General features: G+C 40.2%; 1 protein-coding gene and 1 long non-coding RNA gene across 2 annotated transcripts; both read right to left on the reverse strand.

The window, feature by feature from the left end:
- Positions 1-25,399: 25,399 nt before the first annotated feature.
- Positions 25,400-26,372, reverse strand: LOC121820614 (uncharacterized). Its single transcript, XR_006061216.2, has 2 exons — positions 26,294-26,372; positions 25,400-26,018 (listed from the first exon to the last, which is right to left on the reverse strand). It is a non-coding gene; the product is annotated as an uncharacterized LOC121820614 (long non-coding RNA).
- Positions 26,373-26,457: 85 nt separating this feature from the next.
- Positions 26,458-44,308, reverse strand: LOC121818623 (SLAM family member 5-like). The gene is made up of 4 exons (XM_042243298.1): positions 44,252-44,308; positions 43,377-43,896; positions 28,302-28,598; positions 26,458-26,696 (listed from the first exon to the last, which is right to left on the reverse strand). Exons 1-4 carry the CDS (start codon positions 44,306-44,308, stop codon positions 26,458-26,460), a joined length of 1,113 nt encoding a protein of 370 aa, XP_042099232.1.
- Between the last annotated feature and the right edge of the window lie 16,640 nt (positions 44,309-60,948).

Genomic DNA, 60,948 nt, shown 5'->3' on the forward strand with positions numbered 1-60,948 from the left:
GAGGAGGGTGAAAAAATTGGCTTAAAGCTCAACATTCAGAAAACAAATATCATGGCATCTGGTCCCATCACTTCATGGGAAATAGATGGGGAAACAGTGGAAACAGTGTCAGACTTTATTATTTTGGGCTCCAAAATCAGTGCAGATGGTGATTGCAGCCATGGAATTAAAAGACGCTTACTCCTTGGAAGGAAATTTATGACCAACCTAGATAGCATGTTGAAAAGCAGAGACATTACATTGCCTACAAAGGTCCGTCTAGTCAAGGCTATGGTTTTTCCAGTGGTCATGTATGGATTTGAGAGTTGGACTGTGAAGAAAGCTGAGCGCCAAAGAATTGATGCTTTTGAACCGTGGTGTTTGAGAAGACTTTTGAGAGTCCCTTGGACTTCTAGGAGATCCAACAAGTCCATCCTAAGGGAGATCAGTCCTGGGTGTTCAGTGGAAGGACTGATGTTGAAGCTGAAACTCCAATACTTTGGCCACCTGATGCGAAGAGTTGATTCATTTGAAAAGACTCTGTTGCTGGGAAAGATTGAAGGCAGGAGGAGAAGGGGATGACAGAGGATGAGATGGTTGGATGGCATCACTGACTCAATGCGATTGAGTTTGGATAAATTCCGGGAGTTGGTGATGGACAGGGAGGCCTAGTGTGCTGCAATCCACGGCGTCTCAGAGTCAGACATGACTGAGCGACTGAACTGAACTGAAGAATAAATTTCTTTTTTTAAAAAATTTTTACTTTATTTTACTTTACAATATTGTATTGGTTTTGCCATACATTGACATGAATGCACCACGGGTGTACATGAGTTCCCAATCCTGAACCCCCCTCCCACCTCCATCCCCATATCATCTCTCTGGATCATCCCCGTGCACCAGCCCCAAGCATCCTGTGTCCTGTATCGAACATAGACTGGCAATTCATTTCTTACATGATAGTATACATGTTTCAATGCCATTTTCCCAAATCATCCCACCCTCTCCCTTATCCAGACAAGAAGCCCAAGATATTGTTTCTGCCTGCCGCACATGTACTCTTACCACGTTCCTACGACTCCAGGGATTAATCCCAGAGGCCTTTATCCCCATGATAGTTGGCAAACTGATGTTATTCATGTCCCTTCTTTTGGACATTTGGGAGCTGTTCACGTTTCTGTGGATACTTATTTGGACAGGATTTACGCTTCTGCTCATTCTGTACAAACATCTACTCATGTCATCTCACGTGTTTTGCAAGCCTTTTCTTATACGGGCCTACCAAAACATGTTAAAATTGATAATGGCTCTGCATATGTGAGTCATGGTTTTGTAAAATTTTTATCTGATTGGAATATTTCTCATGCTACAGGTATTCCATATAATTCTCAAGATCAGGCTATTATTGAACACACTCATTGTACTCTAAAAAATACGTTACTTAAACAGAAAGGGGGAGAAAAGTATGGCATATTGATGACCCCAAAAGAGAAATTAGCCCAAGCTTTATTTACTTTAAATTTTTTGGATTTAAGGTTACATCATACAAAGACAGCAGCAACAGTATATTATCAGAGCACCACTCTTTCTTGGTGAAAATTATACTCCTGGTCAAATGATGGCAGATAATATTCCTGTATGGTGGGAAAATGCTATGTACAATTGGTGTAAGGGCCTTAGACTTAGGAAAGGATGAGGTTATGCTCTTGTAATTTCAGATGATGGACAACACCATTGGATACCAGGAAGGCATGTCAAAGAAAGGAAATAAGAGGACATGGTGCAGCATCGATCTTCCTGGAGAGCTGCCAGTGATGGGGATACCAAGAGTGATGATCAGCAATCACCTCGAACTGGCTCCAAGGACCAACAAAGCCAAACTGCCCACTTGGGGTCAATTGAAGAAATTGACCACTGAAAAGGAAAAATTGGTCAAATAACAGGGACAGCCTTTGACCTTGGCTACCTTGTTCTTAGCTATGTTATCTGTGGTAACTACCACGGTAGGTGCCAATCATACTTATTGGGCACATGTGCCCAATCCTCCCCTATTAAGACCAATTATGTGGGAGGATTCTTCTGTTCCAGTTTTCATAAATGACTCTTCTTGGTTACCCGGACCTTTTGACCTGAGCCTTCCTTTAAAACCAGAAGAAGAGGACCAACAACTTTCAAATGTTAGTGTTAATTATACTGTGGGAATAGATCTTACCTCTATATATGGGAGCAGAAACTCATTGTCTTAAAAGAGGATTATAAAGTTGGCTATCTATAGTTAAAGAACCTCAAGGGAACAAAATTCATTTTTTCTTATTAGAAGCATTTTCCTCTAATATCACAGGAGAAAATATTACTATGTTTCCACCCCATCTACCTATATACCTAAATATTACTATGTTTCTACCCAATCTACTCTATACCTAAATATTGTATTATTTTTATAAAATCTTGACTAGAACATTGGGTACAATGGACATCATATAAAGCTAATACTGGACATATTATGGCCAATACTTCTGATGGAGAAATTATTGATCGGAGTCCCCAAAGGAGATCCTCTGAATAAAAATAATAATTTGGATTTGCCTATATTGTTAAACAATACTTTAGACTCCATGAATAACATTGTTAATAGCTCTGTATACTGTCATGGAGAGAGTTTCTCCCCTCCCTTACCTCAGTTACCTTATATGACTTTACAGTCAGAATTGTGGAAAATATCAGCTGCTTTCCAACCCATAACAGCATGAAAGGGGCAATATAATTCGACAGCATCCGGTCATTCCTTCAGTTCAGTTCAGTTCAGTTCAGTCGCTCAGTCGTGTCCAACTCTTTGCGATCTCATGAATCGCAGCACGCCAGGCCTCCCTGTCCATCACCAACTCCCGGAGTTCACTCAGACTCATGCCTATCGAGTCAGTGATGCCATCCCGCCATCTCATCCTCTGTCATCCCCTTCTCCTCCTGCCCCCAATCCCTACCAGCATTAGAATCTTTTCCAATGAGTCAACTCTTCACATGAGGTGGCCAAAGTACCTTACATTTTGATAAAAATTCAACCCACTGGATTAAAACATGTGTTCATTTACCTTTTGTATTTTTGATAGGACCTACTTTTTATAATGCCTCTTCTGGGCTACTTACTTGTCAAAATTGTTCCTTTTACACTTGTATCAATTCTTCTCTCCAATTTCAGAATGACTATTCTCTATATATTCTAAAAACTAGATCTGGAGTATGGCTTCCAGTAAAAATAAATAGACCATGGCAGGATAGCTCCACAGTCTATATTGTAGAAGAAATCCTTAAGAAAGTGTTAAAATGCACTAAACAGTTTATTGGACTGTTAATTGCTACCATTTTAGGAATTACTGCTGTAGCTAATACAGCAGCTGTAGCAGGAGTGGCATTACATTAGAGTGTCCAGACTGTGCAGTTTGTGCAAGAATGGCATAAGGATTCTGATGTTCTTTGGTCTACCCAGAGACAAATAGATGGAAAATTAGCTGCACAAGTAGCTGATTTATAGCAGGTTGTTACACCACTAGGTGATCAAGTAAATAGTCTGCAAAAACAGATTCATCTTAAGTTTGATTGGAATATTACTTCTTTTTGTGTCACTCCTCACAAATATAATGAATCTTCATTTCATTGGGACAAAGTTAAACAACACCTCTTAAATCAAGGTAATCTATCTCCAGATATAAATAACTTGCAACAAGAGATTATGGAAACTTTCTCTCAGAAACTATACCTTTTGCAAGGATCTAATCTGCTGGATGCACAGTGGATGGGATTTCACAATTAAACCCCACCCCTCACTTGAAAACTATTGGAGGATCAATGGCTGGTTTTATGTTAACTGTTATATGTCTTTTTTTCCTGTTTCTACATAGTCTGGTGGTGAATCACCAAGAAAGCTGACGGACAACAACAGCAATTAGTGACTATAGCTTTAGCTTCTATGATCGCCAGTAATCACCAAAAATAAGCTTCAAAAAATAAAAAAAAGGGGATATGTAGGAAATATGCTATACACAGGCCTGTACTATAATTAACAGGGCTTCTTTGAAAAATAAGAATGACTTTCTCATCACCCCCAGGTGAAGGGCTGAGAGCAGTAAAAGGCGAGGGTGGGATGATTTGAGAGAGTAGCGTTGAAACATGTATATTATCATATGTGAAACAGATCGCCAGCCCAGGTTCAACGCATGAGACAGGGTGCTCAGGACTGGTACACTGGGATGACCCAGAGGGATGGGATAGAGAGGGAGGCAGTAGAGGGGTTCCAGGATGGGGAACACATGTACACACATGGTGATTCATGCCAATGTATGGCAAAAACCACTACAATATTGTAAAGTAATTAGCTTCCAATTAAAATAAATTTTAAAAAAAGTACATCGTGGAAAAACATCTTGAAAACAAGATGTTGAAGTACTGATGTGACTGATGGAAAACCATTAGTGACTGTTCCCATAACCAGAGCCTTGAGGGAGTTGCTGAGAAAGGGTGTCACTAGCTAAAGGGCTAGGAGAAGGCAATGGCACCCCACTCCAGCACTTTTGCCTGGAAAATCCCATGGACAGCAGAGCCTGGTAGGCTGCAGTCCATTGGGTCGCTGAGGGTCGGACACGACTGAGTGACTTCACTTTCACTTTTCACTTTCATGCATTGGAGGAGGAAATGGCAACCCACTCCAGTGTTCTTGCCTGGAGAATCCCAGGAATGGGGGAGCCTGGTGAGCTGCTGTCTATGGGGTCATGCAGAGTCGGACACAACTGAAGTGACTTAGGAGCTAAGGGGCTAAACAAAGTCATGAAAGGCCCGATGGTTTGACATTGAGGACTGTGCATTGTATATCTTTATCCCTGATCTGAGATTGTAAAGAACAGATATCTCTAGAGCACGAACAAGGAAGTAGAAGTTAACAATAAAAGGCAAGGATTAGAAGCTGGGCTTTTGCCTGCAAATGTCATCAGCCCCCTGATCCCCACCTTATTTCTGAGTCTTGTTTTTCCCTTATTCTTCTGTGGCACTGCTCCCTCAGGTCAGTTCCTTGTTGGGCTGGTCCTGACAAGTAACACACAGATTACACACTTTCCTATGTTCTCTGGCCCCTTCCACCTCCTCTACAATAGGGAACATTGTGGAGACTTCTAGAAAAGTCAGTTCTCCCTCACAAATCAGTAACGTTTATCAGGAGAGGAATCTGAAGCTCAGAGTTAAAGCCACTTGTTTAGGGTATATATGAGTTGCCCAAGACATTCTAGCCAATAATGGGAGAACCAGAAATTGAGACCCAATGTTTGACTGCAGAGTTCAGTCCTTCTTTTCAACATAAGGAAATTTTGGGGACAAGGGCAGGGGCAGGGTGACCATGTTGAAGCTTGTTTCACATGAGGCAGCATCTGCAGTATACCAGCCTCCCTCCATAGAGAGTGTGTAAACAGCTTGAAACCACAGAGGTCACCAGCCACAGGCCACAGGGATCCCAGTGTGCCTTCTCTCCTGTGTCTGCTGTTGCTGCTGCTGCTGCTAAGTTGCTTCAGTTGTGACCAACTCTGTGCGACCCCATAGATGGCAGCCCACCAGGCTCCTCCATCCCTGGGAATCTCCAGGCAAGAATACTGGAGTGGGTTGCCATTGCCTTCTCCAATGCATGAAAGTAAAAATTGTTCGACTCTTAGCAACCCCATGGACTGTAGCCTACCAGGCTCCTCTGTCCATGAGATTTTGCCGGCAAGAGTACTGGAGTGGGTTGCCAGTTCCTTCTCCATCCTGTGTCTGCAGATGGCGCTATAGGTCAGCTGTCCCTGAATGACCGGGCAATGGAGGGCTGTCCTGGCTTCACACTCACCCCACATATTCTCAGTCTGGGAGTAGAAGAAGGAAGGAGGTTGAGGGGACAATACTGGGTGGAGAAACGGGCCTCAGGTTGTGGACACTGTACTCCCAAGAAACAGGGAACTGAAAGATAAAACACCACTCTTAAGACTGAGAAACAACAAGAACTTAATATGGCAGCTGCAGTAGCTGAGCAGAGCAGGACAAATATTTGCCTTTCGAAGTTTAATGGTGATTTTCATATTCTGAGGGCTGGAATGGCCTGTTCTGTTACTCACCAAAAAAAGAGGCTGATTTGGAACATGAAGGTCTAGGTGGGGAATCAGCTGCTGCAGAAAGAACTGTGAAAAGTCTCTCCTTGCTTGATGAGCTAAAGGGATTTTTTTTTTTTGATGAGATAGAGATTTACTTTTACTTAATATTTACTTAATATTACTTAAGAGGTTTAACTTTTCATGGATAGAGGAGCCTGGCAGGCTACAGTCCATGGGGTTGTGAAGAGTTGGATGTGACTGAATGACTTTCATTTCAAGAAGGAGCCCTGTGACACTATTTTTCATAGTTCTGGAGGTTAGAAACTCAAGATCATGATGTTGACAGGTTTGATTTCTTCTGAGAACTCTCCTCTTGGCTTGCAGATTATAAACTTCTTGCTAAGTTTTCACATGGTCTTGTGGGCATATACACCTGATGTCTCTTTGGGTGTCCAAATTTCCTCTTCTTATAAGTACACAGTCATATTGGATTAGCACAAGCTTTAAGTCCTCATTTCTCTCTAATTTACTTTAGTACTCTTAAAAGATCAACAACTTAGGTATAAATCTAACAAAGTAGGTACAAGATCTACATGAGGAAAATTATAAAAATCTGATGAATTAAAGAAGTACTAAATAAATAGATTAGAGATCTCCTCAAGAAAATTAGAGATACCAAGGGAACATTTCATGCAAATATGGGCTTGATAAAGGACAGAAATGGTCTGGACCTAACAGAAGCAGAAGATATTAAGAAGAGGTGGCAGGAATACACAGAAAAACTGTACAAACAAGATCTTCATGACCCGGATAATCACGATGGTGTGATCACTCATCTAGAGCCAGACATCCTGGAATGTGAAGTCAAGTAGGCCTTAGAAAGCATCACTACAGACAAAGCTAGTGGAGGTGATGGAATTCCAGTTGAGATGTTTCAAATCCTGAAAGATGATGCTGTGAAAGTGCTGCACTCAATATGCCAGCAAATTTGGAAAACTCAGCAGTGGCCACAGGACTGGAAAAGGTCAGTTTTCATTCCAATCCCAAAGAGACGAAATGCCAAAGAATGCTCAAACTACTGCACAACTGCACTCATCTCACATGCTAGTAAAGTAATGCTCAAAATTCTCCAAGCCAGGCTTCAGCAATATGTGAACCGTGAACTCCCTGATGTTCAAGCTGGTTTTAGAAAAGGCAGAGGAGCCAGAGATCAAATTGCCAACATCCGCTGGATCATGGAAAATGCAAGGGAGCTCCAGAAAAACATCTATTTCTGCTTTATGGACTATGCCAAAGCCTTTGACTGTGTGGATCACAATAAACTGTGGAAACTTCTGAAAGAGATGGGAATACAGATCACCTGACCTGCCTCTTGAGAAATCTGTATACAGGTCAGGAAGCAACAGTTAGAACTGGACATGGAACAACAGACTGGTTCCAAATAGAAAAGGAGTATGTCAAGGCTGTATATTATCACCCTGCTTGTTTAATTTCTATGCAGAGTACATCCTGAGAAACGCTGGACTGGAAGAAACATAAGCTGGAATCAAGATTGCCAGGAGAAATATCAATCACCTCAGATATGGAGATGACACCACCGTTATGGCAGAAAGTGAAGAGGAGCTAAAAAGCCTCTTGATGAAAGTGAAAGAGGAGAGTGAAAAAGTTGGCTTAAAGCTCAACATTCAGAAAACGAAGATCATGGCATCCAGTCCCATCACTTCATGGGAAATAGATGGGGAAACAGTGGAAACAGTGTCAGGCTTTATTATTTTGGGCTCCAAAATCACTGCAGATGGTGACTGCAGCCATGAAATTAAAAGACGCTTATTCCTGGGAAGAAAAGTTATGACCAACCTAGATAGTATATTGAGAAGCAGAGACGTTACTTTGCCGACTAAGGTCCGTCTAGTCAAGGCTATGGTTTTTCCTGTGGTCATGTATGGATGTGAGAGTTGGAATGTGGAGAAGGCTGAGCGCCGAAGAATTGATGCTTTTGAACAGTGGTGTTGGAGAAGACTCTTGAGAGTCCCTTGGACTGCAAGGAGATCCAACCAGTCCATTCTGAAGGAGATCAACCCTAAGATTTCTTTGGATGGAATGATGCTGAAGCTGAAACTCCAGTACTTTGGTCACCTCATGCGAAGAGTTGACTCATTGGCAGAGACTCTGATGCTGGGAGGGATTGGGGGCAGGAGGAGAAAGGGACGACCGAGGATGAGATGGCTGGATGGCATCACTGACTCGATGGACATGAGTCTGAGTGAACTCCGGGAGTTGGTGATGGACAGGGAGGCCTGGCGTGCTGTGATTCATAAGGCCACAAAGAGTCGGACACGACTGAGTGACTGAACTGAACTGAACTGAAATAAATAGATGTTCCATGTTCATGGATAGGGTTCAACACCTCAGGATATCAGTTCTTCACAACTTGATCTATAGATTTATTGCAATTCCAATAAAAATCCCCCCAAAATACTTTGTGAATACTGATAAACAAATTCTAAAGTTTATTTGGAGAGATAAAAACCCAGAATAGCCAACACAATATTGAAAGTGAGCAAAGGTGAAGGACTAACACTACTCAACTCCATGACTTACACAGAGCTACAGTAATCGAGACACACAGCAATGGCAAAACAATAGACAAATGGATCAATGAAAATAGACTAGAGAGCCCAGAAATTGTCAGCTTATCTTTGACAAAGCAGCAAAGGTAACACAGTAGAGCAATGACAATCTTCTCCACAAATACTACTAGAACAATTGTACACAGACACACAAAAAAATGAATCTGAACACAAAAGAATACATTTGAATCAGTTCTAATGAGGTGGATGAAACTGGAGCCGATTAAACAGAGTGAAGTAATCCAGAAAGACAAACACCAATATGGTATACAAACGCATATATATGGCATTTAGAAAGATGGTGATTTTAACCCTGTATGCAAGACAGCAAAAGAGACACAGATGTATAGAACAGTCTTTTGGACTCTGTGGGAGAGGGAGATGGTGGGATGATTTGGAAGAATGGCATTGAAACATGTATAATATCATATAAGAAATGAATCGCCAGTCTAGGTTAGATACAGGATACAGGATGCTTGGGGCTTGTGCACCGGGATGACCCAGAGAGATGGTATGGGGAGGGAGGTGGGAGGGGGGGTTCAGGATTGGAAACACATGTACCCCCATGGCGGATTCATGTTGATGTATGGCAAAACCAACACAATATTTTAAAGTAAAAAATAAATAAATAAATAAAAAATCTGAAAAAAAATTTACACCTTTCACAAAGCTTAATTCAAAATGGACCATAAACCTATACATAAGATACAGCACTATAAAACTTCTGGGTGACCTAGAGGGGTGGGATGTGGGAGTGGGAGAAAGGTTCAAGAGGGAGGGAATATATGTATACATATAGCTGATTCATTGGAAAAGACCCTGGTGCTGGGAAAGATCGAGGGCAGGAGGAGAAAGATGTGACAGAGGATAAGATGGTTAGACAGCATTGCTAACTTAATAGACACAAATTTGAGCAAACTTCAGGAGATCGTGAAGGACAGGGAAGCCTGGCATGCTGCAGTCCATGGGGCTGCAAAGAGTCGGCATGACTGAGCAGCTGAACAACATAGCTGATTCACATTGTTGTACAGGTACTAACACAACATTGTAAGGTAATTATGCTTCTTAAAAAAAAATATGATACTTCCAGAAGATATAATAGGAGAAAACCTAGATGACCTTGGGTATGGTGATGACTTTTAAATACACCAAAGACATAATCAATGAAAGAAATCGCTCTGTGAAAGACAATGACAAAAGAATAAGAAGTTAAATTATATGCTGGGAGAAAATACAAAAGACACATTGGACAAAGGACTTTTATCCAAAATACAAGAGAAACTCTAAAAACTCAAGAATAAGAAAACAAATGACACACACACATAAAAAATAGGCCAAAGACTCCAACAGACACCTCACCAAAGAATATACACAGATGACAAATAAACACATGAAAAAAATGCTTCACATGATGTGTCATCAGGGAAATGTGAATCAAAACAACAATAAGACATCTCTATGCACCAATCAGAATGGCCAAATCCAGGACGCTAACAACAAGATGAGATACAATAGGAAGTATCATCCACTGCTGGTGAGAGTGCAAAACAGCACAGCAGCCTTGGAAGGCCATATGGCAGTTTCCTAAAAAACCAAGTATACTCTTTCCAAACTACCCAGCAATTGTACTCCTTAGTATTTACTCAGAAGAGTTGAAGACTTCTGTGCAGGTCCACACAAAAACCTGCACACAGCTTTATTCAAAAGACTATACATTCATTTAAGTGTCTAACTTTAATGAAAATTGTATAAATATTTATACAATTGAGCTTTAATCAGTTATATTTTAGAAAACTATAGAACTATTTAAAAAATATAGTTGGCTTGATTTTTAAGCCTGCACATTAGTAACATTAAGATATTGGTATATTTGAAATATTTATAACAAGGAAACTCTGAGATCATTAGCCTTAAGTTCTCTTATAAATCTTATAAACTTTGTGACTAAAAAATACAGAAATCAGATCTCAGTAACAAAGAATCATTAATTATTCACTAATACAACACACGTTTGCTCTTTTAGCATTAGGACAAACAAATTTTTAAAAGTGAATTTTTTCCTGGTAAGAATAATCCATGGTAATCAATAATCCATTTTGATTATATAAAATTTAAAAAACATTGAGAAATTATACAGAAGAGTAAAAATCACTTGTTATCACACCTCACAAAGCTAGCCATCAAAATACTCTATTTTTTCCATCTCTATTGAGATATTATTGATTTATAGGACATGTAAGCTAGTGTTTAACATGATTATGAAACATATAATATTATGAAATAATTAGTACAATAAGGTTAGTCAAACTTTCACCCCTACATAATTACTAATTTTTTTTTTTTGGTAATAAGAATTAAAAGATATCCAACTTGCAAGTATATATAAAGCCATTTCCTTCTCCATATTCTTTACTGTCTGAGCCACCATGGAAGTCCCAAGAATACTGGAACGGTAGCCATTCCCTTTTCCAGGGGATCTTCCCAACCCAGGGACTGAACACAGGTCTTTCCACACTGTAGGCTGTTTCTTTACCATCTTTGCCACCAGGGAGTCCCCTATATAATACAGTATTGTTAATTATTGTCACCAAGCTGTACATTAGATCCAAAGAGCTTATTCATCTTGTAAGTGGAAATTTGTATGTTTTGACCAACAGCTCCCAATCTCCTGCATCCTGACTCCTAGTAAGTATCATTCTACCATATTTCTATGAGTTTGGGTTTTTAAAATTTCACACATAAGTAAGAAACATATAGTATCTGTTTTTCTCTGTTGCTAGTTTAGGTTCATCTATCTTCTCACAAACAGCAGGATTTTCTTCTTATTTATGGCTGAACAACATTTCTTTATGTATATACTACGTTTTTCTTCATCCTTTATTCTGTTGATTGATATTTAGGTTTCCTTCTTGTGGCTACTGCAAATAATGCTGCAGTGAACATGAAAGCTGGGTATCTCCTCCAGATAGTGATATCATTTCCTTTGGATATATACCCAGAAATGCGTTTGATAGATCATGTGGTAGTTTCACGGCTTCCCAGGTGGTGCTAGTGGTAAAGAACCCACCTGCCAGTATATGAGATGTAAGAGACACAGGTTTGATCCCTGGGCTGGGAAGATCCCCTGGAGAAGGGCATGTCATCCCACTCCAGTATTCTTGCCTGGAGAATCCTATGGACACAGGAGACTAGAGGAGTCCATAGGGTTGCAAAAATTTGGACACGACTGAAGCAAGTTGGCATGTGGTAGTTTTATTTATTTTCTTGAGGAACATTAGCTTTTTTTCCCATTGAGTTGTATGAGTTATTTATAAAGGTTGTATATTAACCCTTTATCAGATATGTTTTGAATTTTTTTGTTTATGTCCCCTTTTTATTTTTATTTTTTTTACTTTATAATATTGTACTGGTTTTGAATTTTTTAAAAATCAATTCCTTTCAGTAGGTTGTGTTTTCATTTTGTTGGTGGTCTCCTTTGTTGTGCACAAGGTTTTAGGGGTTATGTGGTCCCACTTATTTATTTTTTCTTTTATTGATTTTGATTTTGCTTTTAGAATCAGATTAAAGAAATCATCACCAAGACCTAGTTCAAGAGGATTGCTGCCTATGTTTTCTTCTAGAAGTTTTATGATTTCAGATTTTATATTTAAGTCTTTAACTCATTTTGAGCTAATTTTTGTGTATAGTGTGAAGTCATGGTTATTTCATTTTTTAACATATGGCTGTGCAGTTTTCCCAACACCATTTATTGAAAAGAATGTCCTTTCCCCATTGTATATTCTTGGGTCCCTTGTTAATAATTAATGGTAACAATTAATAATTAATTGTAACAATTAATAATAATAATTGTATATGCATGAGTTTAGTTTTTGGCTCCCAGTTCTGATTATTGATATGTGTCTGTCTTTATGTCAACACCATACTGTTTTAATTCTTATGGTTTTGTAATACATTATGAAATCATGCAATGTGAGGCCTCCCAGTTTGTTCTTTTTTCTCAATATTGCTTTTGCTCTGAGTGTGTGTGTTTTTCCATAAATTTTAGGATTACCTGTTCTATTTCTTTGAAAAATATCACAGGCATTTTGGTAGGGATTGCACTGAATCTAGAGATTGCTTTGGGTAGTGTACACATTTTAGCAATATTGACTCATCCAATATTGAAGTACTGAATATTATTTATTTGTGTCTTCTTCAATTTATTTCATCAATATCTTATAGTTTGCAATATACAGGTCTTTCACCTCTATTGTTAAATTTATCTCAGGTGTTTTATTCTTTTTGATGAAGCTATATGTAGGATTATTTTCTTAATTTCTCTTTGATAAGTGTTATTAATGCATAGACATACAGCATTTTTGTGTATTGATTTTTAATCCTGCAACTTTACTGAATTTATTAATTCTAACAGTTTCTTGATGGAGTCTTTAGAGTTTTCTATATATAATATTCTGTCTTCTGCAATAGTGACATTTTTACTTCTTCTTTTCTAATTTTGATGATGTTTATTTCTTTTTACTTCCCAGTTGCTTTAGCCAGAACTCCCAATACTATGTTGAATAAAAGTGATGAGAGTGGGTATCCTTGTTTTTTTCTTGATTTTAGACTGAAAGCTTTAAGCTTTTCACTGTTAAGTATAATGTCAGCTGTGGGCTTGTCCTATGTATATATGGCCTTTATTATGTTGAGGTACAAACCATCTATATTTAATTTGTTAAGGGTTTTAAAATTCATAAATGAATATACCTTTTATCAAAAGCTTCCTCTGTATCTATTGAGATGATTCTATAAATATTATTCTTCAATTTGGTAAAGTGATATACACATTGATTGATTTGTGAATATTAAACCATCCTTGAAATCTTGGGATAAATCCTACTTTTAATGTATTGTTGAATTCAGTTTGCTAATGTTTTGTTGAGGATTTTTACATCTGTGTTCATCAGTGATATTGACTCACATTATTTCTTATTCTGTAATATCTTTGTCTGTTTTTGATGTCAGGGTGATGCTTACTTTGTAGAATGAGTTCAGAAGCTTTTCTTGCTCTTTGATTTTTTGGAATAGTTTGAGAAGGATAGTTGTTAACTCATCTTTAAATGTTTGGTAGCAGTAACTTGTGAAATTTTTTGGTCTTAGACTTTTGCTTTTTAGTTTCATTACTGATACAATTTTATTACTGGTAGTTAGTCTGTTCATACTTTCTATTTCTTCCTGATTCAGTCTTGGGAGATTGTAGGTTTCTGGAATTTGTTCATTTCTTCTAGACTGTCCATTCTATTGGTGTAAAGTTGTTTGCATTACACTTTTACGATCCTTGCTATTTCTGTGGTGTCAGCTCTAACTTAAAAAAAGATTCTTATTTTATTTATTTGTCTACTTTTTTCTTATTTATTTATTTATTAATTTTTATTTTACTTTACAGTACAGTATTGGTTTTGCCATACATCAACACCAATCCGCCATGGGTGTACGTGAGTTTCCAGTCCTTGAACCCCCCTCCCACCTCCCTCCCCATACTATCTCTCTGGGTCATCCCAGTGCACCAGCCCCAAGCATCCTGCATCGAACCTAGACTGGTGATTCATTTTTTTATTGATGAATCTGGCTAATAATTTACCAACTTTGCTTGTCTTTTCAAAGAACAAAGCTCTTATTTCATTGATCTTTTATATTGTATTTTTAGTCTCTATTTTCTGCTCTGATCTTTATTATTCTTTCATTCTACTAACTTTGGGTTTGGTATATATATTTTTAAGTTCCTTTAGGTATAAAGTTTGGTTGTTTATTTGAGCTTTTCCTTATTTCCTGTAGTAGGCTTGTATTGCTATAAACTTTCTGCTTAGAACTGGTTTTGCTGCATCCCATAAAATAAGAATCATATATTTTCATTTGTCTCCAAGTAGTTTTTGATTTCTTTTTAAATTTCTCCAATGACTGTCATTGATTAGTAGCATACTGTTTAGTTTCCACATAAGTTCAATTCAGTTCAGTTGTCAGTTGTCTCTGACTCTTTGCAACCCCATGGACTGCAACATGCCACGTCTCCCTGTCCATCACTAGAGTTTACTCAAACTCATGTCCATTGAGTCAGTGATGCCATCCAACCATCTCATCCTCTGTCATCCACTTCTCTTCCCGCCTTCAATCTTTCCCATCATCAAGGTCTTTTCAAATGAGTCAGTTCTTCACATTAGGTGGCCAAAGTATTGGAGTTTCAGCTTCAGCATCAGTCCTTCCAATGAATATTTAGGACTGATTTCTTTTAGGATTGACTGGTTGAATCTCCCTGCAGTCCAAGGGACTCTCAAGAGTCTTCTCCAACACCACAGTTCAAAGGGTTCAATTCTTCAGTGCTCAGCTTTCTTTATAGTCCAACTTTCACATCCATATATGACTACTGGAAAAACCATAGCTTTGACTAGACAGAATTTTGTTGGCAAAGTAATGTCTCTGCTTTTTAATATGCTGTCTAGGTTGGTCATAACTTTCCTTCCAAGGAGTAAGTATCTTTTAATTTTATGGCTGCAGTCAACATCTGCAGTGATTTTGGAGCCCAGAAAATAAAGTCTGTTACTGTTTCCATTGTATCTCCATCTTTTGCCATGAAGTAATGGGACCAGATGCCATGATCTTAGTTTTCTGAATGTTGAGCTTTAAGCCAACTTTTTCACTCTCCTCTTTCACTTTCATCAAGAGGCTCTTTAGTTCTTCTTCACCTTCTGCCATAAGGGTGGTGTTATCTACATATCTGAGGTGATTGATATTTCTCCTGGCAATCTCGATTCCAGCTTGTGCTTCATCCAGCCCAGTGTTTCTCATGATGTACTCTCCGTATAAGTTAAATAAGCAAGGTGACAATATACAGCCTTGACGTACTCCGGTTCCTATTTGGAACCAGTCTGTTGTTCCATGTCCAGTTCTAACTGTTGCTTTCTTACCAGCACACAAATTTCCCAAGAGGCAGGTCAAGTGGTCTGGTATTCCCATCTCTTTCAGAATTTTCCACAGTTTGTTGTGATCCACACAGTCAAAGGCTTTGGCATAGTCAATAAAGCAGAAATAGATGTTTTTCTGGAACTCTCTTGCTTTTTCAATGATCCAGCAGATGTTGGCAATTTGATCTCTGGTTCCTCTGCCTTTTCTAAATCCAGCTTGAGCATCTGGAAGTTCCTGGTTCATGTACTGTTGAAGACTGGCTTGGAGAATTTTGAGCATTATTTTACTAGAGATGAGTGCGATTGTGCAGTAGTTTGAGCATTCTTTGGAATTGGAATGAAAACTTGCCCTTTTCCAGTCCTGTGGCCACTGCTGTTTCCAAATTTGCTGGCATATTGAGTGCAGCACTTTCACAGCATCATCTTTTAGAATTTGAAATAGTTCAACTGGAATTTCATCACCTCCAAGAGCTTTGTTCATAGTGATGCTTTCTAAGGCCCACTTGACTTCACATTCCTGGATGTCTGGCTCTAGGTGAGTGATCACACCATTGTGATTATCTAGGTCATGAAGATCTTTTTTGTATAGTTCTTCTGTGTATTCTTGCCATCTCTTCTTAATATCTTTTGCTTCTGTTAGGTCCATACCATTTCTGTTCTTTATTGTTCCCATCTTTGCATGAAATGTTCCCTTGGTATCTCTAATTTTCTTGAAGAGATCTGTAGTCTTTCCCATTCTATTGGTTTTCCTCTATATCTTTGCACTGATCACTGAGGAAGGCTGTCTTATCTCTTCTTGCTATTCTATGGAACTCTGCCTTCAAATTGGTATATCTTTCCTTTTCTTCTTTGCTTATTGCTTCTCTTCTTTTCATAGCTATTTGTAAGGTCTCCTCAGACAACCATTTTGCTTTTTTGCATTTCTTTTTCTGGGGGATGGTCTTGATCCTTGTCTCCTGTACAATGTCATGAACCTTTGTCCATAGTTCTTCAGGCACTCTATCTATCAGATCTAATCCCTTGAATCTATTTGTCTCTTCCACTGTATAATCGTAAGAGATTTGAGTTAGGTCATACCTGAATGGTCTAGTGGTTTCCCCTACTTTCTTAAATTTAAGTCTGAAATTAGCAATAAGGAGTTCATGATCTGAGCCACAGTCAGCTCCTTGTCTTGTTTTTTGCTGACTGTATAGAGCTTCTCCATCTTTGGCTGCAAGGAATATAATCAATCTGATTTTAGTGTTTACTATTTGGTGATGTCCATGCTTAGAGTCTTCTCATATGTTGTTCAAAGAGAGTGTTTGCTATGACCAGTGTGTTCTCTTGGCAAAATTCTATTAGCCTTTGCACTGTTTCATTCTGTACTCCAAGGCCAAATTTGCCTGTTATTCCAGGTGTTTCTTGAGTTTCTACTTTTGCATTCCAGTCCCTTATAATGAAAAGGACATCTTTTTTGGGTGTTAGTTCTAGAAGGTCTTGTAGGTCTTCAAAGAACCATTTAATTTCAGCTTTTTCAGCATTACTGGTCAGGCCATGGACTTGGATTACCGTCATATTGAATGATTTGCCTTGGAAATGAACAGAGATCATTCTGTCGATTTTGAGATTGCATCCAAGTACTGCATTTCGGATTCTTTTGTTGACTATGATGGCTACTCCATTTCTTCGAAAGGATTCCTGCCCACAGGAGTAGATATAATGGTCATTTAAGTTCAATTCACCCATTCCAGTCCATTTTAGTTTGCTGATTCCTAAAATGTTGGTGTTCACTCTTGTCATCTGCTGTTTGATCACTTCCAGTTTGCCTTGATTCATGGACTTAACATTTCAGGTTCCTATGCAATATTGCTCTTTACAGCATCAAACCTTGCTTCTATCAGCAGTCCCATCCACAACTGGGTGTTGTTTTTGCTTTGGCTCCGTCTCTTCATTCTTTCTGGAGTTATTTCTCCGTTGATCTCCAGTAGCATCTTGGGCACCCACTGATCTGGGGAGTTCATCTTTCAGTGCTCTATCTTTTTGCTTTTTCCACTGTTCATGGATTTCTCAAGGCAAGAATACTGAAGGGGTTTGCCATTCCCTTCTCCAGTGGACCACATTTTGTTAGAACTTTCCACTATGACACATCCATCTTGGGTGGCCCTACACGGCATGGCTCACAATTTCATAGAGTTAGACAAGGCTGTGGTCTGTGTGATCAGATTTGTTAGTTTTCTGTGATTGTAGTTTTCAGTCTGTCTGCCCTCTTTGGAGAAGGATAAGAGGCTTCAGGATAAGAGTCTCCACATGTTTGTGTGTTTTTTTTTTTTTTTTTTTTTTGGTAGTTGTTCTCATAGCATTGTAGTCAGAATACTATGAGCATCACACTATGAGCATAGTAGTCTCAAAGCATTGTGGTCAGAAAATATGCTTAATATGATTTCAGTTTTCTTAAATTTACTGAGACTTGTTTTGTAGCTGGAATCTGATCTGTCTTGGAGAATGCTCCATGCACAGTTGAAAAGAATATGTATTCTTTTACTTTGGGATGGAATGTTCTATGTAGATATCTAAGTCCATCTGATCTAATGTGTCATTCAAGGTCAATGTATCCTTATTGATTTTCTGTCTGGATGATTTTTCCACTGATGTAAGTGTGGTGTTAGAGTCCCCTACTATTACTGTATTACTGTCAGTTTCTACTTTCATGTGTGCTAATATTTGCTTTAGGTTCTCTTGTTTTGGAGCAAATACAGCTATTAATACAATTGTTATATTTTTTCCTGAAATTAATGCTTTTATCATTATATAATGTCCTTCTTTGTCTCTTGTTACAATCTTTGCTTTAAAGTGTATGTTGTCTTATGTAAGTATTGCTACCCTAGCTTATTTTTGTTTCCGTTTGCATGGAATACCGTTTTCCTTCTCTTCATTTTGATTCAGTGTGTATTTAGAGCTGAAGTGAGCCTCTTGCAGACATCATACAGATGGATCCTTTTTTGGGGGATATCTGTCTGGTCACTCTATGTCTTTTGATTGGCACATTTAGTCCATTTAAATTTACAGTAATTATTGATAATTATGTACTCATTGCCATTTTGCTAATTGTTTTATTTATTTTTTGTACTTTAGCTCTCTTCTCTTATGGTTTGATGACTATCTTTAGTATTATGATTGGATTCCTTTCCCTTTCTGTGTGTGAATCTGTTATAGATTTTGTCTTATGATTACTATGAAGCTTAAATGTATATAAGGCATATATATTGGCATATGTATATCTATATATATATACAATGTATATAATTTTAGGTTACTGATCTCTTAAGTTCAAATGCATTTTAGCAATCCTGCATTTGTACTCTCCTCCCCTTATTATTACTGTTTTAGATATCATATTTTACATCTGGTTTGTGTATCCCTTAACTGCTTATTGTGAATGTAGATAATTTTTACTACTTTTCTCTTTTAACCTTCTTCCTAGCTTTGTGTATGGATGATTGCTTATGTTTACAAGTCTGCTTTTACTATTAACTTTTTTTGGTAGTTTTTATATTTCTAGTTGTGGTATTTTCTTTTTTTTGCTTAGAGAAGTTCCTTTAACATTTGTTATAAAGCTGGTTTGTTGGTGCTGAACTCTTTTAGAATTTGCTTGTCTGTAAAACTTTGATTTCTCCATCAAATCTGAGTGAGAGCCTTGCCAGGTAGAATGATCTTGGTTGTAGGCTTTTCCCTTTCATCACGTTATTATGCCACACCCTCTGACTGACAATTTCTGCTGAAAAAATCAGCTGATAGTCTTATGTGATTTTTCTCTGCACATAACTTGTTGCTTTTAATATTTTCTCTTTCTCTTTAATTTTTCCAATTTTAATTACATTGTGTCTTGGTGTAATTCTATTTGGGTTGATCATCCTTGGGACCTTGTTCTTTCTTGAGCTGGATGCCTGTGTCCTCTTTCAGGTTAGGGAACTTTTCAGCTATTATGTCTTCAAATATGTTCTATATCCATTTCTCTTTCTTTTATTCTTTTGGGACCCACTGTCTAGTGAATGCTAGGATGCTTGATGTTGTCTTAAAAGTCTCTTAAATGGCCATAATTAAATTTTTTTCTTTTGTCTGTTAAGCTTGAGTGATTTCCACTCTTCTCTTTTCCAGTTTGCTGATCTTCTTTTTTTTCTGTAGCATCTAATCTATTATTAACTCATTATAGTGCAATTTTTAGTTCAGTTATTATTATTCTCAGTTCTGTTTGGTCCTTTAAAAAAAAAGTTTGAAATTATTTGTTCTAGTTCTGTGAAAAATACCGCTGGTAGCTTGACAGGGATTGCATTGAATCTATAGATTGCTTTGGGTAGTATACTCATTTTCACTGTATTGATTCTCCAACCCATGAATATGGTATATTTCTCCATCTATTAGTGTCCTCTTTGTATGGAAATACAAAAAACCTCGACTAGCCAAAGCAATCTTGAGGAAGAAGAATGGAACTGGAGGAATCAACTTGCTTGACTTCAGGCTCTACTACAAAGCCACAGTCATCAAGACAGTATGGTACTGGCACAGAGACAGAAATATAGATCAATGGAACAAAATAGAAAGCCCAGAGATAAATCCACACACCTATGGACACCTTATCTTTGACAAAGGAGGCAAGAATATACAATGGAGTAAAGACAATCTCTTTAACAAGTCCTGCTGGGAAAACTGGTCAACCACTTGTAAAAGAATGAAACTAAATCACTTTCTAACACCATACACAAAAATAAACTCAAAATGGGTCAAAGATCTAAGCGTAGGACCAGAAACTATAAAACTCCTAAAGGAGAACATAGGCAAAACACTCTCCGACATAAATCACAGCAGGATCTTCTATGACCCACCTCCCAGAATATTGGAAATAAAAGCAAAAATAAACAAATGGGATCTAATTAAAATTAAAAGCTTCTGCACAACAAAGGAAACTATAAGCAAGGTGAAAAGACAGCCTTCTGAATGGGAGAAAATAATAGCAAATGAAACCACTGATAAATAACTAGTCTTAAAAATATACAAGCAACTCCTGCAGCTCAATTCCAGGAAAATAAATGATCCAATCAAAAAATGAGCCACAGAACTAAATAGACATTTCTCCAAAGAAGACATACGGATGGCTAACAAACACATGAAAAGATGGTCAACATCACTCATTATCAGAGAAATGCAAATCAAGACCACAATGAGGTACCATTTCACCCCAGTCAGAATGGCTGCAATCCAAAAGTCTGCAAGCAATAAATGCTGGAGAGGGTGTGGAGAAAAAGGAACCCTCTAACACTGTTGGTGGGAATGCAAACTAGTACAGCCACTATGGAGAACAGTGTGGAGATTCCTTAGAAAATTGCAAACAGACTGCCTTATGACCCAGCAATCCCACTACTGGGCATACACACCAAGGAAACCAGAATTGAAAGAGACACGTGCACCCCAATGTTCATCGCAGCACTGTTTATAATAGCCAGGACATGGAAGCAACCTAGATGTCCATCAGCAGATGAATGGATAAGAAAGCTGTGGTACACATACACAATGGAGTATTACTCAGCCATTAAAAAGAGTACATTTGAATCAGTTCTAATGAGATGGATGAAACTGGAGCCAATTATACAGAGTGAAGCAAGCCAGAAAGAAAAACACCAATACAGTATACTAACACATATATATGGAATTTAGAAAGATGGTAATGATAACCCTCTCTGCGAGACAGCAAAAGAGGCACAGATGTATAGAACGGACTTTTGGACTCTGAGGGAGAGGGAGAGGGTGGGATGATTTGGGAGAATGGCATTGAAACATGTATACTGTCATGTAAGAAATGAATCGCCAGTCTAGGTTTGATACAGGATACAGGATGCTTGGGGCTGGTGCATGGGGATGATCCAGAGAGATGATATGGGGAGGGAGGTGGGAGGGGGGGTTCAGGATTTGGAACTCATGTACACCCGTGGCCGATTCATGTCAATGTATGGCAAAACCAATACAGTATTGTAAAGTAAAATAAAGTAAAAATAAAAATAAAAAAAATTGTTTGTTCAACATCTCACTGTGTTCATGCATTTTTTCTTCTGAACTAAAAACTGAACTATAAGGAATCAACAATAGATTAGAACTTTCAATATTCATAGACACTCTGCAGTTTAAATATATAAAGATGTATTTCACTATTTTTAATCCTAAATAGTATCCCTTCATATAATTTATTTAATCAATATAATGTAGTGGTCAAGATCAGGAACTTGATCTGACTCAAACATTTAAATCATAGCTCTGCCAACTTATTAGCTATATAACCTGGAGCAAGTTAACTTATCAGTGTTGCAATTTCCTGGGAATAATAATTATATTTGTATCCTAGCATTTGCAGGTTACTCTTTGAGAATTGATTTGCATATTTGTCTTAGAGGACAGCCTAGATTAAGTACATCCTTATTATGAGTGCTGTAGATAAAACAGATCAGGGAGGAGTGAGGAGGTGCCAGAAGAAGGGTGCAGTATTAAATAGGGGGGGGTGAGGAAGATAAAATTTGTGCAATGACCTGAAGAAGGTAAGAAGGTAAGAATGAGACATATAAATGCCTGGAATAAGAGTATTCTAGGCAGAAACCAAGACTCTGAGGCAGGAGCATGACTGTTATGTTAAAGGTATAGCAAAAAGCCCCAGTGTCCTAGAGTGGAGTAAGAAAAAAAAGGAGTGTGGGAGATGGGGTCAGGTGGTGTAGGGCCTTGCAAGAAAAGTGGGAGTGAAGGAAGAATATTCAGCTAAGGAGTAATGAAGCTAAACATGTTTGAAGGGATCATTTTTGATGCTATTTTGTGAACAGTTTTAAAAAATTATTTTTTAATATAAATTTATTTATTTTAATCGGAAGCTAATATATTGTATTGGTTTTGCCATACATCAACATGATTCGCCACAAGTATGCACGTGTTCCCCATCCTGAACCCCCTTCCCTCTTCCCTCCCCGTACCATCCCTCTGGGTTGTCTCAGTGCACCAGCCCCAAGCATCCAGTATCATGCATGAGAACAGTTTTTAAGAGACCAAGAGCAGAAACAGAAAAACTGTGAGACTATTGCAGAAGTCCAGATGAGAGATGATGGTCGTATTGGATCAAATAGGTAGCGACAGGTAGTTATAAATTATGTATGTGTTTATATATATAAAATGAAAAGATAATTAGTATTTACTGAGAGAGTTTGGAGTATAAATAAAAAATTAAGGATGACACCAATGTTTGGTATCCACAAAAGAAAGGACAGAGGTAATATTTATTTAATGGATGTATATGGAAAGAACATTTAGGGAGTTCAAGTTTAGACATGCAAATGAAGATGTCATGTAAGTAGTAGATCTTTTAGGTAGACAATGGGGTTAAAAGAATAAGAGAGTGGAATACAAGAAACTTAATGAGGATTATCTCAATGGCACATGGTGATTGGTTGGGTGTCTGGGATGGGGGAGAAGAAGGAGTCAAAATGAATGAAATTATGATTCCCTGTGACCCAAATCATTTACACTCATGAGACTTTATGGAAGTACCTAATATCTGTGGGTTATATGTCTTCATCTATATAATGGGGATCTTTGCTCACAGAATTGTTAAAGGCAAACCTAGACTTATGGAAGGAAATGGCAACCCACTCCACTGTTCTTGCCTGGAGAATCCTAGGGATGGGGGAGCCTGGTGGGCTGCCGTCTATGGGGTCACACAGAGTCGGACATGACTGAAGTGACTTAGCAGCATCAGCAGCAGACTTATGGAAAGCCTATTGAGTGTTGAATGATTTTATGAATAACATTGCAAAGGGGAAGCTGGTTTGAAGATGAGGTGATGACTTCCACACACACCTTGCATGGAAAGAGACTCAAGAGGCAGAAACATCTCTTAAAATGTCTCATTTGCATCAGAAGTCAAGATCTTTCATTCTATGGTTTCCCACCCACCAAGGCCACATTGTCCACTTCAGGAGTAATTCCTTTTTAATCCACCAGCTGCTCCATATCAATTAGGATATTGAGGCACCTTAGTCAGAGTCCAAGATCCTTGGGAGAGGAAAAATTGGATAGTCCCATCTGAATACTCTAGAATTCCGAGGTCTCCAGTGACTAATGGTGAAGGGGTAAGCTGTAAACTTTGTTAGATTAAGGTTTTGCTCTACCACTGAACTAGTCTGAGATATCAGTTTCCTGTTATTCAAATGAGAATAATTATACCGATCTTCGAGTGTCCTTATAAAGATTAGAAGAATAATATTTCTAAAGTGCATGGGAGAAACCCTGGTTTACTATAGGTTCGGAAAAACCCAGGTCCCTTCATTTTATTTTTTTCTACTTTTGGTGGAGTGGGAATGGCTACTGGATGGTCCCATCTTACAGTGCTCTTGGGCTTATGGGCATTGATGCCCAGCAAGACCAGTTACATGGGAAGTCTGTGAGGAGATGGTGCCTATCTCTCCCTCAGGTTTCTGCTCCACCTGAGGGACAAGAGATCAGAAAAGGTGACTTATTGCAGATCCCTTACCTCCCCCTCTCACCTGCTTACCATCCAATAGGCTCATGGTATTGCTTCATGATGCTCAAGCCCTCAGCAGGAACCATGTTTAGACAGTCTGAAGGCAGATATGAAGCAGCTCAACCGAGCTGAGCAAGGAGGAGAACCAACTGACTCAAGAATCTAGGTCAGTTTAGAAACCACAGCAGCTCACTACTAGATTGAGCCCACTTCTTACACAAGAGCTGGGACCCAAGGCAGGAATTAGGGGCTTCTAGGAGGTGAGGACCCCCAGAGAAAGGAGAAGTTCTCACACACAACTCTGCAGTTGAAATAGGTCTTCGGGCCATGTGAGGCTGGAGGTGGTGTGAGGATATCCCCACCTCTGACCTCTGGGACAGGTGGGGTTGCTGGAGGTCATCACATCCATCTTTGCTTCCTTGTGGACTCACGGCCAGAAAAACCTTCAGCAGCCTCTGCTCTTGGTCTCAGTCTGCTGAGCCCCCCAGGAGTTGGAAAGAAGGGTTACTCAGATCTTTCACAGACAGAGGTGCTTGTCTCCTTGGTGCTGGCTTTTTGTGGCTCCAACACCCTCCTGAGGGAGCCCGAGGTGAGTCCAGCAGGAAAGACTCATGACCAATCCAGGGCAGACTGTGTCAGGGCCTCCAAGGTGTTTGAAAAGGTCAGATATAGGAGAGACAGTTTCTAAACCTTTGGGAACCAGATAGGCTTCATGGGACATGTGGTTTGGAAGATGGCTTTGGGCAGAATGATAGGATTCCAGTAGGCAGGAGTGGGAGCAAGGAGCAGGGAGAGGGAGCCATCTTTCTGGACAAAGGGATGTGAGTGAGCTAAGAGGAGGCTGACATTTAGATTGAAGCCAGCAAGACTCTTCAATAAAAAAGACCATAGAGGGCTGGTTCAGATCTTCCTACAAACTTCACTCTTCCTATCTCCTGGAAGCCTCATTAAGGATGGTCAGAGGATACTGCACATTCATCATCATGACCAAGTACCCCTATCCCAGAAAGGGACAGGCTGAAGCTATTTTCCTAAGAATGCAATTCTTGACTTCTAGGTTCTAGGATTATTTTCTGAGAAATTAAGTCCTGGAAGGGGGTTAAGAGTTACAAATTCCTCTTTCCACTTTACAGGAAGGTGGGTTTGGGGCCCAGGGGCCAAGTTGAGGCCAAAGTCTAGGTTAACACAAGTTACCAAGAAGAAGGTTACAAGATACACTAGACATTCTTCCCAGTACAAGTGTACTACTTGACACACACACTTTGCTCTATGTAAGGTGCAAAGGAATCCTCAGGCCAGTCCTTTACAGATTCATACCTACCCATGCTGCTTCCATTGACCCCCAACTCAGCATTCAACACCAAGGTCATAACTCCCTCCTCTGTGGCATGGACCATCTCCTCACAGTCCCCATGCCTAGGCTCATGTTCTCAAGGAAAGACACATGAACCACACAGCAGAGGCTGTGAAGATTAACACAGTCAGAAAAGTCTTCTTTTGAAAGCTTCAGAAGGCAAGAGGTCAGGAGTTGAGCCAATGGCAGAGGAGGAATGCTCATCCTGCAACTGTGAGGATCCTGAATAGGAAGGCAGTTTGGAGAGGTGTTAGAGGAAGTAATAGGACCACATAGGCCCAGGTAACAGACAAAAGGCAGTTGGAACTGGACCAGAGGTAGAACAGGCAGGTGTCTTCAGGGATCAAGCTCCTGGTGGAGGTGTCCCAAGAGTGCCAATTCTTCTGTTTCCTCCAATTAAATTATCTTCAGGGCATGACCTGGCTTATAGACCTCACTGTAGATAGTAGTGAGAGGTCCCTTTTCTTTGAGATGCTGTTCCCTGGTAACCTGGAAATGGAAGACAAAGGGTTCCTGAAACAGCTGAGGGATAGAGGAGCCCTAGGAGGACCAGAAAATAATCAATGCTATTGATATGTAATACTTATGAATTCCCCTAAGTGCCCAGAGGTATATTCATCCAAAACATAAATTTTCTTAGTTAACACTGTTGATTTTCTGGAAAGTGTTAAAGAGGAAGTAGGAAAAGAAACACCAGTGACTAGATTTGACAAACCCAGGCCAGGCAGTGAGAGACCTGGAAAAGCACAGTGCCCAGTTCTTACCTTGTTCATGCACTCTAGAGATTCCTGCTGGCTGCATACTGAATGCTTTCATCACCATCCTCCTGTGATCTTGCACCTGAGAGAGAGGCAGAGTGGCTTGAATCTAAGCCTTGGAAATCTGTACCCTCTTCCACTGCTATGGACACAGACCATGGCCACACCCACTAACCCCTCTGCAGGGACCTTTCCAGGCAATATACTGTAGGAGAAAGGATGTCAAGAATCCAGTGAAGAAAGAGAGGAATGTGGGCATGGAAGGAGAAGGACAACCTGCCTCTTCCAGGCTCCATCTTCTTCCCATGTATCTTCCAAAGGCACAGTCCACCTCCGAGGATCAAGAACACAGCTGCAACTGCCCTAAGGATGCCTGGCAGGAGGTCAGCATTGGCCTGGTTGGCTGAATCTGTTTTCCTCAAACACAAAGGCAAATAAGTTAAAGTCAAGAGAGAACTTGAGATACCCACTGCCATGGAAGATAGACAGCAAGTGCAAAAGTCTAAAGAGTCTTGGTTCAGAAGCTGAAAAGGGAGGAGCCTGGTAGTATCATTCATTCAACCAGGTCCTGAACTTCTGCTTGGTGCCAGGGGTACTGAGATGAGTAAGATGGAGTCACCCAGCAGAGAGGACTGAGAAAATATCAAAGTCTGCTAACCAGAGGGATTACAGTAAAATAGAGCTTTACCTCTTGCACAGAGGTCCTCAGGGAGGGTCTCCAAGAGGAGGCGATGCATAAACTGACCTTGAGGGATGAGAAGCAGTTTCCCAGATATTCAGGGTGGGCATAGCATTCCAGGAAGGAGGGATGCCACATTTGGGAAACGGCAGTATCTAAAACCAGCCCCTGGGAGTTGCCAGCACCTTATTGCAGCAGGCAGGACTGGGCAGCGAATGAGATGTAGGTGAGGGTGATTAGTGAGGGTTTGTGGGTAATGCTGAGTATTGAAAGTTACCTGACACTCTAGCCTTGGGGTAGAGAGGTCCAATTAACAGATGTTTTAAGTGATTCTGACATTTCAGACCCCTGCACCAGCTCATGGAGGATGGTTTACAGAGGGTGAGACGGCACACAGGATAAAGTTATTCATTCGTTCAATGCAACTTTGATTACATAAACTTTGGTCAGAAGCTTGTGCTTGCACAGGGATCCAAAGGAGAACAAAACATGGCTCCTGCCTTCATAGTGTTCTTGTTCATGGAGGCGACAAATCCATAAACAGATAATCACCACTCAGTGTAGCGTGGCCACAGACACCCTGAGGGAGTCGATGCCTGAAGGCGGGATGGCTACATTACTGCAGGGCTCTGTGCAAAATGAAAAGGCAGACTCCTTGTTGAAAAATTATGGAACTTTCAAAACATTGGTAGATTTTTAGACAAATAAGCATATTTTTAGACCAATCATGGGGCTTATCTTAGGGCAGGGCCATGTGTGAATGCATTTTCACATGCCCACTTATCTGCAGTGGCTGAGGAGACTCCTTCATGAAGAGTAAGACAGGAAGGCGAGGACACAGGGTGAAGAAGGGCTGATGGTCAAGGAAACAACATGTCCAGAGGTGCAAAAGCAGGGCACATTCTGGAACAACAAACAAGGAATTCAGTGGTAAGTGTATAAATAAGATCAGAAATGTGGACAGAGGAGTGTCCGAGCCCCTCCATGACATCCTAGAGGAAGTCATGGAGGTCAGACTTGAAGAAAAGGCACAAATGACCTAGTATGATTACTTTCCTGAAGACCATGCTGAATGAACAATGGGTGTTGGATAGTGGTGGAGAGAGGTACTGAAAAACTACTACCTGGACTAGCAGGGGCAAGCAGTTTATGTCATGGATGTGAGACACATTCAAAAAGCAAAAATAAGTTGAATGTTTTTCCTCGACTCGTGTATGAAGTGGCCAGATAGAAAGCAGTGCTAACAAAATGGTGGGAAGAAAAGCCCTGAACCCCCAGACCCCAGGGCTATTTGAGCTCTGAAAGTGCTCCTCCCCTCTGGCAGATTGCACTCACCATGGACGCAGACTCCCCCAAGGTCGAAGGAGGCAGTTTTATATTCCACCGGGTTGCTGACCACACAGACGAGGCTTGCATTGGGCTGGCGTCTAGGCAAGCTCACGGCCAGGATGCATGAGTTGCAGGCTGGTTCTAATGTCCTTCTCTGCTCCCATTCTTTGGGGAGGCCCTTGTTCTCCCAGGTCACATTCAGATCTCCTCTGGCCCCAGAGGCTCTGCACTCCAGGGTGACGTTGCACCAGTCTGGCGTGATGGATGTTGACCCCATCAGAATCTGGGGAGAGGGCACGGGCTCTGGGGTAGGAGGCAACAAAAGAATTAAACTTCACATATGTGGAAAACTTTACATGCCACAGTTTAATATCTAGTACCTCATTGAAGCCAAGGTGTATAAGGGAGCCTTATAAAGAAAGTGAGTGAGTGACAGTCACTCAGTCATGTCTGACTCTCTGTGATCCCATGGACCATAGCCTGCCAGTCACTTCTGTCCCTGGAATTTTCCAGGCAAGAACATTGGAGTGGATTGCCATTTCCTTCTCCTATAAAGAAAGTGGGTACATTTTATACTTAAAACAAATTTTCTAAAGCTAAACATTCACCGAGAGACTAGAAATGGGACAATTGGGTTAGGCTTATGCAACATCACTAGATTTCACAAGCCTTATAAATCATCCACAAGGAAATAAAATTTAGATTTCATTTTCTTAGGCCTATGATTTTTTTTTTTTTAAACTTGGAATTTTTCACAGAAGAGAAAGAAGCTTGGGACAGAAGGGCTTGTCTTGGTTCATGGCTCTTATCTGTGTCTCCAATTGAGTTGAAGTTTGGGACAGCACAGCTCTTATGGGGAAGGACATCTGGTTAGTTTTGGGAGGCCAGAGAAAGGCCCTACCTTCCTAAAAGAAGAGACATTTGTGGGAGATGCAGTGGAAACAACTAGGAATGACAATTCCAAGCGTGGTTAGAACATGCCAATGAAATTGTGGTATAGACAGGAAGAAAAGTGTCAGATTTACAAGCTGCCTTGAAATCCCATGGGGACTTATGAGTTGTCTTCTTCATAGAAGGATATTTCCCTATGCGGAGAGGATCTTTAGGGAAAGACAGTGTTTGCTAAATGGGTTCCTTAATAAGCAATGCAGTGTAAACTTTCTCCTATGCTCATGTAGTGTTTAAGAGCTAAATTGTGGTGTTTTTTTCTGAGTGCGACCATTAACAGATTGGCTCTGAGTGAGAAGACAGTGTACAGGAGATACTAACTACACCTGGATTTCCAAATCATGGTAGAGTAATGGCCCCTCAAAGATGTCCATGTCTTAATCCCTGGAACCTGTGGCTATGTTACATTACATGCAAAGGGGAATTAAGGTAGAAGATAGAATGAAAGCTGCTAATCAGTTGACTTTACAATAGTGAGATTAATCTGGATTATCTGGGCAAAATGCAATCATAAGTTTCCTTAAAAGAGAAAGAAGTCATTGATATTAGCAAGACACCAGGGATATATGATTTTAACAACTATCCATGGTAAGAAATACCCCTACAAGATCTTTAGAGTTCAGTTGGGGGATTCCAGCACTTTGATGGACCAAAAATCCTAGGTCAGCCACAGGGAAAGGGTAAGAACAGTTTTTATTTTACCTCATCACCTTGATTCCATGCCAGGATGACTTAGTGCTGAGAGAGATACCTTTAGACTGCGACCTTTCCCACAGGAAAAAGAGGGAATGAAGTGACAGTCTAGTTTCCCCATAATTTGTGAGGCATTGCCTGGGAAGCTGGCTTCTGTCTCACTGCACCCAGAACACTAAGGACATTATTTGAGGGTACCTGCATGCATGCTAAGTCACTTCAGTCATGTCCAACTCTGTAAATCTATGGACTGTAGCCCACCAGGCTCCTCTGTTGATGGGATCTTCCAGGCCAGAATACTAGAATGGATTGCCATGCCCTTCTCCAGGGGATCTTCCCAATCCAAGGGTCAAACCTGCATCTCTTATGTTTCCTGCATTGGCAGGTGGATTCTTTTCCAAGCAAATATAAGTGGAAGGAGATCGCAGCAACTGGGCCACATGGCCCTGAAAACCATTTCTCACAAATATCCACAGATGGTGGTCTATACAACCCTCTACCCAGAACCTCACATACTCCTGCAGCCAACATCCCACATGCCTCTATAGCTGAAGCCTCAAACTTTGTTGAGCTTTACAGTGACTGTCTTTTCCCCCCTTACAGCCAGCCCTAAAAGACTGGAAGAAGAGACTGCTTATTCAAACACACAGACACCAATGCAAGGCTACAAGAATGAAAAATCAGCAAAACATAGCAATACCAAATGAATAAAAGTAACTCCAGTAAACAATCAGAAATAAATAGAGATCTATGAATCGCCTAACAGAGAATTCAATATCATCATATTAAATAAGCTCAGCAACCTACCAAAGAACACAGACAGATCACTAAGCAAAATTTGGAAAACAATTTTTGACCAAAATGAGAAGTTCAACACAGAGATAGAAAACATTCAGAAGAACCAAACAGAAATTCGGGTTCTAAAAATACAACAACCGCATTAAAAATTGAATAAAGTGTCTCATCAGTGGGTTGGATCAAACAGAAGAAACAAACAACAAACTCAAAGATAGAGCATTTGAAATTATCCAGTTAGAGAAGGAAAAGGAAAAAGAATGAAAAAAGTCTATGGGACACTATAGGAAAATCAATACACACATTATGGGAGTTCCAAAGAGAACACAAAGAAAAAATGTTGAAAATTTATTTAAAGAGATTATGGCTGAAAAATTCCCAAGTCTGGGCAAGTAAATAGACATTCAGATTCATTCAGAAACCCGAAAGGTCCCATGATGGTAGAATCAAAGAAGTATAAATCAAGATGGCAATGACGACCCTGTATGCAAGACAGGGAAAGAGACACAGATGTGTATAACAGACTTTTGGACTCAGAGGGAGAGGGAGAGGGTGGGATGATTTGGGAGAATGCCATTCTAACATGTATACTATCATGTGAATTGAATCGCCAGTCTATGTCTGACGCAGGATGCAGCATGCTTGGGGCTGGTGCATGGGGATGACCCAGAAAGTTGTTATGGGGAGGGAGGTGGGAGGGGGGTTCAAGTTTGGGAATGCATGTAAGAATTAAAGATTTTAAAATTTAAAAATAAAAAACTAAAATTAAAAAAAAAAAAGACACATAGTAACTGAATATTCAAAATTCAAAGACAAAGACAGACTTTTGAAAATAGCAAGAGAAGAGCATTATATACAAGGGAATCTCTATAAGAATATCATCAGATTTTTCAGCAGAAACCTTATAGACCAAGAGAGAATGGAATGATGTATTCAAAGTACTGAAAAAACCCCACTGGTAACCAAGATTATTATACCTGGTAAGAATGTTCTTTAAAAAAGAAGAAGAGATAAAAACTCTCAAAGCAAAAACTGAGAGAGTATTTCATCAATAAAACTGCCTTATAAGCTATGCCAAAGGGAGCCCTTAAAGTTGAAAAAAAAAAGATAAAAATATCAAAATCATATGAAAATATAAATCTCACTGACAATATAGATAAATGTAATATGCAATATTGCAATAATATTGTAATTGTGGTGCATAAACCACTTTTTAACTTTGACATGACAGTTAAAGACAAAAGTATTCAGAATAACCTATAATAGAAACATATGTTAATAAGTACAAAATAGAAAAAATTTAATTTGTGACATAATAACATAAAATGTGTGTGTGTAAAAGTGTAGAGTTTTTGTATGTGACTGAAATTAAATTAGTTGTTCAAAACAGGCTGTTGTAAGTATGTTACATCTAAGCTGCATGGTAACCACAAAGAGTACACCTAAAAGAGATATGTTCAAAAAAATGAGGAAAAAACCAAAGCATGTTAATACAGAAAAATCATCAAGTCACAAGGGAAGACAGTAAGGGAGAAAGAAAGGAACAAAAGAACTACAAAGCAGAAAACAATTTAAAAAGGTGACATTTATAAATAAACAAACATAACCTAATTAAACTTAAAAATTTTGAACAGCACAGGAAGCCATAAACAAGGTGAAAAGACAACCCTCAGAATGGGAGAAGATATTTCAAGTGAAACAATAAAAGATTAATCTTCAAAATATACAAACAGCTCATGGAGCTCAAAATTTAAAAATAATAAAAAAAATAGGCAGAATACCTAAACAGATGTTTCTCCAAAGAAGACATACACATGACCAACAAACACATGAAAAGATGCTCAACATCGCTCATTACTAGAGAAATACAAATCAAAGCTGTAATGCGGTATCACTTCACACAGGTCAGAAGGGCCATCATCAGAAAATCTACAGACGGTAAATGCTAGAGAGGGTGTGGAGAACTTGCACGGTCGGTGGGAAGGTAAACTGACACAACCACTATTGAGAACAGTATGGAGGTTCCCTAAAAACTAAATATACAACTATCATATGACCCAGAGTTCCACTGCTGGGCACACACCTGAGAAAACCATAATTCAAAAAGACACATGTCTTTTGGCTGTGGCTTTTTTCGCTTTAAAAATACATTTAGGATTCATCCACCTGTTGCATGCATCAAGCATGTTACTTTTAATGCCAACTAGAATTCCGTTGTATAGATATAACTTTTAAAAAGTGTGTTTGTTTCTGATAGCTGTCTTTTATTTTTTTTATTTTTATTTTTTTAATTTAAAAGTGTTTAACATTTTATTCCATTATAAGCCACTTCTAAGCTTTTTTTTTTTTTTTGAGTTTTTTTTTCTTTTTTTTATTTTTTCATTTATTTATTTTTAGTTTTTTATTTTTTAAATTTTAAAATCTTTAATTCTTACATGCATTCCCAAACATGAACCTCCCTCCCACCTCCCTCCCCATAACATCTTTCTGGGTCATCCCCATGCACCAGCCCCAAGCATGCTGCATCCTGCGTCAGACATAGACTGGCGATTCAATTCACATGATAGTATACATGTTAGAATGGCATTCTCCCAAATCATCCCACCCTCTCCCTCTCCCTCTGAGTCCAAAAGTCCGTTATACACATCTGTGTCTCTTTCCCTGTCTTGCATACAGGGTCGTCATTGCCATCTTCCTAAATTCCATACATATGTGTTAGTATACTGTATTGGTGTTTTTCTTTCTGGCTTACTTCACTCTGTATAATCGGCTCCAGTTTCATCCATCTCATCAGAACTGATTCAAATGAATTCTTTTTAACGGCTGAGTAATACTCCATTGTGTATATGTACCACAGCTTGCTTATCCATTCATCTGCTGATGGACATCTAGGTTGTTTCCATGTCCTGGCTATTATAAACAGTGCTGCGATGAACATTGGGGTACATGTGTCTCTTTCAATTCTGGTTTCCTCGGTGTGTATGCCCAGAAGTGGGATTGCTGGGTCATAAGGTAGTTCTATTTGCAATTTTTTAAGGAATCTCCACACTGTTCTCCATAGTGGCTGTACTAGTTTGCATTCCCACCAACAGTGTAGGAGGGTTCCCTTTTCTCCACACCCTCTCCAGCATTTATTGCTTGCAGATTTTTGGATCGCAGCCATTTCAAAATTTGTATGGAAATACAAAAAACCTCGAATAGCCAAAGCAATCTTGAGAAAGAAGAATGGAACTGGAGGAATCAACTTGCCTGACTTCAGGCTCTACTACAAAGCCACAGTCATCAAGACAGTATGGTACTGGCACACAGACAGACATATAGATCAATGGAACAAAATAGAAAGCCCAGAGATAAATCCACACACATATGGACACCTTATCTTTGACAAAGGAGGCAAGAATATACAATGGAGTAAAGACAATCTCTTTAACAAGTGGTGCTGGGAAAACTGGTCAACCACTTGTAAAAGAATGAAACTAGATCACTTTCTAACACCGCACACAAAAATAAACTCAAAATGGATTAAAGATCTAAATGTAAGATCAGAAACTATAAAACTCCTAAAGGAGAACATAAGCAAAACACTCTCAGACATAAATCACAGCAGGATCCTCTATGATCCACCTCCCAGAATGCTGGAAATAAAAGCAAAAATAAACAAATGGGATCTAATTAAAATTAAAAGCTTCTGCACAACAAAGGAAAATATAAGCAAGGTGAAAAGACAGCCTTCTGAATGGGAGAAAATAATAGCAAATGAAGCAACTGACAAACAACTAATCTCAAAAATATACAAGCAACTTCTGCAGCTCAACTCCAGAAAAATAAACGACCCTATCAAAAAATGGGCCAAAGAACTAAATAGACATTTCTCCAAAGAAGACATATGGATGGCTAACAAACACATGAAAAGATGCTCAACATCACTCATTATTAGAGAAATGCAAATCAAAACCACAATGAGGTACCACTTCATACCAGTCAGAATGATAGCTGTCTTTTAGCAAAACATCTTGGCTGTTGCTAATTTGGAGTGATTATGAATAAAGCTACTCCAAACATTAAAAAATAGTTAAACTTTAAAAAAGACACACACACCCCAATGTTCATAGCAGCACTATTTACAATAGCCCAGATGCGGAAGCAATCTAGCTGTCCATCAACAGATGAATGGATAAAGAAGTTGTGGTACATATATACAACAGACTACTATTCCGCCGTAAAAAGCAATGAACCTGAGTCAGTTGTAGTGAAGTGGATGAACCTAGAGCCTGTTGTACAGAATGAAATAGGCCAGAAAGAGAAAAACAAAGATTGTATATTAACACATATATGTGGAATCTAGAAAATGGTACTGATGAATGTATTTGCAGGGCAGGACTAGAGAGGCAGATGTAAAGAATGAACTTGTGGACACAGTGGGGGAAGGAGAGGGTGGGAGGAACTGAGAGAGTAGCATTGACATAAATACACTGCCGTGTGTAAAATAGATTGCTAGTGAGAAGCAGCTGTAGAACACAGGGAACTCATCTTGTTCTGTGATGACCTAGAGGGCTGGGATAGGCAGTGGGGTGGGAGGGAGGATCAAGAAGGAGGGGATATATGTATACTTATACCTGATTCACACTGTTGTATGGCAGAAACCAACACAAGATTGTAAAGCAATTATACTCCAGTAAAAAAATATCTCCCCAAACCAAAATTGAAATTATAAATTCTTACAATTAACATTTACTTTAAATATAAATAGATTAAACTCTCCAATAAAAAACAGAGAATGACTGAATGACTAAAACAAGATTCAACTAGATATATTATATATATGTGATATCTACAAGAGACACACTTTAGTTTTAAGGGCACACATAAGCTAAATGTGAGGAATGGGAAAAGATATTCCATGCAAATGGGAACCAAAAAAGAGTGTGGGTGGCTAGTTATAGCAGACAAAATAGACTTTAAATCATAAGCTGTCATGAAGACAAAGAAAGTCATTGCATAATGAAAGAGGGTCAATTTAATAGGAAGATATAACAATGATAAATATTTATGCACTCAACATCAGAGCACCTATGTTATATAGAGCAAACAGTGACAGAAGAAATAGCAATGGAATGATTGTGGACTTGAATACCTTGCTTTTAAGAGTGGATAGAAAATTCAGACAGGAAATCAAGAAGGAAACAGCAGACTTGAACAATACTATAGACCAAATGGATCTAACAAACATATATTATTGGACCATATGGACCTAACAAACAGAATATTATACCCAGCAGCAGGAGAATTCATATTTCTATCAAGTGCACACAGAATATTCTCCAGGATACATCATATATTAGGCCCTGAAACAATACTTATTATTTAAGAAATTATATAAAATATCTTTTCCAATCACAGTGGAATGAAATTATAAAACAATAAATGAAGGAATATGGGAAAATTTACAAATACATGGAAATTACCAATACACCTTTGAACAACCATTGGGTCAAAGAAGAAATCATAAGGGAATAAGAAAATATCTTGAGTAAAAGAAAAGGAAAAAATAGAAAACACAGAAGGAAGCAAAAGCAGTACTAAGCCAACAAACACATGAAAAGATGCTCAAAATTGCTCATTATTAGAGCAATGCAAATCAAAACTACAATGAGGTATCACCTCACAGGTCAGAATGGCCATCATCAAAAACTCTACAGACAATAAATGCTGGAGAGAGTGTGGGGAACAGATATAGCTCTTGCACTGTTGACAGGAATGCAAACTGATATAATCACTATGGAAAACAGTATGGAGATTCCTTAAAAAACTAGGAATAAAACTACCATGTTGTTGTTCAGTCACCCAGTTGTATTCAACTCTTTGTGACCCCATGGACTGAAGCATGTCAGGCCACCTTGTCCCTCACCATTTCCCAAACTTTGCCCATATTCATGTCCATTGCATTGGTGATGCCATCCAATCATCTCACCCCTCTGATGCCCTCTTCTCCTTCGGCCCTCAATCTTTCCCAGGATCAGGGACTTTTCCAATGAGTCAGCTGTTCTCAACAGATGACCAAAACACTGGAGCTTCAGCTTCAGCATCCATCCTTCCAATAAGTATTCAAGATTGATTTCCCTGAAGATTGATTGGTTTGATCTCCTTGCTGTCCAAGGGACTTTCAGGAGTCTTCTCTAGCACCACAGCTCAAAGGCATCAGTTATTTGGCATTCTGCCTTCTTTACGGTCCAGCTCTCATAACCATATGTGAGCACTGAGAAGACCATAGCCTTGATGGACTTTTGTCAGCAGAATAATGTCTCTGCTTTTCAACACACCGCCTAGGTTTGTCATAACTTTCCTGCCAAGAAGCAATTGTCTTCTGATTTCATGGCTGCAGTCACCATCCATAGTGATTTTAGAGTCCAAGAAGAGGAAATCTGTCACTACTTCCACCTTTTTCCCTTCTATGTGCCATGAAGTAATTGGGCTGGATGTCATGATCTTCTTGTAACTCATCCAGCTGAGTATGTCTCATGATGTGTTCAGTGTATAGGTTAAACAAACAGGGTGACAGCAGGCAGCCTTGTCATACTCCTTTCTCAAAAGCTACCATATGACTCAGCAATTCCATTACTGGGCATATACTCAGAGAAAACCATAGTTCAAAATGACACGTACCCCAGTGTTCACTACAGCACTATTTACAATATCCAGGACATGGAAGCAACCTGGATGTCTATCAGCAGATGAATGGATAAATTGTTACATATACAATGGAATATTACTCAACCATAAAAGGAACGAATTTGATTGAGTTGTAGTGAAGTGGATGAACCTAGACCCTGTTATACAGAATGAAGTATGTCAGAAGGAGAAAAATGAATATTGCATATTAACATATATATATGGAATCTAGAAAAATGGTATTGATGAACCTTATTGCAGGGAGGAATAGAGATGCAGAAGTAGAGAACAAATTTGTGGACACAGTCAGCGAAGAAGAGGGTGGGATGAATTAAGAGAGTAGCTTTGCAATATATACCTTATTATGTGCAAAATAGGTAGCTAGTGGGAAGTTAACACAGCAGGCTCAGACCAGTTTTCTGTGATGACTTAGATGGGTGGTCTAGCTGGAGTGGCTGAGAAGGCAATGGCAACCCACTCCAGTACTCTTGCCTGGAAAATCCCATGGATGAAGGAGCCTGGTAGGCTGCAGTCCATGGGGTCGCTAAGAGTCGGGCATGACTGAGCGACTTCACTTTCACTTTTCACTTGCATGCATTGGAGAAGGAAATGGCAACACATTCCAGTGTTCTTGCCTGGAGAATCCCAGGGATGGCAAAGCCTGATGGTCTGCCATCTATGGGGTCACACAGTCGGACACGACTGAAGCGACTTAGCAGCAGCAGCAGCTGGAGTGGGAGGGAGGATCAAGGAGGGAACATATGTATACTTATGGCTGATTCACGAGTTGTAATGCAGAAACCAACACATCATTGTAAAGCAATTATTCTTCAATTAAAAAATGAATTTAAAAAGGCAGTACCAAGAAAGAATGTTATAGTGATAAACAGAATAAAAAATAGGAAAGGTCTCAAACTACTTAAGTTTACATCTCAAGGAACTAGAAAACAAAGAAAAATCTAAGCCAGAAGTTAGTGGAAGTAAGGAAGTGATAAGGATTAACAGCACAAATGAATGAAATAGAGACTAGAAAGATTGAATAAAAAATTCAGTGAACCTGAGTGTGTTGGAAAGATAAGCAATATTGGCTAGCCCTTTGCAAGACAAGAAAAAAAGAAGAAAGAATAAATTAATGTCAGAAAATGGGATTACTGGTGCACAGAAATAAAGATATCATAAGAAACTCTTATGAACAATTATATACTATCAAATTGGACAATCCTGAAAAGAAAAAGGATAAATTCTGAGAAACATACATCTTCTAAAGCTTGAATCAAGAAGAAATACACAACTCACAAAGATTAATAATAACAAATAATTAGTTGTAATCAGCAAAAACTTTCCAACAAAGAAAATTCCAAGACTCAGTGGAGTCACAGGTGAATTTTATCTAATCACATACCAAAGAATTAATCTAATCCCTCTTAAATTCTTCTAAATTGTAAAGTAATTAGCCTCCAATTAAAATAAATATATATTAAAAAATCACAGTATAGGGAACACATTTAAAGATGTTGGCATATCCTAAGCCAAACTAACACACCACACAAAAACTTATAGGCCAATAACCCTGATGAACAAAAATGCCAAATCTCTACCAAAATACTAGCAAATGGCATTCAACAAAATATTAAAAGGATCAAACACCATGACCAATTGGGGTTTAATCTAAAGATGCAAGGATGTTTTAGCATATGCAAATCAATAATGTGATATATTATGTTAAAACAATGAAGGATAAAAATCACACAGTAATTCAATAGATGTGGAAAAACCATATGAGAAAAAACCAATATTCTTTCATGATTAAAACCTCTCAAATTAAGAATTGAAGAAAGTTATTTTAACACTATAAAGGCCATATATAAAGTTCACAGCTAACATCAAACTCAGTGGTGAAGGATTAAAAGCTTTTCCTCTAACATTAGGAACAAGCAAGTGTGTCTGTTTGCTATTTCTATTCAACTTAGGACTGGAAGTTCTAGCAACAGAAATCAGGCAAGCGAAAGAAATAAAAGGCACCCAAATTGGAAAGGAAGAAGTAAAATTATTTTTATTGCAAATGACATGATCTTGTATGTAGAGAAATCTAAAGATTCCACAGAAAAATCCTTTTAGGATTAATCAGTGATTTCAGCAAAATTGCAGAACACAAAATCAACATATGAAAATCTTTTGCATTTCTATACACTAACAATGAACTATCTGAAAAGGAAAACAAGAAAACAGTCCCACTTACATTACAATCAAAAGAATAAAATACCTAGGAATAATCCTAAGGATTGAAAGATCTGTACACCAGAGACTATGAACATTGATGATAGAAATTTGCAAACACACAAATATATAGAAAGACATTACATGTTCATGAATCTGAGGAATTAATATTGTTGAAATGTTCACAGTACCAAAGCAATGTAGATTCTAACCAAACTGTGTGAATATAATTAGGGAGTTTTTACAAAAAGAGAAAAAAATCTTAAAATTCATATGGAACCACAAAAGACCCCAAATAGCAGAAGCCACTTAGAGGTACTGAACTGGAGGCATCACATTTCATTATTTCAAAGTATATCACAATGCTTTTAAAGCAGTACAGTACAGACATAAAAACAGACATATAAACCAATGGAACAGAGTAAAAAATCCCAGAAATAAACCATGCATATAGGGTCAACTGATCTTTGACAAGGAAACTAGGAAAACACAATGGGGAAAGGGAAGTCTTCTCAGTAAGTAGTGCTGGGGAAACAGGATATCCACATGAAAAAGCATGAAATTAAGCTTTTACACCATACACAAAATAAACTAAAAATGGATTAATGACCTAAAAGTAATACTGGAGATCATAAAACTCTTAGCAGAAAGCAAAGGGAAAAATCTTCCTGACACTGGCCTTGACAATAATTGTTTGACTATGACAACAACAGCATAGAAAATAAAGCAAAAATAGCAAATGGGATTATATTAAACTGAAAAGGTTTTGCACAGCATGGGAGACATCAACAGAGTGAAAAGGAAACCTAAAAAATGGAAGAAAATAGCTACAAACTATATATCTGATAAATGGTTAGTATCCAAATTTTATAACAGAACTCAGTACATAATTTTATTTTTACTTTACATAATTTTATTTTACTCAATACTCAATTTTATAAGGGAACTCATACAATTCAATAGGAAAAAACCTAAATAATCCAGTTAAAAATGGGGAAATGAACTGACTAGACATTTGTCAATGGAAGATATAAAAATGGCCAACAGGTATATGAAAAATCACTCAACATTATTAATCACCAGGAAAGTGAAAATCAAAACCACAGTGTGTGCAAGAATACTGGAGCAGGGTGTCATTTCCTCCTCCAGGGGATATTCCTGACTGAGGTATCAAACCCTCATCTCCTGTGTCTCCCTCCTTGCAGGTAGATTCTTTGCTGCTGAGCCACAGGGGAAGCCTAAAACCACAGTGAGTATAAAGTTGTAATGGCTACTATCAAAAAGAAAAGAAAGATGTGTTGATGATGGGGTAGAGAAAAAGGGATATTCATACACTGTTGGTGGGATTGTAAATTGGTGTAGCCATTTTGGAAAATAGTATAGAGTTTCTCAAAAATTAAAAATATAACTGGTTGTTCAGTCACTCAATTGTGTCCAACTCTCTGTGACCCCCATGGATTGCAGCATGCCAGGATTCCCTGTCCATCACCAACTCCCCGAGCTTGCTCAAACTCATGTCCATCAAGTCAGTGATGCCATCCAACTGTCTCATCCTCTGTTGTCCCCTTCTCCTCCTGCCTTCAATCTTTCCCAGCATCAGGCTCTTTTTCAATGAGTCAGTTCTTCGCATCAGGTCCTAAAGTACTGGAGCTTCAACTTCAGCATCAGTCCTTCCAATGACTATTTGGTGTTGATTTCCTTTAGGATTGACTGGTTTGATCTCCTTGCTGTCCAAGGGACTTTCAAGGCTTTTCTCCAGCAACATTATTTGAAAGCATCAATTCTTTGATGTTCAGCATTCTTTATGGTCCAACTCTCACATCGGTACATGACTACTATAAGAACAGTAGTTTTGACTAGATGGATGTTTGTTTGCAAAGTGATGTCTCTGCTTTTTAACACGCTGTCTATGTTTGTCATAGTTTTTCTTCCAAGGAGCAAGCATCTTTTAATTTCATGGCTGCAGTCATTGTTTGCAGTGATTTGGGACTCCCCCAAAATAAAGTCTGTCACTATTTCCCCTTTTTCCCCTTTCATGAAGTGATGGAACCAGATGCCATGAGCTTAGTTTTTTGAACATAGAGTTTTAAGCCAGCTTTTTCACTCTCCTTTTTCACTTTCATCTAGAAGAATCTTATTGAAACTTAAATAGGAAGGAAATTTTACCTTTTATGACAAACATAGGGGAAGCAGTAGGACATTACACTAAGTAAAGCAAGCCAGAGAGAGAAGAACACATAAATACTACATGAAACCACTTATATGATGAGCCTAATATTATCAGTCTTATAGAAGTGAAGAGTGGAAGGGTTCTTGCACAGATCTGGGAGGAGGGTGAAATGAGCAGGTATTAGTCAAAAGGTACAAAGGTTCAGTTACACAAGATGAATAAATCCTAGAGACCTACTGTATGGCATAGTGCCTAAAGTTAACAATACTATATAATATACATAAATGTAATTTTAATGCCTATAATTAATAACACTATAGACTACACTTAATTTTGAGCTGTTATATAAGCAACAACAATAACAATCAAATAAAGAAGGCAGGAGGAAGCTTTTGGAGAGGATGCATCTGATTTTTTGGCATAAGTTATGGTGACAGTTTCACTAGTGTATGTGCATGCTCAGTTACTTCAGTCATGTGCGACTCTTCGTAACCCTATGGACCTCAGCCCACCAGGCTCCTCTCTCCATGGGATTCTCATGGAGAATATTCAGGTAAGAATATTGAAGTGGGTTACCATGCCCTCCTCCAGGAGATCTTCCCAAACCATGGATAGAACCCGTGTCCTCTGTGGCCCTCCACTGTAGGCAGATTTTTTTTTTTAACTTCTGAGCCTCTGGGGAAATCCATACACACACACACACACACACACACACACGCACACACACACACAAATTACCTGTAGTTCTTTTGAAAAATGATACTATATAATTAATATAAATTTTATTATAATTTAAGAGCCCATCTGATATATCTATGCATTTTGTATCTATGTATTTTGGCAACTGCAAATGTTCAAGGACTTCTTAATTTTTTTTATAAAAAATTTTCTTGCTGCTATCAAGCTGTTGTTATTGCTGTCATTGTTAGCTACAATGCTGAATCTAGTTTATTTGTCACAGATCAGAGTAAAAGGCATACTCTAAAAAAAATTAAATACTTCTCATCAAAAATAAAGTGAAAAAGACAGGTGGAAGAACAGATCAGATGGATACAATGTGAGATGAATTTGATGATTTGAAAATGAATGAAGGGTGGACACCAGCCAAGAAAATCAGGTATCCACTCGAAGGTGGGAAAGGCAAGAAATGGATTCTCTCCTGAGTCACCAGGTAAGAATACAGGCCTGCCAACACCTTGATTTTGCCCCATGAGACCCAAGTCTGACTTATGATCTACAAAATGGTAAGATAATCAATTTGAGAGGTTTTAAGGCCATAAGTTTTTCTGGCAGTTTGTTACAGTAGTAACAGAAAACAAATAGAGAAATTAAGCAACTCAATTTTAGAAAGAACAATTAATGTTACCGTATAAATTCCCATTTTCCTCCCTTGAAGTACTGAAGTGATTTTCTCCCTTTTGTGAATCTCAAGTCAGCTCTCCTTTTCTGGCTAACATGCTCACCTTATTGTTGGGTGAGAAGTCAGAGTCTGAAGGTTGGAGTCTAAATAAAATCTTACAGAATGGGGTCTATGTGACCCTCCTAGGACAAAAGTAGGAGGGAAGCCATGGTGAGGAGGTGTCACTTACCATAGACAGTGAGGAGGAAAACCTGGGAAAGTTCCAATCCTCCAGGGAAGCTGAGTCGAGCCCGGTACTGTCCACTGTCCTCACAGGTCAGGTTCTCAATCTTCAGGGACAAGATGTCGGGCACATGGACCCTCTGCTGGTACTTGTCCTGGAGGCTGACCCAGGTTGGAGTGTCTGCCCCATGGTGGACTTGCAGCAAGACACTGTAGTTTGACTCAGGGCCAAAGGCCCACAAGACCTCCTCTGGTTCAGCTTCTTGCTTCTTGATAACATGAAACAACACAGAACCTCCTCGGATCCCCTGCAGGGGAACACGGGCTCCAGATTCATGAACTTCAGAACCACGTGCTGCAGAACTCTTGGCCCCAGTGCAGCAGATGCCTAAAGGACTGGAGACTGGACATATGTTTTTTTCATCAATAATAAAGGAAAGAACCCACACAAACCTCTTTGTAAAGAAATCCACCCAGGATAATCCCTTGATTTTAGTAAGACAGCCAAGTACAATTAATTGAAACAACTTTTGGAATCAAGTCCTCCTTCTAATGAAGTTTAACATTGAATAGGTTACATAAATTTGCCTACCTGACATTTCCTTACTGACCTCATAAGGTCAGTATAAATTAAATGACACAAGTGAAAAGCACCAACACATTTTTAGGCACAAATTAGGTGCAAAACTGTAGAAGGTGCTTCTAAAATGTCTCCTTACATCCTTGCCTCCTTGTGTTCACATATTTGTTTAACCCCTTTCCCTGGAGTGTGGACTGCACCTAGTGACTTGCTCTCAGGAATGGACCACAGCAGACACAATGGATGTCACTCAGTGATTTTAGAGTACACAAGACTGTGACTTCTCTCTTGCTTATACTCACACACCCTCTTTCTCGTTCACTCTCTCCCTTGCTTGCTCTGAGGAATCCAGCTGCCATATTGTCAATTGCCCTATTGGGGAGACCCATGTAACGAGGAACTGAGGGAGCCTCTGGTCAAAACACAGGGAGGAGCTGAGGCCCTCAGTCCAAAAGCCACAGGAGCTGCCTGCTAGCAGATCTTTCCCAGATGACCTGAGCCGATGTAGCCTCAATCAAGACCTTGATTTCAGTCTGAGAGACCCTGAGCCAGAGGACCCAGCTGACCCACCCCCGGGCCCTGACCTAGAGAAAATTGTGACATTATATCTGATGGTGTTTAAGGCATTAACTTTTGGGGTGATGCGTTATGCAACAGTAAATACCTAATACAAATATGAATGCTGTTCTCCTTTTTGCTTCTAGGCATTGTGGTAGTCAGGATAGGCTAGGCTGCACTGTGTAACAAGCAGTTAATACCTCAAGGTCTTAGAACAAGAGGAGTTTATATCCCTCACCACAGGTCCCCTCAGAGAGTGAGGGAGGGTTCCCGTCACACAGAGTGGAGGCTCCACCACCTCCATGGAGCCCACAGCATCCTCACAGGTTCCCAGCCCCACAGCAGAGAGGGGAAACAGGAGAATCAGACTTCTGTCCAGAAGTAGCATGCTGTCTGCTCTTGCTTTTGGGCCAGCACTGCTCACAAGGCCCTGGCTAACTGCCCTGGATGAGAATATGAGAGTGAGCCAGTGACCATTTAGTGAGCTCTGCTGTCCCTGCCACCGAGTCAGCACTTTCCTAGCCAGTCCCTGAGAGGTTGCAGTGGGCCTTCCTCGATCACTTTCTTGCAGAGTTGTGACCAGTGGGCACATTCCCCTCAGGGCCACCCCATCCTGAGCCCACCCTCCCTCTTCAGACAGTGGCCCCAGGGACTGGATATTCTTTGTCCTTTTTGGGGACAAGGTAAGACAGAACAGGACCAGAGAAAGTAACGCAGAACAGCCTTATCCTGAAGGGAACAATAATTTGCTTTTTCCAGGAGATCAGGATCTGCCTGGGTTGGCCTCTGCCTGCCAGGAAAAAAGTTCTCTCTCCAAATGAGTAAGTTCTCCTCATCTCAAGCCTGACTTCCTCTATTGTACCTATACTCATTCCTGGCTCTCATTAGAAGCAGAGAATGACTCAGGCCAGTATTCATATATATGTGTATTTCAGATATTTCTTTGTATTTATTTAATCAGTTATTCACTGAATTAGGCATCTCCTTGAGGTCAAGTCTCCATCCCAGTCCCTTCAGCTCCCCTCACAGGCCTGGGGCCTTATATTACGCTTAATACTGCTTTACTATATTTCCAGAGCATGGTGTGCAAACAAAGTTTCCATAGACTGTGAAAGATGATGTCTTACAGGAGGTGGTCTAAACACCCCTCTCAGGAGCAGAGGCAGAGAAAATGGTCAGACTGGATTCCAGAGGGAATGCCTGAAGAAGAGCATCCCTCATTCCATGTAGGGCTGAGAAGTGACCACAGTAATGGTCCGGGTTCTCCTCTTTGAAGGAACCTTAAACAGGTTCACTGCTGTCAGTCCGTGTTGTGACACAGGACTAGGACAACATGGGATGAGGAGACAGAGCAGAGGCCTTGATGGACAACAGGAGCGTCCTCTCTAGGGACAGAAAGTCAGGCTGGGAAGGGCCTTAGGCAGGCATCTGCCCAGGCTTCTCCTGTCACAGAGGAGGAGGCCTCCCAGCAGGTGAACCTGTCCTGGGTCACACATGGTAGAGCCACACCTGGCACTGGGGCTCCCCTCTCCCAGCCCAGGGCTTCTCCCCTGCAGGAGCTCCCACCAGCCCCCCGACCCTGTCCCTGCTCTCCCTGGGGGCTTCTCTCCCAGCACTGCTGTCTCATCACCAGGATCTGAGCAGCTCCTGGAGGCTCAACCTCCAACTTTCTCTCCTGGGAAAAGGCAAGCAAGTAATTACAGGGGTTTAGCAGAGCAAGGGGTACCATTCCAGGTGGCACAAGTCATAAAGAACCTGCCTTTCAATGCAGGAGACATAAAAGTTGTAGGTTTCATCCCAGGATCGGGAAGATTTTCTGGAGGAGGGTATGGCAAGCCACTCTAGTATTCTTTTAATTTGGTGCCCTGGGATAACCCAGAGGGATGGTATGGGGAGGGAGGTGGGAGGGGGTTCAGGAGTGGGAACTTATGTACACCCGTGGAGGATTCATGTTGATGTATGGCAAAACCAATACAGTATTGTAAAGTAAAAAAGAAAAAAAGAAAGAAAAAAAAGTTTATATTTATTTTATTTTTTAAAACTTGGTTTTGTTTATTTAATATAAATTTATTTACTTTAGTTGGAGGTTAATTACTTTATAATGTTGTATTGGTTTTACCATACATCAAATATGGAATTTAGAAAGATGGTAACGATAACCCTGTATGTGAGACAGGAAAAGACACACAGATGGATAGAACACTCTAGTATTCTTGTCTGGAGAATCTCATGGACAAGGGAGCCTGGTGGGCTACAGTCCATGAATTTGCTAGTTAGACATGACTGAAGCGACTTAGCATGCACACACAGCAGAGCAGGGACTTCTGGCCAGCAGAGTTAAACAGCAGACCCACCTGACCTTACACTTGCTGGAAATGAGGGAATCAGGGAGAGAGGAGGCTCAGCCCTCAGGCTGCAGGGAGGATGGACTCAGAAGCTGGTGGTGAGCGCCAGCTGTGAGGAAGATAAAAGAAGACATAGAAAAAGAAGGCAGACAGTAAGAGCATTGTGAACTGTAAAAGGGCTAATCCTGAAGAAGAAAAGCCAGAAAGGCTGTGGTTATAAACAAGAGAGTAAAGCTAATTTAAATGATATAAAATTTAAAAATCAACATAAAATTTTGTTCCCGTTTCTGACCCTTCATTCGTCATCACACCAGGAAATCAATCACCGTTTTCTCTCAACTCATAATCAACCCACCTGTGCGTTTGCACATCTCCTCCGTCTCCACGACTCTCTCTAGATGCCAGTGACGGTAGGGACCCTGTCTTCTTTGTGTTCTGCCAGTAGACCCAGGGGCACACTGAGGGCATGAAGGAGACTATTGCTATGCTGAGTGCATCTCCCCAACATCACCAGTAGCTTCTGTGTCTCTGGGAAATTCCAGTGCGAACTGAACTCATCTTCAAGATTCCTTTCCCACTACTTCCAAACTCGTGTCCAGAAAAGGGTTAAAGATGTTACTAATGTTAATGACAAAGATACTTCACCCACAGCATCGTTCCTCTCCACCCACCCCTCCAAATTTGTAGAGCAGTTTAACGTTCCTTCCGGTGATGCCTCTTCCGGTTCACCAAGGGTGCCCGACCCCCGCTGGGAAGTGTCCATCACATTCAGTGCCATGGAAGTTGGGGCTAAGGGGGCAACAAGTTTCACTCCTTCCTAGAACTCCAGGGGACCCCGAGGAAGTCATGTTCCTTCTCTGTGTGTAGATTGTCTCATCTCTAACATGAGAAATTCATAGCATCTCTCTCTCTTTTTTTCTCCCTTTATCTCACTTTGTCTCCATCTCTTTATGTTTTGTCTGTGAAATTTTAGTCCTAGACTTTGGATAAGACTATAATTTTGAACATATTTTTGTAGTATGGCAAATAGATGGGGAAACAGTAGAAACAAGTGGCTGATATTTTGGGCTCCAAAATCACTGCAGATGGTGATCGCAGCCATGAAATTAAAAGATGCTTACTCGTTGGAAGGAAAGTTATGACCAACCTAGACAGCATATTAAAAAGCAGAGACATTACTTTGTCCACAAAGGTCCATCTAATCAAGGCTATGGTTTTCCAGTGGTCATTTATGGATGTGAGAGTTGGACTGTGAAGAAAGCTGAGCGCTGAAGAATTGATGCTTTTGAACTGTGGTGTTGGAAAAGACTCTTGAGAGTCCCTTGGACTGCAAGAAGATCCAACCAGTCCATCCTAAAGGAGATCAGTTTTGGGTGTTTATTGGAAGGACTGATGTTGACGCTGAAACTCCAAAACATTGGCCACCTGATGCGAAGAGCTGACTCACTGGAAAAGATCCTGATGCTGGGAAAGATTCAGGACAGGAGGAGAAGAGGATGACAGAGAATGAGATGTTTGGATGGAATCACCGACTCTATGGACATGGGTTTGGGTGGGCTATGGGAGTTGGTGATGGACAGGGAGGCCTGGCGTGCTGTGGTTCATGGGGTTGCAGAGTTGGACACGACTGAACTGAACACTGGAAAAATGAAGAAAGTCTAATTTTACTGTAGACAGGGACAATCTAGTTAAATGGATATAGTCCTTATTCCAATGCCCTTTATTAATATAAGTTGGCCCATTTTTACAAATGCTCTCTAATTTGTTTAATTTTATCCAGAATTCACAATCCACCATATTTTCATCTTTTCTTCATTCATTTGTAATTAATTTTTATATGTACAAATGTCTAATCTTTCATAAATTTATAGATGTATTCACATCATTCTTGTGAATTTTCTAAATTAATTTATTTTTAATTGAAGGATAATTGCTTGGTACACATCCTTCTCTAGGACATTCTCTTTTTCTTTCAGTTCCTCTTTTTTGCTCAACTCCTTATTCTCTCCACTTTTTCTTCTCCCACCTCCAAACTTTTCCCCCATTTTAATCCCCTGTTAGTCATCTATTACATTTTCTTCTGAATTTTTTCCTACTCTCATAATAACATGGGTGTATAGATGATTTTTATTTTTATTTTATTTTTAGTTTTTTATTTTTAAATTTTAAAATCTTTAATTCTTACATGCGTTCCCAAACATGAACCCCCTCCCACCTCCCTCCCCATAACATCTCTCTGGGTCATCCCCATGCACCAGCCCCAAGCATGCTGCAGATTTTTAATATCAAAGACTACTGTTTCATTTACAAGATTAGGATTTTATTATATACCGTTTTCTGCATCTTACTGATGGAAAATCGTGCATCTGACACTATCAAAAATTAGAAATACCTTCAAGCCAATTGGTAGACTGTTTTTCATCTTAAGGCTTCATAATACTCCACTGTACAGAAACTTCCCATCTTGTTCAATCATTTCCAAATTGATGTAAAGATTCATTGTTTCTAGGGTTTTGCCCTAAAACAGTGCTTTGCATTATAGAGGGCATCCTCCCAGAGAACTTGTTTTACTGGGAGGTAATTTTTCAACTTTTCAAAATGAAAACTAACACTGAGGTGGAATGAAAAATTTATAAACTCTTGTGAGATAAATTGGCGACTGCAAGGACCCTCTCCTTTGTAAAGATCTGCTAGGATCTGCACCCCAAACCCCTGTGGAAAGTGCGTGTTCACTATCCCTTTCTAGTAGAGAAGCCCAAGGAACCTGACTAGAGTTGCTTCCTCTGGCTCAGACCTGGGGCTCTAGTCGGCCTCCTCCTCCACAATGTCCTGTGTAAGCTTCCAGGGGCCCTCTGAGTCTAGACCAGGAGAACATCTTTCCCTTGCCCTCTGCCCCAAGGAGCCATGTTCTTTGTCTCCCTCTCTCTCCCCAGGACCCCGGGCAGGCTCTCTTGGCTTCCCTGTTACTGCAGCAGAAGCAACCTCACCTCCCTGGAAATGGTCCTCTTAATGCAGACAAGGCTGCCTGAACTCAGGGGTCCCAGACTTGCCACATTATCAAAAGGCCATATTATCCTTTCCTTGCACTCTGGGGCTCTAAACCAAGTACACTGCATTTCAAAACTTGTAACAGATTTGTTTTCCCTTTTTGTTCAACAAAGATGTCAAAACCTAAAGAGCAGTCCAAGAGGTAGGGTCCTGGTTTGCTGGCTTTATCCAACATCCCTCCCTCCCCAGGAGCCCAGGCTACTCACTGAGAAGGAGACTGATGAATCCCAGGAGCCAGGAGGCCCAGCAGAGGTGGGCGTCTTCTGAGCAGGGCCTCATTGCAGGTTAAGTGCCAGCCAGTTAGGCTGTAGAGGAAATATTGATAAAAATAGCTGCAAGAGAAGAGAAAAGCTTGGGGCCCAGCTTCCCACCCTCAGGGTGGAGCTAACAAATTTGTTTCTAGTTGACCACTGGCCAACGTGTTAGTTCTCTGTCAGTCTATTTCTCCTGCATTGGCAGGCGGGTTCTTTACCACTAGCGCCACCTGGGAAGCCTGAGCTCTGTCAGTCTACAGAAACTCCTTTAATGTTATCCCCAGCATATACAGTACACACTCAATAAGTAATTTTAAAATGAAGGTATAGATAATCTCACTCTGTGATGTGCCTGGCATACTGTTGGACAGACCCCAGTCAGTGAAGTCACAGCCAGCTTGGAACATACTCTTCCATGATTCCCTGGGGTAGCAGCTTTGCTCCGGGCAGCCCAGCTCACCAGTGCCAGGCTATGGTCAGGCACAGAAGTCATGCTCTGCAAAAAGGCTAGTCTAGCCCCATCTTGAGGTTCCCAGGTGCTCAGGGGTAAAGAATCCGCCTACCAACGCAGGAGATGTAGGAGATGCAAGTTCAGTTCTCACGTTGGGAAGATCCCCTGGAGAAGCAAATGGCAGGCCACTCAGTATTCTTGCTGGCAAAATTCCACCGAGAGAGGAGGCTGGCAGGTTACAGTCCATGGGGTCGGAAAAGAGACACGATTTAGAGACTAAACAACAACAAAGCCCCATCTTGGCTTGGTGGCTGCTCTGTCTGTTTTCCATTTAATGAGTCAAATTTTCTAATTTTTCAGAAACTTCAGCTCTCAGTTGCCTATGTAAGAAGCTGTGGGCAAGGAACAAAATTCTTTGGGGGAAGTGTGAACTTCCCACATCCCAACACAAATATTGGTATTTACCTGTTGCTTGCATCTGTATTGGGCTTCCCTGGTGGCTCAGAGGATAAAGCGTCTGCCTGCAATGCAGGAGACCAGGGTTTGATATCTGGGTTAGGAAGATCCTCTGGAGAAGGAAATGGCAACCCACTGCAGTATTCTTGCCTGGAGAATCCCATGGACAGAGGAGTCTGGTGGGCTTCAGTCCACGGGGTCACAAAGAGTGGGCCACGACTGAGTGACCTCACTTCACTTGCATCTGTATGGCCTTCCCAGATGTCACCAGTGCTCCCTGTATACACAAGGCAAAGCCAGACCCCCCAGAGAAATTGTATCACAACCAAGCATTTCCCTTCAGTCTCCACCAGGTCCATTCCTGCTCTCACAGAGGGGAAGAGATAGACATCTACACACTCCTCCTGACCACAGCCTCAGCTGCTTCAAAATCCACACAACTGGCTGAGGGTTAGGCCGTGGCTGTTTCTCCCCATTGTGGATACTCCGCATTATCCCAGACTCTCACCTCCAAAGTTCTGGAGGAGGAGCACCATCCTCTAAATTTACCTCCTTTTCCTTCCCATTGAGGCTTCTCCCTTAGCTGCTCAGGCAGAAAGCCCCAGAGCTGGGTTCACAGGACTGGCCCCATGACCATGAACTTAAGGTAGTTAAGTACTTCATATTAAATCTCTTATGGATGTAACCTGTAAAAGGTCACAGAGCTAAACAAAGGGCAAGACCTGGACTCTTGACAGCAAGCTGAAGACACATCCCCCCAATCACAGCCCCTTTCTCTGTCCATCTTAATGGCTTCAAGCAAGTCTTCTGAAGCCTAGTCTGTGCTCCTTCCAAAATCTTCTCTGTGATATCCCAGACAAGAGAGTAATCAAACTAGTTTTATTTTCTCCCTACTCCACCTAATAGCAGATGAATCAGCATAAATGTGGTTTGTGCATCCTGTGGTCAGAAACTATTTGTGTTGAATTAAAACACTGGCTGCTCATTCACTGGTTGCCTTCAGGGCACTGGAGAGCAAGTTACAAGCCCCTCCTCCAATTGGTCCTCGCAACTGTCATGAGAGAAATCTTAGTGTGAGAACACTTTATTTATGAAAACCATTTGGATGATGGGCTGTGGGAAGGAGGACCCTGGAGATGGGAAACCAGCAATGTCACTGGAGACCAAGGACATCGGGAGGAGAGTGAGGAAACAGTTACTCCATGCTAGTAAAATGTCAGGGACTTTAAAATTATCCAGAAGTCTTATCTCATTTTCAGCATCCCAGCCTTCCTGTGCTAAGGCATAGTACATACACAGGCACACATTGCCTTACAGAACCTTTGGTAAGAGCTTACTGCATGAACTACCTGATACTGATAATTTTGGGGGGAATTAAAGGAAGGCATGCTTGAATCTGCTGCAGCCAAGTATATAGATGTGTACGTATGGGGTATAGGATAAGAAAGAAATGTGGAGTTGAATGAGAGGGGGAGCCCAAGAGAACCAGTCCCTCAGTCGTGTCTGACTCTTTGCAACCCTGTGGACTGTAGCCCACCAGGCTCCTCTGTCCATGGGATTCTCCAGGCAAGAATACTGGAGTAGGTTGCCATTTCCTTCCCCAGGAGAGAAATGACAGTGAGAGACAAAATACCTAGGAAATGACAGAACTTATAGGAAGGCTCTGGACTTCTAGAAAATATCATTAGTGTTGATGTCTATCTTATTTGAATTGCACAGGACAGGACAGTACACTCCACTTAAGGACTGGATTACATGAAGAATTTGTGGTTGTTCAGTCACTAGGTCATACCCAGCTCTTTGTGACCCCACGGACTGCAGCAAACCAGGCTTCCCTGTGTTTCAGTATCCCCCAGAGTTTGCTCAAACTCATGTCCTCCTGTTCTTTGTGTCAGTGATGCCATCTAACCATCTTGTCCTCTGTTGTCCCATTATCCTCCTGCCCTCAATCTTTCCCAGCATCGAAGTATTTTCTAATGAGTCAGCTCTTCACATCAGGTGACCAAAATTTTGATTGAATACCTACACTCTACCAGAAGATTTATACATGTCTTTTCAGCTAATTGACATTATTTGCTGAATCGAATCCTCAAAACAACTCTATTATCTAATCATTAGAAAGTGAAAGTGAAGTCACTCAGTCGTGTCCGACTCTTTGCAATCCTATGAACTATAGTCTATCAGGCTTCTCTGTTCTTGGGATTTTCCAGGCAAGAGTACTGGAGTGGGTTGCCATTTCCTTCTCCAGGGATCTTCCTGACCCAGGGATGAAACCCAGGTCTCCTGTGTTGCAGGCAGACACTTTACCCTCCGAGCCACCAGGGAAGCATACACCTTATAGAAGAGTGTTCAGAATGTCCAAAGAGATTAAATAACTTGTCCAAGGTTATGTTTTAAGTAAGCAGCAAGGTGTTCACGTACTGTTGACATCAGTTGAGCCATGGACTTGACCAGGAGGGAGAGAAGACTGTAGATTTTGAGAAACTCAAGTGTTATCTGAGAGAGAAAGGACCTCAGTATGGAAAGGATGATTGCTGCCTGATGTAGAAGGAAACTTAAGCTCCAGGATTAAGGAGAGCTAGGCACTTAGATAAAAGATGTTGGTAGAGAGGATCTGAGTTATGATCTTCTCCCTGACCATTCTGCCTGGCTTAAGAGTGAAAAGCCACCATTCCAGCCTGTAGCATTTGCAGCAGAGCACCAGGGCATTTCAGAACTGGGCGGGGGAGAGGAACAGATGGCAGCAGTTGCAGGGTGACAACTTGCCTTCATTGTCCATTTTCTCCTCCTTACCTCCTTCTCTATAATCAGGTATCTATTTGGTGTTAAAAGTTATCAGATAAAACCAATGACAATATATAGCAAAGCAGAAACAGACTCACATATATAGAAAACAAACTATTGGTTACCAGTGGGGAGAAGGAAGGGAGGAGGGGCAATGCGGGAATGACTAAGAGATACAAACTACTATATGAAATAGATAAGCAGCAAAGATATATTGCACAACACAGGAAATTATAGCCTTTATTTTGCAGTAACTTTTTTGTTTTGGCTGTGCATGGGCTTTCTCTCTAGTTGTGGTGAGTGGAGCCTACTCTTCAGTTGCGGTGTGGAGGCTCCACAATTCTTTTGTTGCAGAGCATGGGCTCTAGGGTGTGCAGGCTTCTTTAGTGTTGCACATTGGTTTAGTTGCCCTGCAGCACGTGGAATCTTACCAGACCATGAATGGAACCCATGACCCCTGCACTGGCAGGCAGATTCCTAATGACTGGATTAACAGGGAAGTCCTGTAATAATTTTTAATGGAGTATAAGCTATCAACATACTGAATCATTGTGCTGTACACCTGAAACTAACATAACATTGTATATCAACTATACATCAATAAAAATTATAATAAAAATTATAAACAGGATGAAGGATGGTTTCAATGAGCCAAACATTCACTGGATCATGGAGAAAGCGAGGGAGTTCCAGAAAAACATCTACTTTTGCTTCATTGACTACACTAAAGCCTTTTGGCTGGTTGGATCACAACAAACTGGAAAATTCTTCAACTTATGGGAGTACCAGACTTCCTTACCTGTCTCCTGAGAAACTTGTATGCAGGTCAAGCAGCAACAGTTAGAACTGGACATGGAACAACACACTGATTCCAAATCGGGAAAGGAGTATGACAAGGCCATATATCGTCACTCTGCTTGTTTAACTTATATGCAGAGTACATTATGAGAAATGCTGGAATCGATAAATCACAAGCTGGAATCAACATTGCTGGGTGAAATAGCAACCTCAGATATGCAGATGACACCACGTTTATGGCAAAAGTGAAGAGGAACTAAAGGAGTCTCTTGATGAGGGTGAAAGAGGAGAGTGAAAAAGCTGGCTTGAAACTGAACATTCAAAAAACTAAGATCATGGCATCTAGTCCCATCACTTCATGACAAATAGATGGATAAAAAATAGAAGCAGTGACAGATTTTATTTTCTTGGGCTCCCAAATCACTGTGGACTGTAATGCAACCATGAAAATAAAAGGTGCTTGCTCCTTGGAAGGAATGTTATGACAAACCTAGACAGTGTATTAAAAAGCAGAGACATCACTTTACTGACAAAGGTCCGTTTAGTCAAGGCTATGGTTTTTCCAGTAGTCATGTATGGATGTGAGAGTTGGACCATAAAGAAGGCTGTGCATTGAAGAACTGATGCTTTCAAAATGTGGTGCTTGAGAAGACTATTGGGAGTCCCTTGGACTGCAAGGAGATCAAACCAGTCAATCCTACAGGAAATCAATCCTGGATATTCATTGGAAAGACTGATGCTCAAGCTGAAGCTCTAATACTTTGGCCACCTGATGTGAAGAGCTGACTCCGGAAAGATCCTGATGCTAGGAAAGACTGAAGGCAAAAGGGGAAGAGATGGCAGAAGATAAGATGGTTAGATAGCTTTACAGACTCAATGGACATGAATTTGAGCAAAGTGTGGGAGATAGTGGAAGACAGAGGAGCCTGGCATGCTTCATTTCATAGGGTTGTAAAGAGTCAGACATGACTTAGCAACTGAACACATAACACACAGCACACATTGAAAAACTTCAGATGTGATTAGAAAACAATGAATAATTTAACATATGTATTAAAATGTGGAAGGTAGAAAATTTAGGATCATGCAAAACTCTCTTCTTCTTAAAAGATGTAAGAAAACCAACTACACTTTTGGAGACCTTTTTCAAAATGCTAGAAATTATCCAATGGTTTGTGGCAACTGGAGGAGCATCTAGTAAAAAAAAAATCTGAATCACATTCAGAACAGTATTATGAACCAAATGTTTGTTTTCTCCCCAAATTTTTATGTTGAATCACTGACCTCCAATATGATGTTATCTGGGGCATTTGGGAGGTAACTGAAATTGGATGAGGTCAAGAAGGTGGGGCCCTCATGATGAGATTAAGAAGGGATACTAGAGAGCTCTTTCTATCTCTTCCTTGTGAGATTCAGCAAGAACTTCCTATTTGCAAGTCAAGAGGAGGACCCTCACCAGGAACTGATTCAGTCAGCACCTTGATTTTTAACCAGCCCCATAGCTCTGAGAAATAACTGTCTTGTTAAATCACCCATTCTATGGTATCTAAAGATGACAAAGACAAACAAGGAGCTTTGATCCTTTGATCATTATGTAGTGGCCTTCTTTGTCTTTTCACAGCCTTTGTTTTAAAGTCTATTTATTGGATATCAGTATTGCTACTCCTGCTTTCTTTTGGTCTCTGTTTGCATGGTATATCTTTTTCCAGCCCTTCACTTTCAGTCTGTATGTGTCCCTTGTTTTGAGGTGGGTCTCTTGTAAGCAGCATATAGAGGGATCTTGTTTTTGTATCCATTCAGCCAGTCTTTGCCTTCTGGTTGGGGCATTCAACCCATTTACGTTTAAGGTAATTATTGATAAGTATGATCCCATTGCCATTTACTTTATTGTTTTGGGTTTGGGTTTATACACCCTTTTGTGTTTCCTGTCTAGAGAATATCCTTTAGCATTGTTGGAGAGCTGGTTTGGGGGTGCTGAATTCTCTCAGCTTTTGCTTGTCTAGAAAGCTTTTGATTTCTCCTTCGTATTTGAATGAGATCCTTGCTGGGTACAGTAATCTGGGTTGTAGGTTATTTTCTTTCATCACTTTAAGTATGTCTTGCCATTCCCTCCTGGCCTGAAGAGTTTCTATTGAAAGATCAGCTGTTATCCTTATGGGAATCCCCTTGTATGTTATTTGTTGTTTTTCCCTTGCTGCTTTTAATATTTGTTCTTTGTGTTTGATCTTTGTTAATTTGATTAATATGTGTCTTGGGGTGTTTCGCCTTGGGTTTATCCTATTTGGAACTCTCTGTGTTTCTTGGACTTGGGTGATTATTTCCTTCCCCATTTTAGGGAAGTTTTCAACTATTATCTCCTCAAGGATTTTCTCATGGTCTTTTTTGTTGTCTTCTTCTGGGACTCCTATAATTCGAATGTTGGAGCGTTTCATATTGTCCTGTAGGTCTCTGAGATTGTCCTCATTTCTTTTAATTCTTTTTTCTTTTTTCCTCTCTGATTCATTTTATTTCTACCATTCTATCTTCTATGTCATTAATCCTACCTTCTGCCTCCGTTATTCTACTATTTGTTGCCTCCAGAGTGTTTCTGATTTATTGCGTTATTCATTATATATTGACTCTTTTTTTATTTCTTCTAGGTCCTTGTTACACCTTTCTTGCATCTTCTCAATTCTTGTCTCCTGGCTATTTATCTGTGATTCCATTTTGATTTCAAGATTTTGGATCATTTTCACTATCATTATTTGGAATTCTTTCTCAGGTAGATTCTCTATCTCTTCCTCTTTTGTTTGGTTTGGTGGGCATTTCTCCTGTTCCTTTACCTGCTGTATATTCCTCTGTCTCTTCATCTTGGTTATATTGCTGCGCTTGGGGTGGCCTTTCTGTATTCTGGGAATTTGTGGAGTTCTCTTTATTATGGAGTTTCCTCGCTGTGGGTGGGGTTGTATCTGTGGCTTGTCAAGGGATCTTGGTTAGGGAAGCTTGTGTCGGAGTTCTGGTGGGTGGAGCTGGATTTCTTCTCTCTGGAGTGCAATGAAGTGTCCAGTAATGAGTTATGAGACATCTGTGGTTTTGGATTAACTTGAGCTGCCTGTTTATTGAAGCTCAGGTATGTGTTCTGGTGTTCATGGAGAATTTGCATGGTATGTCTTGCTCTGGAACTTGTTGGCCCTTGGCTGGCGCTTGGTTTCAGTGTAGGTATGGAGGCGTTTGATGAGCGCCTATCGATTAATGTTCCCTGGATTCAGGGGTTCTCTGATGTTCTCAGGATTTGGACTTAAGCCTCCTGCTTCTGGTTTTCAATTTTATTTTTACAGTAGCCTCAAGACTTCTCCATCTATACAGCACCTATGATAAAACATCTGGGTTAAAGATGAAAAGTTTCTCCACATTGAGGGACACCTAGAGAGGTTCACTGAGTTACATGGAGAAGAGAAGAGGGAAGGGTAGTTAGAGGTGACTGGAATGAGATGAGGTGGGATCAAAAGAGGAGAGAGCAAGCTAGCCAGTAGTCACTTCCTTATGTGCACTCCATAGTCTGGACCGCTCAGAGATGTTCATGGAGTTATACAGGGAAGAGGAGAGGGAGGAATTAGACAAAGGTGGCCAGGAGGATAAAAGAGGGAAATGAAAAGGAGAGAGACAGATCCAGCCAGTAACCAGTTCCCTAAGTAGTCTCCACCATCTGGAACACACAGAGATTCCCAGAGTTGGGTAGAGAAGAGAAGGGGGAGGGAGGAGACAGACAACTTGGTGGAGAAAAAGGAAAGTCCAAAGGACTTTGGATTACTGGTCAAGCCAGTAGTCTCGCTTTCAGGTAAAATTGGGTACTGAAGATTGGGTTTTTAAATGTACAAAATTGACAACAAATACCAAAAAGCAAGGATTAAAAATCTAGAGTAGAGGTTGGATTTTCAAAAATACAACATTAAAAAAGAGAAGAAGAACAAGAAGGAAAAAAACCTGAAGTCACGAGAATTATTAAAAAACAACAACCACTATACACACACACACACACACACACACACACACACGGAGCGTTTGCTTCAAAAACAGGGTCTTTTTTTTGAAAAGTGATAGTAGAGTATAGAATTAAAATTAATGGAGAAATAGAGGACTTAAAAATTTAAAAAAGTTAAAAAAAAGAAGAAAAAGAAAAGAAGATAAAGCAATCAAACAACAACAACATCAACAACAACAACAACAAAGAAGAGAATGGTCGTAAAAATAGTAAAAATATTTCTGGGACTTTCTCTGTGTTGTGAGCAGTGTGGGGCCCCTTCCAAGGTGGTTCCTTCTGTTTAGCTTCTTCTGTTTGCTGGTCACTTCAGTGTCTGATTTCTGCCTTGACACGGGGGGCAGTGGTGGACACTTTTTTTTTTTTTCAGGATCACTTGTTCAGTTGCTCTGTGGGGAGGGAGGGATGCTGCAAACAAATAATACTGGCGTGTGCTTGCAATGTCTCAGCCATGCTGGGCATGCCCCTGCACACAGCGCACACCGCTCAGGCTCTACATTGCTCCGCCAGGAACCGTCTGAGGCTGGCCCTAGGCTGCATGCACCTCCCTGGTCTAAGCCGCCCAGGCTCGGTGCTCATGTAGCCCTCAGAGGCGCAGATTCGGTTGGGGCTGCATTTTGTGCCCTTCCCAGGACTGAGTAGCTCAGGTGTTTGGTGAGCAGGGTCGCTGTGACTTATGACCTTTCCCTGCTGCTCAGTTTTCTGGGAGTACCGCTGGCGCCCCTTGTCAGGCAGATGGTGACTGTCCAGACCCCAAGAAGTCTTAGTTAGCAAAGAAGCCTGCTTGCAGTTTCGTAGGTAAAGTCTCTCCAGGGCTGCGATTGTCCCCTTCCAGCCCTTAGGGCTCTGGCTGCCTGTCACCGGAGGGGGATGGTCTGCAGCCGGGTATTTCTGTTCCATCCTTTATTCTGTGCACGGTCCTGGTGGTGTCTTATGTTAGAGCTTTTCACGAGGTAGCTATCCCACAGTCCAGTATGCTAGCCCAAGTTAGGACGCTCTGGTTAGATCCGGGGCATTCTGGCCCGATTCTTAAAAAGCACTGCAGCCCACGCCTCCCTGCTCAGCCCCCACTTGCTAGTGGAGGATTCATGTGTCTGCGCTGCTTCTCCACTGGGGGAGTTACCGTTGGGCTCATAATCTGTTGGTTTAATTATTTATTTATTTTTCTTCCCTGTTATGTTGCCCTCTGTGCTTCCAAGGCTCACCACAGACTTGTCAGTGAGAGTGTTTCCTGGTGTTTGGAAACTTCTCTCTTTTAAGACTCCCTTCCCGGGATGAGACTCCCTTCCCGGGATGGAGCTCCCTCCCTACCTCCTTTGTCTCTTTTTTCATCTTTTATATTTTTCCTACCTGTTTTTGAAGACAATGATCTGCTTTTCTGGGTGCCTGATGTCCTCTGCCAGCATTCAGAAGTTGTTTTGTAGAATTTACTCAGCGTTGAAATGTTCTTTTGATGAATTTGTGGGGAGAAAGTGGTCTCCCTGTCCTATTCCTCCACCTTTTTAGGACCGCCCCCCGCCCCAGAGTTGCTACATTTTATCATTTTAAATGTATAATTTCTAATAAAACATACAAGACAAGGAAACTAAGAGTATATGATCCATACACACACAAAAAAGCAATCAATAGAAAATATCCCTGAAGAAAACCAACTATGGAACTTACTTGGCAAAGACTCTAGGTTAGCTGTTTAAATAAGTTCAAAGAATTAAAGGAAATCAAATATGAAGAACAGAAGGAAAACATAAGGTCAAAGTATCATCAATAGTAAGTGTCATCAAAGATATAGATATTAAGATAAAGGATCAAGTAGAAATTCTGGAGTTGAAAAATATGATAACTTGTAGAAAAATCACTAGAGGAAATCAATAACATTTATGAAAAGGCAGAAAAAACCCAACAAATCAAAAATATGTCAATAATCCAGCCTGAAGAATGGAAAGAAAAAAAATGAAAAATAAACAGATTATCAGAGAACTGAGGGACACCATGTCAATATCCGCACACACATAATGGATTTTCAGAAAGAGGAGAGAAAATAAAAGGACCGCACAGAATAGTCAAAGCAATAAATGGTGATAAATTTGCCAAAATCAATTTAAAAAAAAGCTCAATATGTCAAATAGAATAAATTCAAAGAGGTCTACACAGAGGCATTTCATAACCAAGTCATCAAAAAACAGAGAATCTTGAAAGGAGAAATAAAAGGTGACTCATCACATTACAAGGGATTACCCAATAAGATAAACAGTTTATTTCAGAAACCATGGAGGGGAGAAGAAGACCC

The sequence above is a fragment of the Ovis aries genome, chromosome 1 (assembly GCF_016772045.2).
Source record: "Ovis aries strain OAR_USU_Benz2616 breed Rambouillet chromosome 1, ARS-UI_Ramb_v3.0, whole genome shotgun sequence".
Taxonomy (NCBI): Eukaryota; Metazoa; Chordata; class Mammalia; order Artiodactyla; family Bovidae; genus Ovis; species Ovis aries.

What these genes read in the sequence shown, in the direction of transcription:
- LOC121818623 (XM_042243298.1), bottom strand. Translation starts at nt 44,308, where the DNA reads ATGGCAGCTGGATTCCTCAGAGCAAGCAAGGGAGAGAGTGAACGAGAA. An exon ending in GTGAACGAGAAAGAGGGTGT is followed by an intron (nt 43,897 to 44,251) that starts GTGAGTATAAGC and finishes TGATTCCAAAAG; the next exon opens with TTGTTTCAATTAATTGTACT. An exon ending in TGGGGGAGTCTGCGTCCATG is followed by an intron (nt 26,697 to 28,301) that starts GTGAGTGCAATC and finishes TGAGGAAAACAG; the next exon opens with ATTCAGCCAACCAGGCCAAT.